Below are 72089 nucleotides of genomic sequence, written 5' to 3'. Positions count from 1 at the left end.
CTCTCTTGGAAAATTTCAACTATATATTACAATATTGTTAACTGTAATCATCATGCTTTATACTTTGTTGACTTCTGAGGTAAACAACAAATTATACTGCTTTGATATGCATGAATATGGAAAATAAAATTTTCAGATGTGTTGTATATTCAATAGATGAATCAATCTAGTTATTTGACTTGTATATCATGTTAAAATAACAATAATGGCACTGGACAACAGTGTATATATCGTTTATAAAAAGTCTACTCACCAATAAAAAAAAAAATCTCAAACTGCAGATCCTTCTTTTTGGGTACAATATAGTTTCATTTTTATACATTGAAATCTAGTGTAATATTATTTTGGAAATTTTATTTAGAGTAAATAGAGGGATTTGAAGGGCATTTATGCTTCTTTTCTTCTTAGAAAAATTTACAATGTAATGGCATGTTATCAGTTGGTATACATAAATAGAGTGCTATACAATGAGATTTTGAAGGGAACTTTTAATGAACATTTGACAATTTTTCTTTTATTTTAATAATTTGAAAAGTAAATCTGTGTACTGATGGACTAGTACCTAATCTCAAAAGAGGATCAATATGCCAAAATAAACGTAAAGAGTCTTTTCAGCAATAGGCCTTTTCTCTATAGATTGCTGAATACTTATTAACCTGCTGGATTTCCAATTTCTAAATATTATAGCAATATTTATAGTATGCCCCATATGTTGGCAAATTTAATGCCAGCTAAAAATAAAGCAAATTAAAGTATTAGAAATATAAATGATGGCATAAAAAGAAGTGAAAGAGAAAGAGGAAAGCTAACATTGTAGCCCTTGTCCACTCGTATTTTGTATATTTCTGTAAGTTTTAAAAGTACTGAAAAATTACAAGGCAAAGATGCCCCCTCTCAGCATACTTTTTGAACACCATGCTAGAAATTCTATATAATGCAATAAGAAAAAGAAATAAAGTTATGCAGTTTGGGAACAAAAAATAAAACTGTCTTTGTTCACAGATGACATGATTGTCTGTGTAGAAAATCCAAAAGAATCAACAACAAAAAGCTTCTGAAACTAATAAATTTATTATATTAAGGTTTCAGAATACAAGGTTAATATATAAAAGTTTATGAGTTTCTACAGCAATGAATAAGTAGAATTTGAAATTGAAAACAGAACACCATTTACATCAGCACCCTCTAAAATCGAAATACTTAGGTACAAATCTATCAATCTATGTACAAGAACTATGGGAGGAAAACTATAAAACTGATGAAAAATTACAAAGAAGAACTAACTAAATGGAGATATATTCCATGTTGATGGGTAGAAAGACTCAATATTGTCAAACATCAGTTCTTCCCAACTTGATCCTAAGATTTATGCAATAAAAATCTCAGCAAGTTATTTCGTGTATATTAAAAGCATATCTAAAACTGTGTAATCCTAAAGTTTATATGGAATGACAAGAGAGCCAAAATAGCCAATACAATATTGAAGGAGAAGAGCAGAGTTGGACGACTGACACTACCCAACTTCAAAACTTACTGTAAAGCAACAGTAATCAAGGCACTGTGGTTTTGGTAAAAGAATAGATAAACAGATTAATGGAACAGAAAAGAGAGTCCAGAATAGATCTACATAAACATAGGCAATTGATCTTTGACAAAGAATAAAATGAAATGCAATGGGACAAAGATACCTTTTTCAAAAAATATTTCTGGAGTAATTGGATATCCAAATACAAAAAAAAAAAAAAAAAAAAAAGAGAAAAGAATATAAACACAGAACTTACAGACTTCACAAAAATTAACTTAAAATGGATCATAGAACTCAATGTAAAATGAAAAATTATAAAACTAGAAGATGATATAGAAGAAAATCTAGATGGCCTTCAGTATGGCAATGGCTTTTTAGATAAGACACTACGTCATGATCCATGAAAGAAAGAATCAATAAGCTGGACTTCATTGAAATTAAAAATTTCTGCTCTGCTAAAGACAACCTCAAGAGAACGAGAAGGCAACCACAGAGTGGGAGAAATGCTTGCAAAAGACACACCTGATAAAGGACTGTTATCCAAAATATTTAAAGAATTCTTAAAACTCAATAATAAGAAAACAATCTGCTCAGTTAAAAAATGGGCCAAAGATTAGAACAGACACCTCACCAAAGAAGATATACAGATGGCAAATAAGTATATGAAAAAATGCTCTACATCATATGTCATCAGATAAATGTAAATTAAAACAACAGTGCAATATCACTACACATTTATTAGAATGGCGTAAATCTGTTTCACTCACATCAAACATCTATTTATACATTTGTCCAAACTAATAAAATGTGTACCAAGAGTGAACCCTAATGTAAAGTACTTGGGTGATAATGACTTGTTAATGTAGGTTTATCAATTGTAACAAATGTACCATTCTGGCGTGGGATGTTGATAATGGGGAAGGTTATGCACGTGTTGGGGCAAAGAATATATGGAAATTCTTTCAATGCCACTCAATTTGGCTGTGAACCTAAAACCACTTTTAAAAAGTAGTCTATTTTTTTAAAAAATGTAGCAAGACCTGTTTCCAACCATGATGAAGTAGCAGGGTCTGTACTTAACTTCCTAGTGGAAACAACTTGAAAACTGGACAAAATATATCAAACACCTGTTTTCAGATACTGAAAAATATACAGTGTAAAACTGTAATCCCAGAAAAAAAGGAAATGATAAAAATGAGCCCTACAAGCATTGGGGTTCTCTCCTTCTGGAGCCACCTTCATGACTATAGTAGAAGGAAGACAGTTGTAATCATTGCATGATGATCTCACTAACTGAAGAAAAATGTATTTAAGCTTCGTGTATATTAGGTAACTAGAAGTTGAAAAACAAAGTTCCAGGTGAAATTATTTTTTTTGAAAAAAAAAAGGAATTTCAGGAATCCAACAGTAGTCCTCCTGAGTCTGTTGCTAAAAATAAGCGCAGATGCATACAAGAAAAGGCCAGGTAAAAAATGACCACCCTGCTATAAACTGTAGCATTCTCAGAACTCACACAGGTAAGGGAGTTATTCATATTGACCAAATGGATTGGACAGTCCTTGATGATCACCAAGGTAGCAAAGATCCCAGGTAGCCATACATAAGCAGTAGTACTAAATCATTCCTAGAGTAAAGACTAGTCAATATCTACCCTGTCAAAATTTTCAAACATGACTCAAAAGCATAAAACCAATCTATAATAATTAAACGGTCTTCCACAAAAAATACAGCAATCATTAAGGGAAACTTAAAAAATCCAAGCACTTAACAACATAAAACAACAATATCCAGCAACCAATCAAAAACAACTAGAAAGTGCCGGAAGCAAGAGATTTTGAGACATAAACAAAATAATCAGTCCCATAAATTCTCAGAAACTAGGATGAGAAAGTAATTTCATCTACTTGATAGTTGGCATCTATAAAATTCTACAAGTAACATCTACTTCAGGTTGAAAAATTAAATACTTCCCTCAACCTCAGGAACAAGAAAAGGGTACCAACTCTCACCACTTTATTCAACAACGAATGAAAGGCATGCATTTTGGAAAGGAAGAGGTGAATTTGTCTTTATTTACAGATGACATGATCATGCATGTAGTAAATCTTAAGGAATCTTTCTGAAAACTATCAAAATTTAAGTGAGTTTAGCAAAGTTGCAAAATAAAAAGTCTATATACAAGTAAAAATACTAATTGTCCTATATTCTAACACAAATACTTGGAACTTGAAGTTTAAAACATGGCATTTTTAATATCATAATATTATGTAACCCTGTGAAATATTTAGGATTGTATTTAACAAGAAATTCCTGAGAGAAATTAAAGAAGACCTAAATAAATGGTGAGATACAGCATATTCCATGAAGTAGATGTCTCAATAATGTTAATATGAAAATTCTCCCCAAATTGATCCATAGATTCAAAGCAATATCAATCAAATCCCTTTAGGATTTTTTGGTAAAAAACAACAAGCTTATCCTTATACTTAAAAAAACACAAATAACATAAAATATCCCAAACATTTGTGAAAAAGAAAAGAAAAGAAAAATTCAAAAATGGGTAAATATATAATATAATTTTATTCAGCCTTAAAAAGAAGGAAATTCTGCAACATGGGTGTTACAACATGGATGAACCCTAAGGACATTAAGCTGAGTGAAATAAGCCAGTCACAAAAAGACAAGTATTGTAGAATTCCATTTAGATGAGGTACTTAGAGTAGTCAAAATAATAGAGACACAAAGTAGAATGATGGTTGCTAGGGGCTGGGAAGAAAGGGAAATAGAGTTATTGTTTGATGGAGATAGAGTTTTAGTTCTGCAAGATGAAAAGAATTCTAGGGATGGATGATGGTCATGGTTTCATAATTACCTGAATGTAATTAATGCCACCGAACTGTACACTTAAAAATGGTGAAAAAAAGTAAATTTTACATTATGTGCATTTAACTACAATTTTTTAAATGGAAAAAAAATATCAATCAATGCAATTACCATATCAACAGTCAAAAACAACAACAACATATGATCATGTCAGTAATGTAGGAAAAGCAAAAGATGAAATTCAACATAAATTTGTGATATGAAAAATCCCTCAACAAACTAAGAATAAAAAGAGCTTCTTAGATTTCATTAATAGGGGTCTATCAAAAATCCAACAGCTAACATCATTTGTAGCTGTGAAAAAATGGAATGCTTTCTTCCTAAGACTGTAAAAAAGGCAAGGAAGTCTGCCCACGTCATTTGTATTCAACTTTATATTAGAGGACATAGGTAGTAAAACTCTCTTGGGCAACAATTTTAAAAATAACTCATTACTATAAGTTAAGAGAGAGAAATATTTAATCTCTCTCTTTTTTTTCTTTTTTTTTTTTTTTTTAAGGAGGGTGCAGCTCACAGTGGCCCATGCAAGGATCAAATAGGCAACCTTGGTGCTACTAGCGCCACACTCTAAACCAACTGAGCTAACCGGCCACCCGGAAATAATTGTCATTGAAAATGTTTGATTAATCTTAAAGAAACGCAGAACTGAGAGAAGCTTATCTCTAGATGGTAGTGGAGATAGTAGTAAGCAACAGGTGAAAGATAATGAATAAATGTTCTATTAATTGTTTTTTGTTTGTTTGTTTTAAAACTGGAAGACACCTAAGCTTGTTTTCATACTAGTGGTTAAAATTCAGTATTAAAAAAATAGTTAACATAATGAGAAGAAGGGACCAAAACTGAAAATTCTTTGAGCAGGTGGAAGGAGATTCAATTCAGTGCACCAAGAAGAATTAGTATTTGATAGTGAGAAAGTCTCTTCCTCAGAGCCTACTTACTAACTAGCACAGTAGAAACAGTTTTAGCAACATATGAATGGTTTTAGGGGCCCACAAAAAAATGTTTTCATTAATTTTAAAATCAGAAAACCAAAATGTCCTGCTTCTCCTCCATTAATTCAGGTTGCTTGGTAGATTTTGGTGGTGGAAATAAGCGAGATTGCCCATCTGATGACTTTTATATTCTCTATAAAATATGAGCCTATCTGAGGGCAGTGTTGGCTTGGTACCTGGACAGAGATCAAACATATTAGAAAAGTGAACAATATACAATAGACATTTCTGAGAATAGAGTAGTGAGCATATAGAGAAATATAATAATGTTGAGTGAGGTTGGGTGCTCATTTGAGATCAGAGATCATGCATATATACAGCAATAACTTTCTGCTAGGCTCTGTGATTTATTCCTGAATTAAGTGGTTCAGTTCAGGTAGGCTCAGTTGTGCTAGTCAGTTGCCACTCAAGGAAAGATAAGAAAGGACAAAAGAAAATCTCTTGCTTTCTCTCTTTGACTTTCGTATCTCTTTTTCTCTCATTCATATATACATATATCCCCCTACGTGAAAAGGATTTTTACTTTAAACTTTAGGATAATTTGAAACTTTTATAATGAGCATTTCTCAAAGCAATAAAATGGAGAAAATGTGTCTCCATAATTGGTTTACAGAATTATAAAGGGCATGGGTTTGGGAAGACAGGGCAAAAATCCTAGCTACTCACAGGTGAGCAACCTTGGACAAAAGGCTTCACCTCTCTGAGCCTTTATTCTCCTCATCTGCAAAAGTGAAAAAATAATATCTAACTTAAGGTTTTGATAAATATTTATTGAAATGATGTATAAGGAACAATTTAGTACAGTGCTTTTATATAATTGTTACATTATTAATTGAAGGGAAAACTCCCATCAATTAAAGTTATCAACAAAAATTAAATTTCATATGTTGTTAAAAAATTTTAATGTGATTTTAAAATTAACCAAGAAGATACACACATAGCTCTTAAAAAAAAAAAAAAAACAAACAATGTCCTTGGGAAATAATTCATTCTTTCGTGCAATTGTTCATGATTTATTGCATAAATATTTATCTAACATATGCCCCATACCCTGTACTTCCTGAGTGCTGGGATACAGTGGTGAATTAGGCTTCTGAAGCCCTTCAATCCTTCTGGCATTTTTTGACTTGGCACTGAGTTTAACTCCACATGACTCTTAAAGTTTCACATGCAGAGAACAAGTAATCAACCCAGCTTCAGATCTCAACTCTGTCCTTGCTTTAGGGAACTATCTTGGTTATTTTGAGGACAGATAACTGCTGACTCACATTGATTTTTCTGCATGACATATTTTCCTCTCTAATAGAATCAGCAATTTCCCTGATATTTCTTTAAAATTAAGCCTCGCCTTCTCATTCTCTATGGCCCTTCCTATGATAGGCGTGTGATAAATACATTCCTGAATCAACTTGATCATAGATAGCAACATATCTGAGCTGTCTCAGACTATTGTCCATAGAAATGCCTGCAGTAAGTTATGATTGAATGTTATGAACTGAGCTGTTATCAAAGGCTGATACAAGAAATGGCCATTTAAAAAATGTTGCTCTATTTTCTGTAAAACATGGGTTGAAGACATTATCCATCACTGTTATTCAACATCCACACAATAAATTTCCTCTAGAATTTAGGGACAGGAAAGTATTTGTCTCACTAGATAAACTTTTATGTTTTCTATAATCTGACAAAAGTAGTATAACATAGCAGTTAAGATGATGGCTATGGAGTCAGACTGACTTAGATTTGAAGCCTAGTTCCAATTTTTTCTGACAGGGGAAATTTAACTATTTTAAGCTTTGTTTTCTCATTTGCAAAATGATTTTTTAAGAATTCAGTCAGATAATACATGTAATGCACTTTACAATATCTTGTATATAGTGAACACTCAATTTAACATTATCTTTTATGCTTATGAGAAACATATAATCTCACATCTTTTCTCTCCTGCCTTAATCTGCAGATCTAACTTTTTTACTAAGCTGCACTTATAACCTAACCCAAGTTTCTGATACAATAACTTTTGTGTCTTTGTTCTAAATCTTTTAAATGATGCTTCATTTACATATCTTTCTAAATATAGTATTTAATATTGACGATGCCTTAAATGTTTGTTTTTTTAAGTATACGGATGTAAAAATACCTAAAGAATGTAAAACACTAAAAGAGATCTTATTTTGTAGGAAAAAAATAAAATGTAACTAAGATAGCATTTCAAATAAATGAAAAATAATTTTAAGCAATATGCAAAAACAAACAAACAAACAAAAATGTTAGGTCCTTACTCTGAATCTTGTGTGTGCTTGTGAGTATGTGCATGTGTGTGTATTTACATATATATATATATATATATATATATATATATATATATATATATATATATATATATATATATATATATATATATATATATATATATATATATATATATGTAAGAGTTAGGAAAAATATATATATATTTTCCTCTTTGAGAAATGCTCATTAGAAACTTTTCAAATTAATTCCTAAATTTAAAAGTAAAAATTTCTTTCACTTAGGGATATATATATATATATCCCTAATGTATATATGTATATGTATATATGTATAATGTATATGTATATATGTGTGTGTATATATATATATATATACACACATAGAGAGAGAGAGAGAAAAAATGACAATAAAGAATATATGTATAGACATAGTTACTTCAAAACATAAATAAATAAATAAATGGAGTTCTTATAACCCCCCAAAAATGAGAATCCTTCATTGAAAAGGGAACAAAAGATTGTGAACAATCAACTTACATGATGATAGTCATTCTAACAAGTATGAGGAGATATCTCATTGTGGTTTTGATATGCATTTTCCTGATGATTAGTGAAGTTGAGCATCTTTTCATGTACCAGTTGGCCATTTGGATGTCTTCTTTGGGAAAAGGTCTATTTATGTCCTCTGCCCATTATCAAGAAGACAAGAGATAAAAAGTCTTGGTGAAGATGTGGAGAAAAAGAAACACTTGAACACTGTTGGTGGGAATGTAAATTGGTTCAGCCACTGTGGAAACCACATGGATGTTCCTCAAAAATTAAAAATAGAACGACCATATGAGCCAGCGATTCTACTTCTGGGTATATACCCAAAGGAAATGAAAAGAGGATCTCAAAGAGTTATATGCACTCCCATGTTTACTGCAACATTATTTACAATAACCAAGATATGGAAACAACCTAAGTGTCTATCAACAGATGAATGAATAAAAATGAAAAAAATATATATACAATGAAATATAATTCAGCCATGAGAAAGAGGGAAATCATCTATTTGTGACAACATAGATGAACCTTGAGGACATTATCCTAAGTGAGATAAGAAAGACAAATACTGTATGATATCACTCATATGTGGAATCTGAAAAAGCCAAATTCATAAAAACAGAGAGTAAAATGGTGGTTACCAGGGGCTAGAAGGTGGGGGAATAGGAGAGATGTAGTTTAAGTGTATAAACTTATAATTACACAGTAGATAAATAACTCCTAAAGATTTAATACACAGCATAGTGAATAGAGACAACAATATTGTAATTATAATTATAAGACTTGCTAGGAGATTAGATCTTAATTACGTCCACTAAAAAAAAAAATGATAATTATGTGACGTGATAGAGGTGCTATCACTACAATGTGAATCATATTACAACATATAGATGGATCAAGTCAACATGTTGGAGACCTTAAATTTGCACCCTATTGCATGTCCAATATATTTCAATAAAAAACTTACAAAAGAAACAAATAGATAAAAAATATTTAAAATGTCCACTTCAATAGCAAAAAAATATACAAATCAAACAGAAATACAATTTTCAATCTACCAAAGTGGGAAAGTTTTAAAAATGATACCAGTTATGTATGCTGAAATTGATATTCTCACTTATTACTTCTAAGAGTTTAAATTGTTAAAAGTTATCTGAAAGGAAATCCAGTACTATGAATCAAAATTTTAAAAAATATTCTGTCTTTAACCCTGTAGCTCTTAATTTAATTTTAATGCAATAATTTCACATTTCAGATTTCACTCTAAGAATATAATCATATTTTCTTGTGAAAAGATGTTAATGTAGAATTATTATGAGCAATGTGTATTTAGAGATAATCAAATAAATGGGAAAATACAATGCATATACCTATCAGCTCAAATATTGTATGGTCACCATAAATTATAGATGTTTAAATATTTAATAATATGAGAAATATTAAATGAAAACAAAGTAAAACATTAAAATCGATGCTATGACCACATACACACATACATATTTCCGAGTTTTACCAGAAATATATATATGCCATAAATATATAATCTACATGTATAGAAATGCATTTTTCTATATATGTAAAAATTTATTCATATATGTTTATTTAAATACATACAATAAGGTAAAATATATAAATACTATAAAATATATACTTAAATTTTATTCTATATATATTTAAATATGTCATATACATACATATATATATATATGTATATATATATATATTACTTAATCAGGAGGACTGGCAGTTAATCAAGTAATTTTTAAAAGTTAAAGTGACAATGCAAAAAGTGATCAACATTCTGCTTCTTGCTAAGATAGCAGATTAGTACAGTTGGCTTTTCTTATCTGTACTGTGAAAAATAATACACATAGAGAAGAATGGGTAAAACCAATAGCTTAAATTATTAAGTGAGCATCAGATGAATATCACCCAGGACAAGAAATAGAGAACCCTGCCAGTATGCCAGAAGAGTAAGCATGCCTCTTTCCAATCAAAGCTTCCTACCTGCCCTGCTCATAACACCCATACAATCTAACCAAGCTTCTGACTTTAATGGTCATTAATCCTTGATCTTATGTACCAAATTATCAACTTTATGTCTCCCAAAACTATCTCCCACTCAAATTTTTATTTAATTTTTTAATGAATCATTGAATATGTAATGAGTTTGCTCTGGTCTATTATTATCTTTGGAAATTGTTTTAAATTGTGCGTCTTGAGGAATTATATTGCTTTGGATTTTTTATATTCTTATGTTCATTAATACATTCATTTTTAATAAACTTATGGAGATATGGTTTACAATCAATAAAATGAACTCATTTTAACTGTACATGTGGGAGGTTTATACACTCATGGAACTACCACCAAAATCGAATATTTCCATCACCTTGGAAAAGCTTCCTTGTCTCTTTCCCTGTCCATTCCCTCTCCACTCTCATCCTTGGACACAGAAAACCATGAATTTGCTTTCTGTCAGATATTATATTTGATGTCTCTAGAGCTTTATACAAAGGCATCATACAGTGTATACTTCTTTGTGTCTGACTTCTTTATTAACATAATATTGCTCAGATGTATCAATGTAGTTGTGTATATCAGCATTTTGTTACTTTCTGTTGTATTTATACATTGATTAGGTATACCAATTTTTAAAAATCCATTTACCTGTTAATGTACGTTTATGATAGGTCCAGGTTTCAGCTATGTTAAATAATTCTGCTATGACCTTTTATGTCCCCGCTTTATGCCTGGTAATATACCTTCTTCTGACGTCGGCTTTGTGATGTTAATAAAGACAATCCATCGTTTTTTAATGCTTAATTTTTTCATAGTATGTATCATTCTATCATTTTACTTTTAATCTATCTGCTTCTTTATATATAAAATGAATTTCTTATACACTATAGATATTCGGGTTTGTGTTTTATCCAGTCTGCTAATCTGTCTTTTGATTGGTGTGTTAAGACCATTTACATTTAATGTTATCATTGACATTTTGGGGTTTCAATCCATTATCCTGCTGTTTGTTTTCTATTTGTTCTATGTGCTCTTTGTTTCTCTCTCTTTTTGTCCTGCCTTCTTTTGGATTGAGTATTTTTCCTATCCAAGACTATTATTCTCTTAGGGTTTTCTTGAGGATTTATAAATTTAGCAGAATTTACCTTCAAATAGTATTATAACATTTTACATATAAAAGATTTACAACAATATATTACCATTTCCCTTTCCTGCTGTTTGTGCTAATGTTTTCATGTAGTTTGCTTCTATATATACCATGAAGACCGTAGTAAATTACTTGTGGGTTTGCTTTAAATAGTCAATTAACTTTTGTACAAATTTAAAAATGAGAAAAAAATATTATTTTTCATTCCTTTGTGTACATCCAAGTTTTCTTCTTGTATTACAAATAATTTCCTTTGATGTTTCATCTGTGGGTATGCTAGCAATAAATTCTGTACTGTGTTTTCCTGAAAAAAATTTTTTTAACTTACCTTTGGTTTTATAATATATTTTCTCTGGTTATAAAATTCTAGGTGTTTTTCTCCCTTCTGTACTTTAACAATGTTATTACTTTGGCTTCTGGTTTGTACAGTTTCTAAAGAGAAGTGTGTAGTCATTCTTATCTTAGTCCTACGCATTTGATATGCATTTTTACACCTGGTTGCTCTAAGTTATTTTCCTTATTGTTAGTAGTTGTCAGTTTGATTATCATCTCTTCTGGCATGGAATTCACGTGTGTGGATTCATTGAGTTACCTTGGAACCATGGTTTACAGTTTTCATCTTTTTCTCAGATCTAATTTTCTCTAATTTTTTTTTCCTTCCTGACACCATTCTTTATTCTGGAGTTCTAATTAAATGTATATTATATCATTTGTTGTTTCCCCCACCAGTCACTAAGGTTATGATCATTTCTTTTGCAGTCTTTTTCTTTTTCTTCTGCTTCATTTTGGATTAATCCTATTGTTATGTTTCCAAGTTCATTGATATTTCTTTTACGGCATCTAATCTTCTCCAAATTGCTTCCAATAAAATTATCTTTATCACATTTTACTTTCCAGTTTATAAACACTATGTTTCTCTATTTATTTGGGTTTTTTATTACTTTGATCAAAATTTTGTAATTTTCAGCATAGAGATGCTTATAGATATTCTGTTACGTATATACACAAATATATCATTGGGGGGAATCTGTTGTAAATAGTATTTTTAAAATTGATTTACTTTTGTTCATTGCCACAAACAGATTTATAATTGATTTTTTGTGTGTTGACTTTGTATCTTATGATACCGGAAACTCATTTATTAGTACTATCAGCTGTATTTTGTTTTTCAGAATCCTTGGGTTCTTTTTGGGGTTCTTTTTTTTTTTTTTTACTTTTATTTATTTAAGTGTGTTTTTCCAGGACCCATCAGCTTCAAATCAAGAAGTGGTTTCAATCTAGTTGTGGAAGGCGCAGCTCTCAGGGACCCATGTGGGATCAAACCTGAAACCTTGTTAGAAGCACCACGCTCTAACCAATTGAGCTAACTGGCCACCTTTGGGATTCTTAAATATAGACAATCATGAATAGGGAGACTTTTATTCTTCTTTTCCAATTCATATGCCCTTCCTTCGTTTTTTCCTTCCTTCTTTCTTTCCTTCCTTCCTTTCTTCCTTCCTTCCTTCCTTCTTTCTTTCTTTTCTTTCTTTCTTTCTTTCTTTTTTTTTCCTTCATTGCACTCACTAGCTGTGACTTTTTGTGTAATGTTGAATAGAAGTGGTGAGAGTGGATATCCTTGTCTTGTTCCTTAAGGGAAAAAGCACTAAGGATCTTAAGGGAAAAGCATTCAGTATTTCACCATTAAGAATTTTATTAGCTTTAGCTTTTTTTGTACATGCCTTTTGTGAGGTTCATAAAGTGTCTTTCATTCCTAGTTTTCCAAAAGTGTCCATCATGAAGAGAAGTTGGATTTTATTAAATGATTTTTCGGCATCAATTGACACGATCATGTAATTTTCTGAATATAGTGAATTCTCTTGATTGATTTTCCAATACTGAACCAAACATACATTCAGGATATTAAACCTTTTGAGACTGATGTAACTCCTCCACAGAGAATTTGTTTTTTTGTTCTGCCCAGTGAAACAGAACGTCATAGTGTGGCACCTTTTCATGTTAATTTCTCAGCATGGGTGTTTGTGCCAATATATGTACATGTATTATATAAATAGTATAATATTGAAACCCAAACCTGCAGAAGAGTTGACCTTCAATTACCATTTATAAAGATAAACTTTTCTTCATTTAGACCCCAAGCCAAGATAGAGAAGTTTCCTTGTCTTCTTACTGTGTTTGCTAGTCTATTCCTTTACTAAGATAAAATTCATTAAAAATTTCACTTTAAATGAACAACTCAGTTCCAATTCTTATATTACATGGAACCAAGGACTTGTCTCCTATTTCTGCATAGTTAATAAGATGAAAATCTTTTATTTTAGAAGTCACATAATCTCCCCAGGAGTTTTGCATCTCCATAATCAATTTATTCCACTGGATTTCATCCATTTTTGCTGGTTGTGTGTGTGTGTGTTTTGTTCATTTTGTTTGTTCTTTAATTTTTTGAGTTCTTAGAATTTTTCTATGGTTTTACTTTATTTTGTTTTAACTTGGATAATTTTCAGGATATTTAATGACTAAATATAGCCAAAAATGGAATTCTATGTCACTTTCACAGTTGTTTTTTCACATAAAAAACAATTAAATTTGTTTATCCTACAATAAACCAATGGAACCATGCTCAGAGTTCCATGCATTGCTGTGTCATTACCAGTTTGCCTACTATGTTCTTTATTTGTTTTGGTTTATCATTATTTTTAATAAATAGTCCATAGAAACTTATAGATATGCGTAGCAAATACATATCTTGCTGCAGTACCAGGATAAAATGACAATTTAAGATCATGGCTAATCAGCACAGAGGCAATACAAAGTCACATCAAATGTGGACAATGCTTGTCTTAAAGTGGTTTGTTGGTTATTAAAGCTAACAAAGCAAAATAAAATAGAAATGGAGAACAACCTCCACAAACAGTTCTAATCCAAATAATACGGTGAAGTTTAGGAACAACCACAAGAAAGTCTTGAAACCTCATGATGCTCCCTTTGGTCTAGAAATGCCCACTGGGACCTGGAAATTCTCATGAATCTGACCTTTCTCTACCTCTTTATTTCTCTGAGACATACACTTGTTTTCTATTTCATGTCATTTCCTCAGGGTTCTGCTGTGTGTTAATGAGTTTTAATAAGATGGAAAAATGCATGCTACTGTGTTTGGGTAGCAAATGATTTACCCAGGAAATATAATGCCTTAACCTAATTAAATTGCTTGTCTCCACAAAGCCCTCAAGGGGCAATGTTAATGGTGAGATTTTCAGACATTGTGTCAGCTTCATGGGGATCCATTTTTCACTGTGAGGGAATTTAGCATCCTTCAAATTTTACTACCACTGAATGGAAGATCAAGTTATGCTTTTACCCTGTAGCCTAAGCGCCCAGTTGATTTATAAGATAATATTTTGTGAAAGTGAAGAAAAGTTTACCATACACAATGAAATCTAATTTTTTTAAATTTGGTAATAAAGTAGTATTGTGGACTACAGGAGAATGAGAACAAAATAGTTAAACCTAAAACTCTGAGTGGACAGACTTTTATTAAAACTTCATTTAATATTTATGTTTTATTAAAACTGCCTTATACATCAAAACAAAGTTCTTAATTTAGGAAATACCTTTTCATTTATTTTTGTGTTTTTAAATTATTGATTAAAAGTTTTTGAATAGATGATACATTCGCATAGTTCAAAATCAAAACTTATTATGTTCTGTTATCACCATGTTCTGGAATCTGGTATTCTAACTAAGGGGGGAAAAAGATTTACCAATACTTTGGAGCATACACTAGGAAAAATGGACCTTTCTTAAATATAGAAATATCCAGAATAATGGAGACAAAATTAATAAAATTTCTGCCTTAAATTTTTAACATTGAACAAAATGTCAGGCTGAGTAGCTGAAAAGTATTTGTATTTAAGATAAATGTCTTACTACAAGTACAAAAATACTCAGCTTATACCTGCATGGGAAGCAATAAAATAGAATCAGTAAAACTTGAACCACGCACACACAAAAAAGAACTCTCCAATAGATAGATATATTTTGGCTGTTCCATGGGAGAGACAGTTTTCTTGTCTTCCTCTACTGGTCAAAGATTTTCATCTATTTCTCACTGAGAAGGAATTAGAAATTTCTATCTATGTATCATTGAACAGTACATATCTATATCTGTCTATCTATCTATCTATCTATCTATCTATCTATCTATCATCTATCTATCAATCTATCTATGCTTATACATACAAAGTTGGGGGAAAATAACCCATTTGTTACAGAAAGACACTTGAACTTATGGATCCTACCTGACTCCTGTAAGCCCAAAATTGGATTTCCAGTGAAGTAGCACCATTTCCAGAAGGTGCTCTATTAAGACAAATTTCTTATTGTAAGTACCACATACTACAAATCATAAGCTTACATTATTTGCAGCATGATGTCAATGCTTGTAAGATCATTAAAACAAAAAGCATCTACCAATAGGTTAAATTTTTATATAAAAATTATAGAGAAGATCACAGAATCACATAAATTAGAGCTGGAAAGAACTTAATAACAAGAGCTAAACTCAAATAACACTAATTAGTGGACAGACATTGTCCTACATGCTTTTAATGTTAATTTATTTGATCCTGACAACAGAATAAGATAGGTACTATTATCATTCCCATTATACTGAGGTGGAAATTGAGGCACAGGAAGTTTAAGTGAATCACCCAAGATCATATTGCTGAATAATTTTTGAGTTGGGATTTGACTCTTGCTCCAGAGTCTATATTCTTAACCACTACAAGTCTAAGGGCCATTCCCAAGTGAGTGAAGGTAGACAGTGTTACAAAGGGGGTAAAAATATTGGGTTGGAATCACATGCAAAATTTATGCCCATTGAAAAGACTCTGTCATCCATAGTTTTAGTCTAGATTATTGCAAGTGACTGCACTTAAGAAAAATAGATTTGGCAGGCCCCTTGATTAGTCTAAGTAATTATATACTTTTCTTTATCGAAGAAAACTACAAAAGTCCATTAACTCAATATAGAATAATAGGAGTCATATTTTTTATGGAAATATAAAGGCTTGAGGCTGCCACTCTTAATCCTCAAAAAATGTTTAAAACTTAAGACTATTTTCACTTAATATAAAATGATTTTATTAGAAATAATTGAAGTAATTATTCCCAAATTGATCCATGTTTCCTACTGCTTCAGGTTTCTAACTTTTTTCTTTTGAGCTTTCAGTGTTTCAAATATAAAGTGCTTTAAGAGTTTTGTTAAAAGATGCTTTTAAAAATGCACACTGTCAAAGTGTTACCAGTTTCTTTAAAACTCAGTTTTATCAGACACTGTACATATTAGAAAGTTGAAGTGACTCATCTTAAATTGTCTATATTGCTTATTTGACCTACACCACAGACACAAATGATTTTAAACTAAAGAAGAAGAGAGTGTCATTCTTTTAGAAAGATAACCTTGGATGAATAAGTGAATTAAATTCTCTGGTTCTTACTTATTCCTAACTTGAAGAAAGCAGTTCCCTCTCTCTCTCCCTCTTCCTCTCCCTCTCTCTCATTTCTCTCTTTCTCTGTCTTCACTTGAGATTCATAAAACGCGTGGTGCTCTGGGGGACTAAGTGATGTTAAAATCTCAGAAATACTGGTCTCAACCACCGCTACACAGACGCTGCCTAGAATTCTTGAAACAGGAATCGGAAACCAGTTTCTGAAATTAAACAAATAAAAGAATTTGTTTCTAAATATGATTACTATTTCTTCAAGTATTGCTTTTAAGTGATACTATCCTGTTATTTTTGAAAGTGAGAAGCTTTGCAATGTTCAAGGAAAAAATGTTTTATTATAAATTTACAATGTATTTATAAACATGTAATTTTCTTATGTTGGTCCATATGTATAAAGTACAAGAGTCTCCTACTTGTTCCCCAATATCCGTTTTATTCCTTGACCCACATTAACGAATTTTTTAGCTGGGCACATGGTTACTATGATTAAAGACTACATTTCCCAGTCTTCTTTGCAATTAGTTGGGGCACTGTGACTATGTTTGTTTAATGTGATGAGAAGAGATATGATAAGATGAGAATGTAAGAAAAGTATCTGATGAGAACTTTTGTAAATATTCCTTAATAGAAAATGCAATTGCACAATTTACTCCTCCTCACTTTTTTTTTTCTATTAATTGTGTGGAACAAATTCTGACATCCTGAACCATGTGATCAAGCCTCACATGGTAGAGCCATTCAAGTTAATTCTGAGTCCTCAACATCATACAGTCCCAGACTAATTACTGGTGGTCTGAAAATAAAGTGACTTTTCAATTCCTAGAGCAACCCTCAGACTTCAAATGTGCACTAACAAGAAGTGGTTTACAAAGTCATACTGCACCTGAAAGTGATGTGGCATATTCTCCAGTGCTCAACTTAGATCAGACCAGGATGAATAATGAATAAAGAGGACAGTGTCAGAAACTATTACCAGGAGACATGAAGACCAATGCACAATACAGTTCCACTGAGACAGCAGCACATTCTAGACAATCTAAGAGAAGACAGTCTTTACTCTTCCTGCCCATTGTGATTTGATAAATCTTCTGCAATAATAACCCCAATTGTTTCCTTTCTTAGGATTGGAGCTTTTACTGTGGTTATCTTCTTCATGGTCCACTGTATTAGTTTAAATCCAATCAAGAAAGAGAAACCACACAGCTATTTGAACAGAGAAAGTTTAATGAAAATAATTATTAACTATAACAAAGGATTGGAATAATAGAAAATTGGCCAGGAAGAACAGAGAGGTCTAAACAATGTAAAAATAGCAGCTGTAAAGAATAGCCACTGCTCCTGACACAAAGCATCCAAGGAAGAGCACCATCTTCATAGGGCTGAGATCCTGGTCTTATAGGAGAGGACATGGCATGGCCCACTTGGTGGTAGACCAGTTACTGTGGTGTCCTGCCAGTGTAGCTTGCAGAAAACTGCCCTCTGGAATTTGCCAGAGATCCATTCTATAATGTATCAAGGAAAGTTGTTCACGAGGAGGTATCTCAGCAGAGGCACTTCACTACAATATCCACCTGAGATTCATTTGGTGAGAGTCAGCTGTTGGCTGCAGCATGCTGCTAACTACTGTGCATTACACAATCCTGGCATTGGAAAATCCAATTGTATGCTCCCAAATTCATAAGTTGAAGCTCTAACTTCTAATGTGATTATATTTGAAGATAGGGCATTTAAGGAGGTAAGGAAGGTTAAGTGAAGTCATAAGAGTGAAGCCCTACAACAGGATTATAAGAGGCCCTTATAAAAAGTAAAAGAGAAACAAACAGTATGTGTGCACAGAGAAAATGTCATGAAAGGACACAGTGAGAAGATGGAGAGAGAAGAAATCAAAAGAGAGAGAACTCAAGCGAAACTAAACCTGCCAACATCTTAATCTTGGATGTCTAACTTCCTGAATTGTGAGGAAATAAATTTCTGATGTCAAAGCCACTCAATCTGCAGTATTTTATCATGAGAACCCTAGCTGACTAATAGAATCTTACAATATGGACAAGAAAGCAATAAAATGAATGTGATTAATGAGCATCTACTATGCGTCTTGGACTTAATTCTTGGTTCATTTAGGCTAGATTCTGCCTTGAGGTGGTCCTCAAAATAGTCAATGGTAAAAAAAAAAAAATGTATTTTCCTATGTATGATGTCTCTTTGTCTTTCCCAAATCTCCTGTTTCATTAGTGACAATCAAGAACTTTGTAGTAATATTTTTTTGTAACAGGTCTCAGGTCCTTGACTACAATCAAGAAACTTATTAGCAATCATTAAAAATATTCAGAGAAAGCATAAGGACCAAGGTTAATACCACAAATACCAACATAAACCACGCATTCATAGCAAAATTTAATGTCAACAAAAATGACAAACTCATCAGCAAACATACCAAAAGTACAGCGAAAATTAAGAAATTGTCTTATAGTTGTATTCTCTAATCAATTTATGTTTTTTCTTGAATGTCTTTTATAGCCCAGGGGATTTAAAGGAAAAATCATTTAGAAAAATTGTAGGGTAACAAAATTTCACAAGAGAAGCATCAGATTCAGTAGTTTAAATAGAAAACTCTTTCTTATATGTCTTTTTAAATTTTTTGTATATTCACAGAATTATATTAGACAAAGATAACAACCTTGATTCATAACAATTTTATGGGTTTAATGATCAGTGTAAATTAATTTTACTTCAACTAGTAGAATGGGATAAAAATTACCCAAAATAAAATGTAATAAATGGAAGACATTGTTCAAATTGACTTATTACCTAAGTAGTCCTAAAGCACCATACTATTTTTGGTTCAGGACAATGTATAAATTAGCTGAGTGGCCTTGCTGAAATCCCTTGACCTCCCAGTATCTTAATTTCCTCAAACATGAAAACAAAGAGATAAGTCCAAAGAGTTTCTCTGGAGGATTGTTGCAGAAATGGCCTCCAATTTATTCAAGCCCCCTATATTCATCCCTTGGGTAGTTCTTCCCACACTAACTTTGCTTTCAGTCATATCCTTTGCTTTTGTCAGTGGGACGATAGTACATGTAATACAAGCAGACTTGAACAATGCCTACATATTTAGGTTTGTTCCCTCTTGTTGCACTTGAAGCCCTGACATGTAAGCAAGCCCAAGCTAGCCTGCTGGAGAATGAGAGTCATCTCAGAAAGCTACTCCCACCCTCAATGTCCTAGTCAAGAGGCAGCCCACTACCAGATCTGGCTTTGGTTATATCAGGTGGGACTGCCCAGTTCTCAGTCCAGCTTGCTAACTAACTGCAGGAACATGGGTGAACCCAAAGGAGATCAGCCAAATTCAGCTCAGACTAGAAAAACTTCTCAGGAGAATCCTGATTTAAATAAATAAATATTGTGAAGTCACTAAGTTTTGAGTGGTTTGTAATACTAATAGATAATGACAGTTTCCACATTCTTGTTTAGTTCTAAAATGTTGTAATTCTTTGATTCTATGTTGTAAAATTGCAAAAGCACAGCCTTTACAGACAGAGAACCTACTCAAGTATTTCCATTTGGACAAACCTCTGAACTGCTCTCATATACATAAGTTTCCTACTCTCATATACATAAGCTGACCATCCATCCTGATTGGCCAGGGATAGTCTCAGTTTCCCTAACATAATTCTTAGTGACACTCTCATTCACTCTCAGAAGTGTTTCAGTTGAGTCAATAAATGTTATGGTGATTTTAAAATACATTTCCTAGGTTTGGAGTCAGGAAAAAGAAGATTACAAATAATGTTCACTATTATGATTAGTTTTTGATAAGCAATCCATATCTTTATTAAGCACAAAACGTGCAAAACCCTACTGTAGAAGTTATGGAGATACAAAAGTCAGAAAACATGGTCCACGATCTCAGAAGTTTACAATCTACCACTGCTATGGATGAAATTGTGTCCCCCAATAATTCATGTGCTGAAGCTCTAACCCACAAATGATGGTATTTAGAAAGGAGGTCTTTGGGAAATAATTAGGTTTAGATGAGGTCAAGAGGATGAGGCCCTCGTGATGGGATTGGTATTCTTATAAGAAAACAGAGAGCTTGTTCTTTCCCTCTGTCATCTAAGGACACAGGGAGGAAGTGACTGTCTACAAAACAGGAGAAGAACCTCACAAGAAACCAATCATGTCAGCATCTTGATCGTTGACTTCCCAGCCTCCAGAACTGCGAGAAACTAAATATCTGTTGTTTAAGATGCCCAGTCTATTTTGTTGTTGTTTTTATGGCAGCCTGACCTAACATGACCATACAATTCTTATAAAATATATAAATTTTAAAAAGTCAAACAACCCATATGTATGAAATAACTTGTATAGTGAACTTGTACATGACAACTTATTTGTGAATTGTGTGAGTATAGTAGTTAAGAAGAAAGATTTTTGGAGCCATGTTTCTTGTGGTCAACTTTCGCACTGACCTTCAACAAGACATTTGGCCTTTCTGTACCTCAGGTGTTTTCACCTTAAAATTGGGATGATAGTAATAACACTTCATCTGTCATATTTTTTAGAACTAATTATGTGTACAATTTATGTTTTTATATTGGATATCTTAATATTTCACACAGTGTTATGTAAGTATGAGATATTATGTGGAAAATAGTAGAAGTGCTTTACTTTTTCTGATAACAACAAAAAATGAGAATGCTTTAACAGAATCTTGGAAACTATGTATTTTTATGTTGTGTTACTTAAATGTGAACTACTTTTGAATCACAGTGGAGTCAAATCTTGGAGATGACACTCAGTGAGTGAAATATCAGGTCCTGACACTCTGTAAATACCTTTCCTTTTTTGAGTCACTATATTTGATTTGGTGTAAATTTAAAGCATGTATGATGCAATGTTTGTACCTGTGTTGTCAAAACAAAGCAATATTTTGTTTACTCAAATGATGCATGCTGTCATTAGTTGCTATTAGTTGATTATAATAGTATATATTAAGATTAAATAGTATATGTTAAGATTAAAATCCTGATATAATATGATTATATTTACTCTTTTGTTTTCCAAACAATTTGAATGTCTTTTGAGTTGCCAAAAGTACTGATTTAGGACTGGAATAATTCTTATTGGTTAAATGAGTAAATCATTAGTTTAAGAGAAAAATGTGTCAACATAGCACATAATTGGTTTTCTCAAAGATGTCTTCTAGGTATATTATACACAGGGATATAGATATGTACTTTAGGATTGTTTATGGTGCTCTTTATTACTTACGTGTGTCTTTAAGGAATGATATGTGTATATTACACATAATAGAAAATTCCTCTGTTTTTTGGTGGGTTTTTTTTTTTTTTTTTTTTTGTGTGTGTGTGTGTGTGTGTGTGTAATTACTATTGTTTGGAATTCTTAACGTTGTCTCCATAAATACATGTTCTTCACCAAGTCTTTCCTCAGATATGGCCTTCACACTAACGACTGATATGTACTACATTTTTGCCAGCTGCAGCTGATTCCAGTGGGCCACAGCAAGGACATGATTTGAATTGTGCTTTATATTCAATATTCTTGTATTTCTAAGCTAATATGGGAAATTTTTAAATAATTTCAGTTGCCAAAAGTACCTGACAAATGCTGGAAAGGCTCACAATCACCAAAAGTGATTCCTGTCACTTGATTATTCCATTGACTTTAAAAATGTTATTTTTATTTTGTTTGTATATATAAAGACCAAATCAGCATACATAAATATGATAGAATTATCCTTAGTTTGGGGTTTATAAAAGTTATAGCACAAATAAAATATAAAGTGTAGAGGATTTGAATAAGAGCTCTTTAATTATAAAAAGAGCAAAAACAAACAAAACGTACTACATACCTTTATCCAGTTGGATCCCAGAATGAGAGATAGGAACTAGTATTAAAACTTTAAAAGTTACATTTACTCTTCCATAGTCACTATTTTTAGGCCTGTCTTTATATGAGTCTTATATAAAGAAAGTATAAAAAATGAAGGTTCTTCAAAATTTGTACTTGATAAAACTGCCAAAGAATCTGTAATTTTAGTTCAAAGTAGGCATATATACCAAGCTAACAGTTCTCTTACAAATGCATAGCACTTTTTATTTGTATTTCAGTAACCTCATTTTAGATTTTCTTTAAAATTTTCTAACTGACCAGAGAATTAAAATCTAGTGGATAAAAATTGAAAAAACAACAAATGAAAACAAAAGTATTTTTTCTGTGCCTCCAACTTTCAATATAGACACACTAACTTGCAAGAGTAACTTTGGGGAAGTAGGAAAGATTATCTGACAGAAATCAGACAATATTGAATAGCAATTTTTGCTTGACTACCTGACAAGTAGAGGATAAGAGCTGTTCCTTAGGAACCATAAGTCATGTAAAAGTTGATGGGTTTTAGGAAACAGTATGATTAAAGGCAACAGTAAATATGGCCACCAAAAAAATCTGATAGCACAATTAAAGGCAACAGTAAATATGGCCACCAAAAAGTCTGATAGTATTCTAATAGAATAGCTAAAGAAGCTATTCTAATAGAACCAGAGAAGTGGTAGTTCTTTTCTGTTTTGTTTGGATAATTGTGATCAGGTATAGATGATGCACTTAACATAATATACATCAATAAGAGTGACTGGAGGACAGTGATAAAGATGATGAAAGAATTCAAAACAAGTTTCAGTTAAAAGACCTATCGATGGTAGAAAGACATGATGAAGACTCAACAGGAGAGATGTAGAAGTCATGTTGGCAACTTGCAAACACTTGAAGAGAAAGGAAGACAGACCATACTTTGTCAGAGAGAGATTTTGTTCAATAATAAAAACTTTCTAATAGGTCAGACTCTCCAAAAAAATAGACCACCTCAAAAAGTAATATGTTCCCATTCATTAAAGTATTGACTCAGACCACACAAATAGTTAGCAGAAATACTGTAGATTTAGTTAATGTAAGAGTAAATGAGACATGTAATATTTAATGTTCCTTCCAAGACTAAAGGCTCTTGGATCCAGGATGCTCAAACATACAATTAGCTAAGAGAAAGTAAAACTGTTTATTTTTATGAGTGTGAGTACCCATGAAAAAGGACCCATTCAACACATAACTTCAAATATTTCAGTATAATAAATTTTATAGGCAATTTTTTCCAGTTAAAGAAGTCTAGAGGTAGGTATAAATTTATCTGATCAAAAATGTCATTATTTTCTTATTTGAGATTTATTTACAAAGCAACTCAAAGGTTTAAATTTGAAGTAAGAAAAAATAATAGCAAACAAACAAATTTTAATATTTAAAGTGGGCATGAGGGTAGATACCCATGTGGTATAAAGATATATGTACCCCTATGTTCATTGCAGCATTATTCACAGTGGTAAAGAAGATGTGGTAAATATATACAACAGAATATTACTTAGTCATAAGAAAAGATGAAATATTGCCATTTGTAACAACATGGATGGATCTTGGGAATATCTTGCTAAGTGAAGTAAGTCAGATAGAAAAAGTTGAGAACCATGGTTTACTCATATGTGGGCTATAAGATGGAATCAACAAACAAGCAAGACAAACAAACAAAAATTCACAGACACAGACAATGGTATAGTGGTCACCAGAAGGAAAGTGGAGGGGAGGAGGTAGAAAAGGGTAAAAGAGGTCAAATATATGAGGACAGAAAGAGATTTGACTTTGGGTGGTGAACACGCAATGCAATAAACAGATGATATATTATAGAATTGTGCAATTGAAACATACAATTTTATTACTCAAGGTCACCCCAAATTCAATTAAAAAAATAAAAATAAGAATAAATTAGGCATAGGGTACTATTTCTAAGAAATACAAAGATTTTTATTATTATTTTTTTTTAATGGGCAGCTCATGGAGGAGGAGCAAAAGAAATGTATGGCTTTTCTGTAAGGCAAAGCAGAATGTTCATAGAAAAATGCTATGTTCTCAGTCTTTCAAAACGTCAAAGCCTATATGTGCTTACAGGCTCTTAAACTGCTTCTGTTCTCATGGTTCTCCAACTCAAAAGACTGTGCCTCAGTGTATTTTTCACATGCAATGTCTTTCTTATCTGTTGTTTGCCCTGATCTCCTAAGCTAAAGGTGGATTTAATCTCTGATCTGCAGCCTCAAAAGCTACATGGTCTCTAACTTTCACTCACTACTTCTTTATGGCAACCAATTTTAGATTCCAAAAAGATGAGAATTGTGACCCTTCTTATCTATACATTCCCGAAGGAGGATACAGTTGCTGCATGCAATTTGAAACATATTCAAGAGGGATATAATTCAATAAAAATTTATTTCCAGTCTTACTTCTCATACATGTCCATGTTACACTGCAGAAAATCAATTTTGAATAATTTTGGTCACTTTGTGAAACCATCTTAGAAATTGTCCAAAACTGGTTCAAATTTACTCAACCCTAAGGGTTATACTCATACTGTTCATAAAATGCATGCAAAACTCCCATTCCCTTGGATAAGAGTATAAGACATGCCTTAGAACATTTACTGAATATTAAGTTTCTCATGCTAAGAATTCATTCCTTTTCACATTTAATAATCACAATTTCACTCAAGTGCTCAAACATGCCACTGGATCTATGAAGAGACTCAATTTATGTTTTATTGGATCAACACATGTGCATGGAAATCAAAACATTGTTATTATCATTATGTGGAGCTTAAATAATTAACATTTAATCATGTTCAGAAATGGCCTGGAAACATTGAATCTTGTCCTTTCTGAAACTGAAGAGCTCACCATGCGTAATCTGGGATCCAAGATAAGAGTCACTTCTGTAACATTCATGACCAAGAGTGGTCCCAGCTAAGGTTGAGTGAGTTTCTCCAATGTACCATGGATAAATTTATTTGCCTACCTTGGAGATATATCTTGAAGCAAATGCATGCTGACACACTCACCAGGTGCAGATCTAGTCATACTTTACAGTTTGACAGAGACAGCAGTAAGCTCCTCTTAGAGATGAAGGAGCTGATGAGTAATAGCTATTAACAACATAACCAGGTTGAAGTTATCTCTTTTGTTCTTTTCAGTACATAACCCCAGAGATTCCTACAAACACTTGACAAAGAACTTGTGTACTTAAACAAACAAACAACTTTTTTTATTAGGAAATTATACACATATCTGTAGCAACCTACAGATATTGGTTGTTAGGAATATTTCTTTGCAATATAGTTGGAATTAGGAATGTTTCTTCAACAGTATAAACCACTGGCAAATCAGATGAGTCAGAAAATTCTAACATAAACTAACACTGCTAAAACCATGACTGGAACAAATGGAATTTAAGAGGGCATAGTCAAAGAAAGAATTAATGAATATTCATAGTTCTACATTTTGTTCTTATATTTATTAGATACCCAGAGAGGAATGTCTCTAGAATCCATTAGTTTAACTCTCTAAAGAAATACCTTCAGTTAATTACTCCTACGTGGTATGCTCTTAGTTTCAAGTAAGATGTAAAGATTTACCACTTGAACTTCTTTTATTTATCTTCTGGAGATAACATGTAAAATTGCCTAGTAAAATTCCAGATACAGGTTGCTGACTAATAATTAATTCCAAGTGAATGAAATCCTCCAAATTTTATAGGAATTTGTTTCAGGCATGAATCAGTATCTTCATATACAGTTAATCCTTTATGTTTAAATTGATAACTCTCCCTGTTTCTATTTTAAATTTTATTTCATTTGTTTTGGTGATGTATTCTAGCCTCCTGGAATAAGTTTAAGTATTAATCCTGAATTACTTAATTTACTATACTTCCTAGTGTCCTGAAATTTTAATAAGCATTCCTCCCATCCTTTCATCCAACCTTGCAAAAAATAGTGACTTGCACAGGACCAAGGACAAAACACTACGACACTCACTGGATACCTTTTCAAGGGCAAAGATTTGTTCTTTGGGGAGAATAACAGCACAGTGATTTAATTATATTCATTCTTGGAGCAAATGTGGACATTCAGCATAATTTCTTAATTATGATAAGAATGAAAATGTAAATGTGGTCTGAAAATTTCAGACCAAAGTAAAGGCGTATAGAATGAAGATACTGTGCAGTCTACTTTACGTCCATGAGAGATTTGGATCTCTTATATTATATTAATCATATCTAATTATTTGAACATCTCACCAACGTCAATTAAAGTCATAACTACACTAAATCGCAAGAGATGATCACCAAATTGGAGGTCACAAAATGAAGCCAGAATAATGACATTGGAATCTGCTATTATTATTTGTTTCAACAAACTCCACAAATGAGGTGGGTGCAAAGGATGGACATTTAGGCAGTAGCTGTATAATGACATGAAGTGGAGCCAATATGCAATAGAACATTTAAAACATATAAGCAGCTGGGAATATAGCAAGTACATGTGAAATGGTACATTTTGAGCAAAATGGTGAAACTACAATGGGAGAAGTAGAATGGCAGTCTGTAAAGGTGGCTGTGATTAATGACTCCAGTTGTGAACCCATACGCAGCCTCAATGCATTCGGGAAGGAACAGACAGCCTTCTGAGTCATGGTCATAGATAGTGACTGCCCTTACTTATATAAGAAATCTCAAAGACACAAAATTAGCATTTCTACTTGTAATATTTGAAACTATGAAATTATGACCATTACTAGAAACCCAAAGAACAAAACAGCATTGCTTTTGTTTCTGTGTCTAGACTATCACATCCTTATATATGTATTGCTATGGAGAAACAATGTGTAACATTTCAAATTGTTTTTCATATTACATGTTTTAATTATGAAAATCAGTGGGAAACAATCTATCATAAAGCAACCACTCTGAATTAACATGGCAGAATCTATCCACAACGAAGTTAACATTTAATATCCTCTCTATGCAGAAATGAGCTGGTATTAAGTCAGGAAGCATGAAAAGGAGTCACCAGGTGGCACAGTTTGTGAGAAGCACTTGGCAGAGTGGAATGTCTGGGCTTTGGAATCAGAAAAGACCTAGATTGGATACTTGCACTGCCCTCACTAGCTGTTCCACCTTGGGTAGTCACTAAATTTCTCTGAAACTCAATTTTCCCCCATATAAAATGAAGGTAATAATACTGTGAATCCTGTAAAAAGTACTGAGGAAATATACACCGAATAGTGGTAGCTGTAACCATCATTTCCCTAGACATACTCTACGTATTCCATTTGTTTGGATAAGACACGTCACCAAAATAAGGAGTCAAACATCATTCATTCAGTGGTACATAAGTAGACTAGATGATTTCTTTATTCTGTAGAATTTTATTTTGGCCTGAAAGAAAAGGTCTCAAAGAATTTGGTCTGAAATCACTGGGGTCCTGCCTATGATTTATGCTTGAATTAAGAATGTAGTAAATGGGAAGAGCCCACGTAGATAGCATACCTTAGCTGTTGATTAAAAATCAAGGCAGGGTACAACCACTTTGGAAAGGCATAACCTATGAACCAGCAATTCTACTCCTAGGTATATAGTGAACAAATGCATACACATGTTCACCAAACATATGTCCTGGAGTAGTCATAGCAGCAATATTGATGACAGCTTAAAACTGGAAACTACAAAAAAAAGATTTTCAACAGTTGACAAGAAAAAGTATATAATTGCATAAAGGAATACTATTTAAAGTAAGAATAAATGGTATGCAATTAGAAGTAATAATATGGACTCTCACAAATATAATGTTAAGCAAAAGAAGGTGAACACAAAGTAATACACATGTATGACTACATAAAGAATAAAAACAAAGGAACTAAACTACGCTCTTAGAAATCAGGATAGTTGTTACACTTGGGAAGTGGTGGTGGGCTTGCATAGACACTAGAAGAAAGGGCGGTTTTAGGGGGTTGGTAGTTTTCTATCATTGTATCTATATACAGTTATACAGATTTATTAAGTTTGTAAAAATCATCAAGCACTGTATTTATATGCACAGTTCTGTATATGTATTAAATTTTAAAAAAAAGGTAGGAAAATTAGGGTGGAATAATATTCAGTACATTCTTTGATTTTTTGTCCCATAGTCTTTGGAAGGCATAAGCACACGAGGAAAGAGAAAGTTCCCAGAAAGCTTTTGACAAAAACAAGTTTTAGTATGTGTTACTCAGTTCTTGAATAAATGCCAGAAAACACATTTTATGGAGACATTATTAAAATTTATGCAATTTAAATGTTAATGTTTTAAGCACTACCTTATGCAGTGGGGAAAAAATGCTCTATTTGCTCTTTGTTTCCAATATGTAAATTTAAAACTTACAGAACTATATTCTAATATTTCCTTATAAAAAGTTGAATTAGTATAAGAAAAGTCTTTTTATACCTCCATTACACATTTATATTCAATATTGCCATCTGTCCCTTCAACTCATTTCTGGACATAATAAACAAATATATTGCCACATACTGGTGAATCCAACTGTAGGACATGATATATGAAATTGTAGGAAGATAAATATTGTAACAGGCATTATTTTACAACTCATATACCTTGACATACAAAATTATATTCAGATTTTAAAATTAGTTCTTTGATTTTTTTTCTTTAAAAGAACTGCTACTTTACATATTTTAATTCTACTTTACATATTTGAAACATTATTTTAAATATATGGCCTAATAGTTATAGAGATAACTTAGTCCTCATTTGGGAAGTACACACTTCTGTCATCTACGTCTGCAGCACTAAATATTATAGCACTTTTAAAAGATTAGTCGAACTTGGGTGTATGAGATTATTTTTAATGAAATCAAACCCTAACCTTATTCAAACATTCTCTTGCTTTTTTTGGAAAGTACTTGTTTTTATGATAAAATTTTAAAAAATAAAAATATTTAGAAGTGATCCAAGATGGTGGAGTAGATAAACACTGTGTCTGCCTCCTCCCATGAGCACATTAAAATTACAACTAAATTATAGAATAATCAACCTATGGAACCATTTGAAGTCTTGATGAACAGAAGTTTTATAACTAAGAATATAAAGAAGAAACCACATCGAGACTCGTAGGAGAGACAGAGGCATGGAACAGGCCAGCCCCAAACTTCCATGTGGTGGTTGAAAATTGGGAGGGATATCTTGGCTGTGGAAGGATGCTCCCCACCCCAAAGGAGCAAGGGACCCCAGCCCCACACTGGGCTCCCCAGCCTGGAATACTGGTATTGGTAAAAGGAGTCCTCACAACATCTGGCTATAAATAACAGTGGGGATTCAAACCGACCCACTGGGATGGAAAGCTTTGAGAAAGCCAGATAGATATCCTCTTAAAAGGCTTGCACACAGACTCACTCAATCGCATACACTCACCTTGGGGTGAGGAGGAGGGAAAGTGACTCAGAGGGCATAGGAGACATACTGGGAGAGACTGATGTGTAGCTTGCAGGGAGAACTGGAGGAACATCCACCATTTCCCTTGTGTGGGGTCCTCTTTCCCCACAGCAGGCAGGTGGGTGCCGTAATTTCTGTGTTGGGCCCTCCCCAACATGGTCAAATCTGAAACTGCATTGGTCTGGTGAGCTCTGCTGCTCTGTTCTGCTGAATCCCTGGGACTTTGCCCTACCCATCCTCCCCTATACTGGAGTCACTTTCTCAGTGAGTGCCAGCCCCATCTGTGTTGCACTTTCTTGGAAAACTTTTGGGGTCCGTGTACCCAGGAAGGTGGTGACTGGCCTTGGTGTGCTCTGAGATTTTGCTGAGTCACTCCAGGACCAGCACTGGCACCAAATCAGAATCTGCATTAACCTGCTGAACACAACTCTTCCAACTCTAGTGACTTCCTGAAATCCTGCCTCACCCCACTTGCATACTGCATGAGGCTTTATCAGTGGCTGAACCTTACAGGAGCTGGCAGGTGACAGCAAGCTTCAGGGTGTCCTGGCATTTTGTGGAGCCACCCCAGGCCTGGTACTGGTGACAGCCATCCTCAGTTTGCAGCATGGCCTCTCCTACCTGTCTCCAGGTGTATCATAGGAAATGAAAAGCCACAGGCTACTTTGTAGTTCCTAACAGAGAGTCCCCAGCCGGTCACAGGCAGTGGCTGACTTGGGCCTTCACTGAAGCTCCTTCCAAGAGGCCCCAGAACTAACATACTTGGAATTTAGCTTTAGACCACAGCGGAGCACCACCCAATTAGTTCCACAAATGGTGCACACAAAGGATGGTCTCAACAGGCACCAGAGACCACAGGGGCAAATCCCACTCAGAGGGGTAAGCCCCCTGCAGAGCAGTCCATTAGCGTGGATGTACCAAACCGCACAGCTAGTCAGCCTGAATGTCAATCCCATCCACTAACATTTCAATAACAATCAAAGATTAACTAAAACAGAAGGGCACTCACAACACACACAAGGGACACTCCTGGATCACCCAGCACAGGAGAAAAGGGAGACTTGGCATCTAGTGCATAAGGCCACCTGGCCAATACTGGGAGATGTAGCAGATCTACCTAATACATAGAACAAACACAAAGAGGCAGCCAAAATGATGAGACAAAGAAATACACCCCAAATAAAAGAACAGGAGAATACTCCAGAAAAATAAGTAAATGAAATAGAGACAAGAAACCTACCAGATACAGAGCTCAAAACAAATTATAAGAATCCTCAAGGAACTTAGTGAGAACTTCAACAAAGAGACAGTAAGCATAAAAAGGGTATAAAAAAACATAAAAAAAGAACCAGTGAGAAATGAAGACTATAATAACTGAAATGAAGAATGCCCTGAAAAACATACCAACAGATTAGGTGAAGCAGAGAATCAAATCAGTGATTTGAAAGAAAAGTTAGCAGAAAACACACAATAGGAACTGCGAAAAGAAAAAAAATAATTTAAAAAAGGATAGTTTAAGAGACCTCTAGGATAACATAAAGCATAATCACATTTGCATAATAAGGGGTACCAGAAAAAGAAGAGAGAAAGCCAGGGATTGAGAACCCTTTTGAAAAAATAATGACAGAAAACTTCCTTCACCTGGTGAAGGAAATAGACATACAAGCTCAGGAAGCACAGAGAGTCCCAAACAAGATGAACCCAAAGAGGCCCACATCAAGACACATTATAATTAAAACTGCAAAGGATAAGGACAAAGAGAGAATTCTAAAGGCAGAAAGAGAAAGGCAACTAGTAAATTATAAGGGAGCTCCCATAAGATTGTCAGATGGTTTCACAACAGAAACTTTGCAGTCCAGAAGGACTGCAAAAAATATTCAATGTGATGGAAGACCTACAACCAAGACTACTCTACCCAGCAAGGATATCATTTAAAATAAAAAATTAAAAAAAAAAAACAGATTAAGTGCTTCCCAGACAAGAAAAAAAACTAAAGGAGTTCACATCACCACCAAACCAGTATTACAAGGAATGTTAGAGGGACTTCTATAAGACAGAAAAAGAAAAAGATGAAAAATATGAATAATAAAATGGCAATAGCTACATATCTATCAACAATTACTTTCAATATAAATGGATTAAATGTACTTAGGAGGACTGAATGGATAAGAAAACAAAACCCTTACATATACTGCCTACAAGAGACTCACTTCAGATTGAAAGACACACACAGACTGAAAGTAAAGGGATGAGGAAAATATACTTAATGAAAATAGAAAAAACAAACAAAAGAAAAGAATCAGGAGTAGCAATACTTATGCCAGACGAAATAGACTTTAAAAAAAAGGCTATAACAAGAGACAAAGAAGGACCCAGTAATCCCATTTCAGGGTATTTATCCAAAATGCTACTTTCAGAGGACGAGTACATCCATATGTTCATTGCAGTATTTTTTTACAATGGCCAAGATGTGGAGGCAGCATGGGTGTCCATTGATTGATGAATGGATAAAGAGGAGGTGGTGCCTATATAAGTGGAATATTGCTCGTCCATGGATGGAATGGACTCTTGCCATCTGTGGAAGCATGTATGGACCTGGAGGCTAATATGCTGAGTGATGTATGTCAGACAGAGAAAGACAGATGCAATGTAATTTTGCTTATATGTGGAATCTAAAGAACAAAATAAACAAAACAGAAAAAACTCATAGATACCAAGAACATTTTGATGGTTGCCAGATGGGAGTGGGTTTGCGGTGTGTGTGAAAAGGGAAAGGGATTAAGAAGTACAAACTGGTAGTCACAAAATAGTCATGGCGATATAAAGCATAAGGCACATAGTCAATAATATGGTAATAACTATGTATGGTGCCAAGTGGGTATTACACTAGTCAGGGAGATTACTTCTTAAATTATATAAATGTGTCTCTACCCACTATGCTGTATACCTGAAATTAATATAAAATAATATTAAATGTCAGGTGTAATTGAAAATTTTAAAAGGGGGGGCGGGAAGGGAAGGGAAATAAGAGGCTCAAAGTTCCAGGTATGAAACAAATAAGTCATGGAGATGTAATGTACAGCATACAGAATATAGTCAACAATATTGTGATAACATGGTATGGTGTCAGATAGTTACTGGACTTATTATGGTGATCACTGCTTTAGTTATATAAATGTTGAATAACTATGGTATACACCTGAAACGAACGTAATATTGTATCTTAGCTATATTTTTAATAAAAATCTTTACAAAATAAAAAACTCAAAAAAATTTACTTTTATTAGATCCAACGTACTCAGTTTTGTGAAAAGACAACCTCACAATGCTCCCTAAAATCACTTGTCTTTATAACTTCCTTTAGTTTTTACTCAGACTTTAGTTTGCAAAAGGATATAGTAATTGACATAATGGATTTATTTCCTTGAGTAATTAACATTTCAGATGTACTTTTGTTCTATCAATTTCCGCTAAAACCAGGAGTCTGAAAGGATGTTATTTTGGCCTAAAAACAGCATGCATCAGGTTTAGGTCACCCTAGGGCTCTCCTTTTCATTTTCTGCTCCTGTCCTATGCCTGTGGAAGAAGCATCCTGGCTGTGACAAAGCCTCCTTCCTAAAGAAGAATCCTGGACAGCATCTCTCAAAGGAAGAAAACTTCCATTTAAAATTTTCACCATATCACATATTTTTATGGGTCATTTATTTTTGGTGTTCCCTGACTGCTTCTTCTTTATCCATTTCCTACTCTGGAATGTACCCTTTATGGTAGTGACGTATTTATCTACCTTTCTCTTTCTTCTCTCTATGCAAGTCCCTGTTAGCTGCTAGTGACAAGCGCAGGATATAAAGGTGATTAAGAGGCAGTTTCTACCCTCAAAAAGCATACAATTTAATTGCCAGGGTTGCTTTTTTAGAGATTTAGAAAATCAATAGCAAAAGGCTATAACAGTTGATCAAATGAATATAATTCCCTTCAATTGACAAGGGTTAATTATGCTATGAGAGCTAACTATTCCTTCCAAAAATAATGCTCAAATTAAGGTTGTCCTATTTTCCAAATTTCACATTTGCTCATAGCTTGTTACTTAATAATTAAGTCATTATGCCTTCTCTTATGCGTGTTTGGATTGTAATCCTTAAATCTAATAACCTTCTTACAGGATAAAGAAATCAGAAGAGTCAAAGAGCAGATGAAGACTATATATATGAGGCAGCAGAGGGCTCTTTAAGTGTTTCTGAAATCACCCTTGGAGGCACCTCATGACAGCCAGACAGTCTATAACTAGAAATCATATTAACAATGTAAAATGATTTTTTTTTTTACTATTATACCTACATTCACATTAATGCAAAATACCTATGTAGAAATGCTATTATTCAACTGCAAATTAATTTTTAAGAGTGGTGCAGAATGTTAAATAACTGGTGTCTTTTTTCCTATTCTCTGCTCTGTATTTTACATCTGTTGCTCAGATACCTTGGCTTCCTGGAGATTTATAAAAGCAGAAAAAAATCTGTGAACATTATGGGTATCGTGTGCACGCTGTCTCAAGTTAGTTGCCCCTACTATTTCAGGCCTATGTTCTTCAAATTCAGTCATGGTAGGCTAATGTTTCTCTGGCCACAATTATATAAGGCTAATAATTACAATTAATGAAGTGCTAAACAAAAATGGTAATAAGTTGTAAGTTACTAAATTATAAACATGAACATCTACCAAATACATAGGCAAATAACTTGTATGAAGTTATCAAAAATATATATTGTAATGAAAGCATATATATTCATTTAGGCAACATTTATTTATCATCTACTATTTGCCCTATTCTGGGTTTTACACATATATGAAATTGTTCCCCTCCTTAAAGGACTTAGTCCTGAAAGTATGACAAATATACAAACATGGTGACAAGGATGGAATAGAACATGCTACCTCGCTGATCATTATTTCTCAGTCTCTTTTGTTGGCTCCTCATGCTCTGATTTCTCCCTAAAATTGGTGTTCCATGGCATTTTTTCCTTCTTTTTGCACTATGAATTATCCGTGAGCAATTTCCTTCCCTATCTCAGCATCAATTATTCTGCTATGCTGGTGAGTCCTAGATACTTCTTTTCAGTCTAGATGACTTCCTCAATTCTCTCTATATCAAGCCAACTTAACACTTCTATCCAGATATCCCACGCTCATTTCAAAAACAATTTATCCAGAATATCTCTACATCTTTCCCTCTTTACTTTGTCTATAAACTTAATATATATAAATATAAATAATATATAAATATACATATTTATACTTATATATGTACATATATATGTATATATACATATATGTATGTGTGTATATATGTATATGTATTATATGTGTGTGTGTGTGTGTGTGTGTATATATATATATATATATATATATATATATATATATATTTATAAAATTAAGATGCTCTGTAGCCCTGCCAGATATCTAGGCATCACCCAGACTCTCTCCTTTGTCTTTGTCTCACCATCCAGTCTGTGCTCCTCTGTGCCCTGCCCCTTTGATATACCTCACAGCCTTATACCATTTCCCATTATTGCCTCAATTCAGGCTCTCATTCATCCACCCATTCATTCATTCATTTAGCAAATATTACTAGAGTGGGGTCTCCATTTCAGGCCCTCATCTTCTTATTGCACTAATCTCCTGTTTTTTGCCTCTAACATCATTTCTGTAAAACATAGAAACTGTCTTATTTCTGCCAGAGTAATGATTCTAAATTGCAAATCTGATCCTGTTAGTTCTCCACTGAAATATCTCCCTTGGCTGTTCATGGTCCTAAAATATGGTTTCACATATTGGGATTGGAGGAAAGAGGTGTCAGGAAATTGTTAAAATATTAATGATCTTTTCAACATCTAATCCTAAAGTAGAATTGATATCAAGCAGAAAACATCAAATCTTCTCATCTTCTTCCACATTCTACTAAAGCCCCATTTTAGAATAGCCTCTCCCCTCTTATCCCACAGCACATTATATATACTTTAAGGCAGTTTCTGTAAAATTGCATTGTTTGTGTTTATTATTAATTAGCTTCTTTTAAATATGGTGAATTTTAAAAATACAAAGAAGTACAAAGAGAGTAACAAGCATCTATATTTCCTTCATCCACAATTTATCACTTCAAAATGTTTAATTTATTTACCTAAATCTTTTTGTTTTTTGTCTTCTAAAAAAAAATCACTTTTGTTTAAAAATGCATTCTGCTTATGTCAAATAGTTAAAATTGTGCTGAAAATTAGGAAGATTAAAGTTTGAGAAAACTCAAAACTTTATCACCCAGAAATAAACTTTGTTACCATTATATAATTACTGGTCAACTCATCATAAAAAGCATATATACAAATAGGGTATGGAAGTCAGGTTGGCTGACAGTTTACTAACAGAGACTATATTATACATACTATTTATGGGCTTTTTAACAAGAGAAAAAGAAACTAAAGAACATCTAAAGAACTATTTAACCAACAAAATGTCCCTCATAGTAACAGATATTATTATTATCTAAAAGACTCTTTCAAGTTTGTAAAATAAACTTACAAAAAGCATTAAGATGTTGGACTCAGACTGATTTTCTTTTCCAAAATACATTGTTTCAGACACTGTTAATTAATTTCCTGCTATGAAATAGACTTTAACACCTTTATACTTTTACCTATCTTTTCCTTCTACCTTTCTATTCTTTAATTATATTATTAATCTTATATTTTTAAGGTTTTAATATTTACTGTGCTTTTCAAAAACTTTTATTTTGATATAATTTCAAAGCTACAGAAAAGTAGTAAAAGCAGTACAGGGAATTGCCATTTGCCTTATACCTAGACTTCTCTAATATTACACTTTACCACACTTGCTTTATCACTTTATCTATCTAGGTTTTTTTCTGAAACACTTCAGAGAAAATTGCAGACATAATCTCTCTTTACCTCTAAATTCTTCAGTGACTACTGTCCTTTTTCTGACCTAGGATCAATCCAAGATAATTCATTGCATTTAGTTACACCACTTTACTCTCCTTTAATCTTTAACAGATCCTCAGTCTTTGTCATTCGTGATAACAACCTTTTTGATGTTCACTGGTCATTTATTTTGCAACCTGTCTCATCATAGTTCTGTATGCTAATGAGTACACACAAGATTATCCAAAGCTTCACCTTCCTAGATCTTTTGATTCAGGCGTGGCTGAATTTCCCTGAGTTCTCGCATTTCTTGAGATAATACCTTGGCTGTGTTTGTTTTATTGGGATTACATTTTCTTTCCCTTGAACCACTGGTTCTCAATCCCAGCAGCACATTGGTATCACCTAGGTGGCTGTCAGGGCTGGGGAGTTCTTGCACCATCAATAATTTTTTAGCCTAACAGGAGGGGGAAATAGAGCTTGACTGAGGTAGATTTGTACTCTGTCAGAATACATCTTCTCTAACAGAGTCTGTTACATATATTATACAACAGCTCACTCAATCTACTTGCATCAGAGAGCATCTCATTTTTAGATTATTTCTCCAACTCAGGGTGCAGTTATGGAAACTTTATTTTCTTAAGAAATATCCAGCCTAGCTCAGCCTCTCAAGTCTACGTATTCCTCCCCAAGTTGCTGTTTTTATTACTCTTTAGTAAAAAGAGTGAAAAGAAATGAACACTTACTGATTTCCTTCTCCCCAATTTTGGGGGTATTGTGAGCATCCATAATTCAGTACATTTCTGGCCAACCTATATTGCTCAGGGCCTTAGTAAGTCCCCATATTCTATTCCAGAAACTTATTTCTTTCCATGGGTGTCAATTTTTGAAGTGATTGCTTTAGTTTATACTCATTTCATTATTTGGTTGCTGTTGGTTATTTTCTTGTTGTTGCAGTTTACAGTTTCCCATACTATGAGGTGTTGGAGAAACGGAGAAATTCTATGATGCAATTTTAACCTGTCATCTTAACACAGAACAGCACTTATTTATTTGTCAGTCTTTTTCTAATGGACTATTACCCTCAGAAAGGCAGGTCTTTGCTGTAGTGGACTTAGGGTCTGGCAGAGTGCCTGACGTATAATAAGAACTCAATAAATGCTTTTTGAGTGGATTTAAATACACACACACACACACACACACACACACACACACACACACACACACACAAATACAATGAGAAAACATACAGGGGAGCACCAAAATGTTATTCATTTAATCAAAACCTGGACTCTCCATTCAAGGTGTCTATTAATATGTGTTTGAACATCATGTACACAATGCATAATTGTAGGCATTAATTCAATTAGTTTTGACCCCATCGCAACATTCGCTGAATGTCAGTAAAATCTTACTCCTTCCCAACCTCTCTCTCAGCTGCTTATTTTCCAGGCAAATGGATAGAAAGTAGGACTCGATAGAATCACTAATTTACTAAGCATTCTTTTCCCTCCACTTTGTTGGTAATTATAGGCATATCCTTTTACACTTTTCAGAAAAATCCGTTAGAATTCACAACACTAGCACTAGAAACCAAAACACCTTCAGTACCTGAAGATTATATAAAAACAGCCAACCCATTTATTTTTGTAAAAATTTTTTTTCTGACAAAGTAAAAAAAGGTATTCTGCTCCCTCTGTACCAGTGTTCTTTTGTAAAGCTTTACACATTGTCTTAGGACGTTCCACTGTGAATAAACAAAACTGTTTATTCTTTTCCTCTGCAGTGCTGTGGCAAAATAAACAAACAAACAAACAAATAAAGTTGGTCTTAGGTTTTATCAATGGACACACAGATGGCGTGAGCCTAGAGTCGCACTCATCCCTGGCACAGTAGCTCATAATGCCTCTGCCATTTGTTCTTCCTTGAATTAGCTCTCCAGGTTCACATTCACCCCATGGCCTCCCACCATTCTGTCACTTTGACAATATATTAGTTGATTTTTTTTTAATTTACTTTTTATTTAGTTCTGAAACTCTGTTAATACTTTCTCTCTGGCAGCTTTTTAAGTTATTACTTTTTTATATGCATTCAAAATCTTTTAACTAAAGAGACTTCTTAAAATTAAATGAATAAACACGAGATCTCTAGAAAAGGAAAGATGGATGCCACACTATTAAAGATAAATATTTTATACTATTTTTAAATTAAAAAGAGGTCTATTCACCCAATTCTTGGCTGTAGAAAATAGCTACAAGGAGGCCAATGCAGTAAAGTGGAGAAAGCCTATTAAATCTATTGGGCCGCAATAAATATATACAAATGGATGAACTCATTTAACTGATTAATTAATTTACATTTCAAAAAATATTTTTATATCACTTACAATAATACTATTTGATAAATGAAAATGAAGGACTGAAAAAATTAGCATGGAGTAAGACAAAATACAAAAAATAGGTTATGATTTGCGTTGGCTAAATAATGGCAAAGATGTCAACATTCTAATCCCCTGAACCTGTGAATATGTTACCTTATATAGTAGAACAAATTTTCCAGATGTGATTAAATTAAAGACCTTGAGATGAAGAATTTATTCTGGATTATCCTGGCTTGCCCAATCTGATCCTAAGGGTTCTTTTAGAGGAAGGCAAGAGGCTCAAAGTGAAAGAAGGCAATGTGATCAAAGCAGAGGTCGGAGTAATGATACAGCAATGAGTCAATCTATGCTAGTCACTTTCAGAAGCTGGAAGAAGCAAAGAATGAATTCCTTACTAGCACCTCCAGGAGGAACCAGCCATATTGACACCTTGATTTTAATGAGGCTGATTTTGGACTTCAACCTCCAGAACTGTAAGATAATAAATTTGTGTTGTTGTCACTAAGTGTATGGTAATTTGTCACAGCAGCAATTGAAATCAATGCTGGATTTGTAATGCATTCCATAAGAGCCTGTATAATACCTAGAAATAAACTGCAAATGCTTCATGATAGAGTCAAAGGCAGAAAGCTTTCTTTTGTTGCTTTCTTAAAATATGTGATGAAGCTATTGTAAGGTCTTGGTTGTATCCAACAACTTTTAGAATTGTTTCATATTTCTATCTAAAGTTCCATATGCTGATATGTAAGCATGAAAGTCTCCATAGCCCTGTGCAACATAACATTAATTTTGTTGTTGTTTTTTCAATAACACCCCTGATATAATTACATCTTATTGGCGATATATATATATATCGGCCTCCTAATTGTGAAAGCAGAGATGTCATTTGAAATGTTAGCTTCTGTGATCAAGATATTTTCTACATCAAGGAAAAGCTACTAATTCGCAAAGAGTTTTCACACCTGAAAATGAAACCAATTTGTTTTGCAAATCTGTGTTATACCAATTACAAAATCAATCACTAAATAGAGACGTCTTAACAAACAATTTTCCAAAAGGATTAACGATTCTCTACAGAGGTCAGTTACTCAAATGACCCTCAATACAACTACAAACATTTAATAGTTGATGGTGTGACTAGTTATTTAACAAATGCCACACTATAGAATATAACTTGGAATATTTAATTGACATGAGAGAATGCTCTGGACAATATTATATTATAGCAGAAATTTTTTTCTTTCTTAAAACAGTATAGATTTTGCGTTTCTAGAATTCCTTGGGTGCATGTCATGGTCAAGTGTAAGGTCTCTGGAGTCAGACCGCCTGGATTGAATTCCAGCTCTGCCACTGTGACCTGAGTTTAATAACTTAATCTCTCTCTGCTTCATCAAGAAAATGGGAAAAATGATAACACCTACTTCATTTGATTGTTCTGAAGTTTAAATAACTTAAATCATATAAATTACTTATTGATAGAATGAAGCCTTGTACTAGTAAGTCCTCAGTTAGCTATTATTATTAAAGTCAGGAATATAAAATAACTGTCAATCAATTTCATATATACCTATATAGCTACCATTATGTAGTCAGCAAATATTTATTAGAGTCTACTATGTTCTAGGCAGTAAAATATCAGCATCATTTACTATAAAGTGACTCTCCCTCTTAGGCCTAGTTCCAGGACCTCCTCAGGCTTCCCCATGTCTTAAACACAGGCAACATTATCAGTCATCAAAGCTGAATACAAAGATTTTCAGGATCAGGGCTGAAGTAGGATTAGAAGAAGTATGTCATGTTCCAAGAAAAGCAGGGTCTAGCCTAAACCTGACTGTGAGCTCATAAGCCTTAGGACTGCAAAATCTTTTCCAGAGAATACAAGAGCATATTTTTTCTTTTTTAAAAATAGAGAGATGGTAAACATCTAAAAGAAATTAAGCAGGATATAGACTAAGAGATGGAATTATAACTTCACATATTTTATATTCAATGTGTGAATAGTTAATGATTGAGTGGAACTTTTAGCAGAATTTCTGGCAGTTCTTTGAGAGCGGAACTCTTAGCAGTCTAAAGGAAGACACTTCTTCTTACATAACTTATTTTTTTCCTTTAACAGGAAAAGAAGTTAGCCCGAAAGTCAACTTTCAGCCACATTCACCTGCAGAGGACACAGCAAAAGATGTTCAACAAGAACATTGTGTTTCAATGCACGTGCTCAATATAATCAACCTCCCAGAGAAAACATGGACCATTGTAATGGGTATTCATTTGCAACTGGGTTGCAAGGAAAAGTCTGGGTTGGAAGAAAACTTACAATTGTTTTTTGTTTTGTTTTTTCTTTGTATCAACCTAAATTTGATTATATCACCATAGCTGGTTTCAGTATCGGTCATTCCAAGGCATCTACCCCTATCTCAGTCATGAAAGGCTTATAGGGTCTTGTACTCAGAGCTCTCCATACTTCACTCCGTACTGAACGTTGCTCTTGAACGCTCATGGTCCAAGCCAGAGAGTACATTGATATCCTCTTGCTCTGCTGCATCCTTGCCATGTTTGGAGTACAGGAGCCTCTGCCTGAGAACCCGCAAGGCTGGCATCCAGTCCGTATAGGGGCAGCCATTCCTTCCTGAGACTTTACAACCCCCTTCCTACTGCAATCATGTGGGAAAAAAATGCAGAAATCAAAAGAGGACTGTGGCTGAGACTTCTGTCTCCTAATATAAATTGTCTCCTCTTCCTTCAAATGCTACAACTCTCCATATGTAGCTAACATGGGTGTATGTTAGAGTATGACTGTGTTGTTTTAACCAGTGTGGGAAGTGAGAATTTATTTTTGCAACTTTTAGGTATTATACTTAAAATAGTTGATTTCCCTCACTTCTTATTTCCCCCGTCTTGCAGTGGCTGGGCATGATAATGGTGATCCACCTTTAATAATGCAAAGACAACACACCAGAGAACAGAGGAATAGTCAGCAAGGAGAAACCTGAGTTCCTAGATCATCTCATGAGTAGATAGCCACCTTCTCTAGACCGTTTGTCTTCCTCTGGAGTTAGGGTAATAACTTTTATCTTGTTTGTGCTAGTATATTCCTGGATCTCCTCTAGCAGCTTGGCTTGTACATGAACTAATATGGAAATTGGTCACCAAAAGCAGGTTTCTATCATAATAAAACCCTAACACACATGGCATTGGCTTACAAGTTGGAGAATAGGCACCAAGAAAACAAATATTGTAGGCTGGAAACATGGTGACATTTGTTATACCCTGGCAAAATATATGGCCTAATGTTTATTTTTCAGTAACTCAGAAGACTAACCATATACCGACCAAGCCTGAATCTCTAGAGGAAGCAGTGAAAAAGGTCAATCTAGTGATAAATGTGTTGACATACTTTGCTACTTTTAGCAATAAATTATAGGAGGTTTAATTAGCCAATTCACAAACAGAGATAGAAGAGAGTTCTGCCTGAGTCTGTTATCTGATTGACTGGGGGTCCAATAGCTTGGGGCCTCACAGTGTGGGGAACACCAACAGCTTTTGAACCTGAAACAGCAGGAGACAATTGTCATTTTTAGCCAAACAGTTTGAGGCAGCCTGGTTCCAAAAATCAGATTAAGAGTATTGCTTTTTACTTAAGCACGTTTTGTTGTTTTGTTTATTTGTTTTCAGTACTACCATTAAAATGAATCAAAGGGATACTAGGTGAACTGACTACAAAGACCACTAATAATGAGGATTAAAAGGATAAAAGTAAGTGTTTAGATTAAATATTTGGTTTTGAGTACTCCTGGAACTTATTAGAAGCAAAAAGGTTCTTAAGGGATAGCGCTTTCAAAGAAACCAGTCTGGCCTACACTGGCCTACTAAAGCCTATGGATTTTTGGATCCTTGAATAAGTCCTAAAGCAAATGCTTCATTCCCAAAATCACATCAGCAGGGATTGACCATATATTCCTAAATCCTGGGAATCATAGAATAAGAAAGAGAGAATCTGGGTCCCTGGATGACGTGGAGACAAGATATTTTAAAGCCTTTCAGAGAAATAAATTTCTTAATGGCATGTGGGTCACTGTATTTCTATGAATTGTGATACAGTGGTACCTCGGTTTACGAACGTAATCCGTTCTGGAAGAGTGATCGAGTTCTGAAACGTTTGAAAACAGCCAACAGCTAGGCCTCAGGATCCTTCACTCAGTGGTAGCTACAGGACATGTTCAACTTCCAAGGCGTGTTTGAAAACTGAAGCATTTACTTCCGGGTTTACAGCGTTCGTAAACCGAAATGTTCATCAACAGAGACATTCAAAACTGAGGTACTACTGTACATCTATAGCTTTGTGAATTTTAACACATGTATAGATTTGTGAAACTACCACCACAATTGGGACACAAACAGAATTCATCAGCAAAGCTACCTGGGCCTGAAGATTTCTTTTTGGGAAGTTTTGTTTTTTTCTATTAATCCATTGTTTTAATACTGATAGGGCATTTTATGTTATCTATTCGATCTTGGGTGATAGTAATAGGTTTGGTTTCCAAGTAACTCGTCCATTTCATTTAAGTGATCAAATCGATATGCATCAAATTATTTGTCATAGTCCCTCATTATCCTTTAATGTGTTTGGGGATAAAGTAGTGATATCCCCTTTTTCATTCCTGATATTGATAAATTCTATCTTCTCTTTTTATGTCCTTTGGCAGTCTTGATCAAGTTTTATCAATTTTATATCAAGTTGTGGACATATACACAATTATATATTAATTAGCCTTTGCAGTTGCCACATATTTGGAAAATCTCAAACTTTTAAAACAAGATGGTTGTCCTTAAATAAAATTTGGGGAGAATATTTTATGCTTGGTGCACCCCCAACTTCCTTTTCTCCAAACTACTATTCTCCCCTTCCAACCCTAAAGTGTATCCTGTGTCTTGTTTCTTCTCTTACCTTACAGTTAATTAATTGCTAAAAAAATATAAGCATACTATATTTTAAGATGTTATTTCTCCTAGGAATATTTGCATTTTGGTAAGTGTCTCTTGTAGGTTAAATCTTCAAGGACCAAAGGAATAAATCTCTAATGATGGAAATGATAGGTGAAGGGATAAAGCATTTGGGGACCCAGTTTGTCCTGTAAACCCTCCATGCCCATCCTTTCACTCATCTCACGTGGGAATGAGATAAAGGAGACAAACAAGGAAAAAATGCAAAGCCAAATACTAGTTACATAAGGTGTTACTTGATATTCTTACCAAAAGTTATTACTCAAGCAATTTTAGTTCCCTAGAAACAGGGCAAAAAGTGAAACAATTTGCATATAATTTGTATTACTCCATTAACTATACCTGCAACAGTTTGCATTGTAAACTAAAAGTGAACATTTTGAAAGAGTAAAGTATAAAAGAATGCATCTACATGTTTCTATCTACATTTATCATAATAACATTAATGTAATCAACTTATCCTGTTAAATGTGAATAGATTATATAATTTTCCTATACAGTAATTAGAAGATTAAATTTAATTATGGCCTTTATACTGAAAAAGTTACCATACCTTGTTAAATCAGGGCCAAAATTATATATATATAGATATAGATATATGCTAAAATGTATTACATTTTTGAAAATCACATGTTAAATTATGTGTATGTAATAAGTTAGTCTGTCTTTTTGTATACAATATATATTCTTATATATATTTCCTATAAAATAAAAAGAACTATACAAATATACTGTAGTGCCTTTATTATAATTAAGATTTTTATCATAATTTTAGTTTTTGGCGTTAATAAAAACATACACATTCATAAAGTAAAATCTTGGAAAAATACTCAACCTTAGTGCAAATTTTGGGTTTCCCTCTATCAAAGCAAAGACATGAGCTTATTTACAAAATATAATTTGACCTGTTCACCTACAATGACATGAACCAAACTTTCCAACATTTAATCATTGTATCATTAATGTCAATAACCCTCACTCCTGTGTTAGGCTTCATTTTGCTTTATTCCCATCCCTTTGTCCAATCCCGATAGGACTTTTTTCATCGAATTATATTTGCTTCTACTATCAACCTAGGGACTTTGCCCTTTCTTTTGATCAGATAGTGGAAAGAAGAGGGCATTAAATTCTTACTTGAAATTTACCCACACTTCTGCTACTGGATCTCCTGGTATGAGTATACTCATTTAAAGGAAAAAGAATTTGCTCCTATGTCCATGTCAGCAGTGAGAACCAAAGTCCTTAAGCAGGCTAGACTATGTCACGTACTGGGGTGAGCACACTGACTCCTGTGGGCCTCTCAGGCATGGGCATACTATGGTGCCCATCAAACTGGGATTCTTTAAGTATTCATTAGACAATTATTTAGAGATAAGATAGCACAATAAGAGAAAATGATGGAAAAGAAGAAAATCCTTTTTAGTGTTTAGCCTCATTTCTATTTTCCTGAAAAATTCAGCTTTGGTGAAAAATTCTCATACCACCATTCAGCAAAATAAAAGCTTTTTGGGTAACCAGATGCCTCAGACCTTCATCTCTGAGGCAGTTTGATGATTACCTATTGTCATTCAAGCACACTTCTTGGGATCTCACCTTTAGCTTTATGTGGGTCAATAAATTATTTTTGTTCATTTGTATTCTCCCTGTACCAGACCAGTTCCAATAAACAGCATTTTGTCTATTTCACAAGATTTCTATCAGAGATGTTTCCACACAAGTAATACCTCTGGAAGTTGCCCAGGTACATTTTTGATGATGTCCACTCTTATCAGTATCTCCTCTGCCTTCTCTGGTAACTTCTCTGTGTGTGTTGTTGGGAGAATACAGCCCCAAGGTATTGCATTCCACATACGGGTATAAGAAGCATACATAATGTTAATGAGAAAATCACAGGCCCAAAATGGCATCACTTGTGGGTTTTACCATGATAACAATCCTAGATTTAATACCTGAACTAATTGTTGTTTCAATCTCTCCCAGAAACATTATCTTAATAAACCAGTTTGGAATTTTCTGGTCAGCACCAGAGGAATAATCTGTCATGTGGGCCCTCTTCAGCCCTCATAGAAAGAAAAGGCAATCTACATGACAAAAACCTTTGCTTTCCCCTCTGACCCCCAAAGATGTCCTGGTCTAAAAATAATCCTGTCTTTTCTTTTGTTAACAGTTCCCTTACCCTTCCCTTCTTCCTATAAAAACCTTCCATTTTGTATCACCCCTCAGAGCATCCCTCTATTTGCTAGCTGGGATGCTGCCTGATTCAGGAATTGCTTAATAACATCAATTAGATCTTCAAATTTTCAAATTTACTCAGCTGAATTTTATTTTTTAACAATAGTAATCTGCAAAATATCAATTTAATCTATGAAATCTAACTTCCTGTTTGGCCTCTCTCATTTAGGTCTGTGATTTAGGAGACACAAACATAAAACCTGGTTGTGGTCTTCAATATGCAGTTTATCATATGTGTTTTTCCAAAAGTAAATTATATTGGGGAAATTCATCCTTTAAAATAATGGTGAGCATACTTTAAATCCACCATGTTATAGAATATATTTTGAACTTCTAGGTCTCAGAGGAACTATGAGTTTTATCTATAGCTATACATAGGAAAGAGAGAAGATTAGGGGCAATGAAATGGCCTGCATAGATAAAAAAAAAGACTATATAACCAATATTTTTTATTAGTCTCGCTTCAATATATTTACATAAGGGAGAAAAAAAAAAATAAAGCAAAAACATTTGAAATAGCACAAAGGCCCTTGGCTTATTAGTTTTTTCAGAAGCTTGTTTTTGTAGAGGCCATGGTGTTCTGTTTGGAATACAGCCCCAAACCATCACATTCCATTATAATTAACTGGGCTGCATGTGACTATTCTACTAATGGGCTGATTTTGAGATGGAAATTTTGGAGGAATCACATCAAATACCAGAAAACGCACATGCATTTTGTATAAAAGAATTGTAATTAAACTTCAGTCATCCTCTCCTACAGAGAACATTGAATTAGAGTCAAAATTGGTTTCTATTATGTTTAAGTCTATCAGCGGCACTGGGAGAAGATCATTAAGACACTAGAGCAAAGTGAAATCTGTGTGCAAATGTTCTATTTATTATAAAGTGTGGGTGAATTCAAAGCTGTATCCAGGGTGGGTGCTGAGGGCAGCTCCACAGTGGGATGCAAATGTAATCTACAATGATTCTTGCCAACATAACACTGCCACAAGAGCAGGGACTTGATCATTTAGGTAAGAAACCCTTCTATGGAGTGCACAGCTCCCTGTAGAACAGCCTATGAAGAAACAAGAAACACAAGGAGTCTCTTTGGATTTGAATTTAAATTTGCACTACCTTTCCCCTTCTTCCCAATTAGATTGAGGTTAGGTTATCAACGTTGCCCATATCCTGACAGTTCAAGGGGAAAACCACAGTCCCAAAATGGCATCACTTTTGTTAAAGGCCATGATACCAAACTTAGAATTAATATCTGACCTAATTGTTGTTTCAACCTCTCCTTGAAACATAACCTTAATCAACCAATGTGAAAATTTCTGGCCAACATTAATGAAGTAATCTGTCACTTGGGCCCTCTTATGCCCCATACCCCCTAACCACCCAAAGATGAGGCAACTGACATGATAAAAACCCTTGCAGTCCCTTTCCTCCCAACGGAAGATATCCTGGTCTAAAACATAATCCTTTCTTTTCTTTTGTTAATATCTCCCTTGCCTCACCCTTATTCCCATAAGAACTTTACATTTTCTACAAACACTCAGAGTACCCTTCTGGTTGCTAGATGGAAGTGACTCCATTCAGGAATCACTTAAGAAAGCCAATTAGATATTCAAATTTACTCAGTTGAATTTTGTTTCTTAATACTTACAAAAAAGCACCTTCCTTTTTACTGTCTCTAAAGCAGAGTTTCTTGAAGGAGAGTAAGAGAGGTACCAAGCTGGTGCTGAATTGGAAAAATAAGCCAATCTTCCTATTATTATGATTCACTCTTGCCAACCATCATCTCCCCTCTCAAGCATAATTTTCACTCTGTTCTTTATTATTTCCATTCTTCTCCAAAGTTCATAATGTATATTTCAGCATACTATATTCTGTATGTATTGATTATACCAGCCTAGGGGTACAATCATTCAATCAGTAAACAAGTAACCAAGTAAGCAAACAAACAACCAAACAAGGATCTTCTGGTCAAGATTGCAGAATAGGTAAATGTTGTGTTTTCTCCCTCTCAGGACAACATCAAAATTACAATTAATCGACAGAACTACCATCATTGAGAATCACCTGAAGATTAGCTGAACAGAAGTCTTATAACTAAGGATATACAGAAGGGGTCACGACAAGATTAGGAGTAGGGGTGAAGACGTGGAACAGGCTGGGCCCAAACCAAGCCATGGCAGTTAAATTCCTAAATGGATATCTCAGCTGTGGAGGGACCCTGAAGAGCAAGGAGCCTAGCCCCACACCAGGCTCCCCAGCCCAGGGTTGAATGCTTGGAAAATAATTCTCCACAACTTCTGGCTGTGAAAACTAGAGTTTATGGCCAAATGAGAATGAGGGCTGCTGGAGTCTTAGGCATTCCCCTAAAGGGCCCACACACAGACTTACTATTGACAGACTCACTTGTTCTGATCTCCAGTGCTGGGGCAGCACATTGAAAGGTGCCAAGGACATACAGGGAGGAGCTGAGTTGTCTGGCTCCAGAGTGAGAGCTGGGGGGGCAGCTTTCTCTAAGACAGAAATGTTGGCAAAGTCATTTCTCCTTTGTTGAGCCTGTTCCCCAACCAGCATACAGACCAAATGCAGGTGGGTGCTCTTTATCTATGTCTCCATCAACCTAGTTGACACTGTTTACCCTGCCCAGATTCCATGAGACCCCACCCCACACACTTGCAGGCCCACCCAAGCCACTTCCAATGCCTTTTCAATACAAATGGCTTGTTTTTGCTTATGGTGAGGGTGTTTCTAATATCTCTCAGAGGTTCACAAACCCCAAATAAGTAGCATCTGGCCTCAGCATTCCCTGTACCTTTTGCTAAGCGGCCCCAAACCCAGCAGTAGTGGCAACCAGGCTTGGCTCACAGCTTAGGCTCTCCCAATCACCTCTAAGCCCAGCACAAGGAGCAACCACCTGGAGGTCACTTTGTAGGTGATAACAAGTGGCTCCAGTCAGGGCACAGGCAGCAGCTGATCTTGGCCTGCAACAGAACCCCTCCCAAGAAGCCCCATGACCAATATAGCTGGTGACCAACTCCAGGCCACACTAGAGTACCACACAACCATCTCCACAAATAGCTCACCAAGGAGTAGACTGAGCAGGCACCAGAGCAGCCAAAGTGAATCCAGCTCCATAGGGTCAGTGTAGGACCACAGTTCCTACACTGTAGTCATAGTCAGTCCTCACAAAAAATCAGCCTGATGGTCAATCCTTCCCATTGATGTGCAAATAGCAACTAAAGCTCAACTACAACAGGAGGGCACACACAACCCACACAAGGGACATGCCTGCAGTACCTGGCTCAAGTGACCAGGGAGACTGCACTGTTGTGGCTCACAGAACACCTACTACATAAGGCCACTCTACTAAGACTAGGAGACATAGCAGCTCTGCTTAATACATGGAAACAAACATAGGGAGGCAGTCAAAATGGGGAGACATGTCCCAAATGAAAGAACAGAACAAAGCTCCAGAAAAAGAACTAAACAAAATGGAGATGAGCAATCTCCATATGCAGAGTTCAAAACACTGGTTATAAGGATGCTCAATGATCTCAGAGAAAACTTAAACAAAGAGATAGGAAACAAAAATGGAGATAGAAAACATTTTTTTGAAAAGTCAGAAATGAATACAAGAATTGAAATGAACAATACATTAGAGGGAATCAATAGTAGATTACGTGAAGCAGAAGATCTAATTAGCTATTTTGAAGATAAAATAGCAGATAACACCCAATCAGAAGAGCAAAAAGATTAAAAAGAATCTAAAAAATGGAGGAGAATTTAAGGGGCCTCTGGGACAACATCAAGCATATCAACATTTTCATCACAGGCATACCAGAAGGAGAAGAGAGAGAGAGCAAGGAATTGAAAACCTATTGGAAGAAATAATGATGGAAAACCTTCCTAATCTGGAGAAGGGAATACACATATAAGCCCAGGAAGTGCAGAGTCCCAACAAGATGAACCCAAAGAGGCCCACACCAAGACACATCATAATTAAAATATGAAAGATTAAAGACCAAGAAAGAATCTTGAAAGCAGCAAGAGAAAAGCAGTTAGTTATCTACAAGGGAGAACCCATAGAATCAGTGGATTTCTCAACAGAAACTTTGCAGGCCAGAAGGGATTGGCAGGAAATATTCAAAGTGATGAAAATCAAGGACCAATAACCAAGAGCACTCTATCCAGGAAAGCTATTATTTAAAATCTAGATGAAGAAAAACTAAAGGTGTTCATCACTGACAAACCAGTATTACAAGGAGTGTTAGAGGAACTTCTTTAAGACAAAGGAAAAAAATAAAAAATATGAATAATAAAATAGTAATAACTACATATCTATCAATTACTTTCAATGAAAGTGAATTAAATGCTCCAATCAAAATATAGGGTGGCTGAATGGAGAAGAGAACAAGATCCTTACATATGTTGCCTACAATAGACTAACTTCAGATTGAAAGACACACACACAGACTGAAAGTTAAGGGATGGGAAAAAGATATTTCACGAGAATGGAAACAAACAAACAAATAAAGCTGGTATAACAATATTTATACCAGACAAAATAGACTTAAAAACAAAGGCTATAACAATAGACAAAAAAAGAAACCACAGTAATCTCACTTCTGGGTATTTATCCAAAGAAACACAAAACGCTATTTAGAGGGGATGTGTGCATCCAAATGGCCATTGCAGCATTGTTACAGTGACTGAGATGTGGAGGCAGCCTGGAGTCCAGCAAAGGATGAATGGGTAAAGAGGAGGCGGTACATATATACAACAGAATATTGGTCAGCCATGGATCAGAATGGCTTCTGCATGGACCCATGGGTCAGAATGCATGTCTGGACCTGGAGGGTATTGTGCTGAGTGCAGCATGTCAGACAAAGAAAGGCAGATGCAATATGAGTTTGCTTAATTCAGAATCTAAAGAACAAAATTAAAAAAATAAAAAAAAGAGGAACAAACTCAGAGATACTGAGAAAATTTTGATGGTTGCCAGGTGGGGGGTAGAGGAGTTAAGGGTGTGGGTGGAAAAGGGGAAGGGATTGAGAAGTACAAATTGGTTGTTACAAAGTAGTCATGAGGATGTAGGGTATAGCATCAGGAATATAGTTAATAATATTGTAATGACTATCGTGTTTCCCCGAAAATAATAGCTAGTTGGACAATCAGCTCTAATGCATCTTTATATTACCTTATAATATAATATAATACCAGGTCTTTATAATATAGTAAAATAAGACCGAGTCTTATGTGAACTTTTGCTCCAAAAGATGCATTAGAGCTGATTGTCCAGCTAGGTCTTATTTTCAGGGAAACACGGTATGCATAATGTCAGATGGGTACTAGGTTTATTGAGGTGATAAATAGGAGTTGGGGGACAGTGTAAAAAAGGTAGCAGGATTAAGAAGTACAAATTAGTAGTTACAAAATATTCATGGGGCTGCAAAGTAAAATATAAGGAATATAATTAATAATACGGTAATAACTACCGAGTTTCCCCCAAAATAAGACCTAGTCGGACAATCAGCTCTAATGCGTCTTTTGGAGCAAAAATTAATATAATATTCAGTATCATATTATATTATATTATACCTGGTCTTATATTAAAATAAGACCCAGTCTTATACTAATTTTTGCTCCAAAAGACGCATTAGAGCTGATGGTCTATCTAGGTCTTATTTTCGGGAAACACGGTATGCATAGTGCCAGCTAGGTACTAGACTAGTCAGGAGAATTACTTCATAATTATACAAATGTCCAATCATTATGCTGTACACCTGAAATTAATATAAAAACAATATTGACTGTCAATTGTAATTGAAAAAATTAAAGTGGAGGAAGGTGAAGGGCAATAAAGAAAAGATATTTTTCTGTTTTGAAAGAGGAGGTTGAGACTTTCCAGACAGTTAAAGCAAGAAATTATCTGAAAGAAATAGAGAATCTTTGTATTAATTTGAAAAGTTCTTTAATTCTTTTTTACTATGTATTCTACCAAATTGTATTATTGAAGGAAATGCAATTATATATCAAGGGAAAGGACATTACTCAGAGTTTGACTTTTTAAATGATGACTTTAGTACTTATAAAAATGATACATTTTGGCTGAAGCCAGAAATAAAAACAAAAATATTATTTTATTGTCATCATATCACTTTACTAAAATCTCTAAAATTACCCTCTTGTGTCACTCACTATTCACATATGGATTTTTTTTAATGATAACATATATTTTTATTTACTTTCTACTATCTGAAAAAGCTATTAACATTTTATGCATGAGTTTATCAAATGAAATTAGCTCAACGTGAGTGACTTACTTTAATTTCAAAAGTCATCAATTGGCAACCACTTAAAACTAGTTGTCAAAATAAAAATAAAAACTTAAGTAAAGAATGACTTAATGTCAATATTGTACCATACATAACAGCATATAATTTCAGCTGTCCTTGATGGACCTCAAAAATTTTTGAAAATAATGTAGAAAAAAAGGTATCGCAGTATCAACTAGTTCATAATTTTGAGCTTTTGTATTGGTATAGGTGTGGTCCTAAATTTTCTTATTCAAATTAGAACTGACAAAGTGTTTTCCTCACTTATGCCATAACTTATGCCATAGAGCTGTATTTATAGATGAAACTTCCTATAAAAGGTTTTTGTTGTCTTAGTTGTCATTATGTCACTAAACAAATACAACTTTGATGGCATCCAAGACTGATCCACTCAGTCTTAACTACTATGTAAACCAAAAACTTTCCATTATGAAAGCCAAATGTACAGGCAATCACTCACTTGTTATTGAGCAGTATTCCAAAGTACATTTTGTACTTTGGCTATTTGAAGGTATATTGTCAGACTCACAATGATTTCCATGGTGATATATTCTCAGGTCAATTAGAGAAATAAATTTAACCCATAATATGGTGCAATTATAAAACAAATTATAGGAAATACGTATCACAATAATTCTCTGGAAACTATAGTTATTGCTTTTATAAGAAATGTCAAGAATACCCCTGATGTTTGCTGTAGTGGAATAGGAAGTTTTCCTTCCAACTCCATCCCTGCTTACCTGGTCGTTGCAATAGTTACTTCAGTAACAAAATAAATTTTCCATAGTAAATCAGTAGTAAAGTTTCGGTTCAGGTCTTTGGGATAAAGACACCAATTCAAGGTTTTCTTTGTTTTTTTTATCAACTCTCATGTATAATGAATTCAAATTTCCATAAGCAGCTGGTGCTCACACCTACAAATGTATAACAATAGCTGTTTCCTCTCAAAGTCCAAATGCAATTCTAGTTAAGCAAAGAAAGTGTCAGAGCTGGAGATGAGCCAAAGCAAAAGAATTAAGCATAGTTAAGCAGATTTTCAAACATAGAAAGTAGTTCAATTTCTTCTTAAGAATTCATAATTATAAGGAGATCATTAGAAGAAGATTTAAAACAGCATTGCCGCCTTGCCTTTGATGCTGCAAAACCATGTATCTTTGATGCTAATGCTGCCCCTTATGCTCAGTCATTACAATTAGTTTTACGCTCTGTTACAAACTAAGGGAAGTTGTTTATTCAATTGTTGACTCTTTCTCAATACTGAAAACACCACACACTACTTTCTTAACAAAGAAATTATTTAAAAGTGAGATTATCATCAGGGCAGCCTACCAAACACATAAAGCAACTCTTTGAAGAGGATTAATTCACTTAATATTTAGTGCTTCTATGAGTATATACCAAAGATGGTATTGGGACAGCATTGGCCATGGCAACTGAAACCCATAACCATAAGCCCTGTCCTCACAGAGCTTAGTGTCTAGTAGAGAAGTAGAAAATAAACAAGTGAAGAGACAAATGTGTATTCAAAATACTAAACATAAGAAAAACGTTCAGGTAGAGAATACTACATAAAGGGATGATCCACTTCAAAAGGGTTTACAGTGATAGTCAAGAAGACATTTCATCTGCGACTTAAGGAAGAGAAAGAAGAAGCCAGCTGGAGCCCCAAGGGAAGAGAATTTCAAGGAAAACAAACAACTACAAAAACCAAAACCAAACAAACAAAACAGCAGTGAAAGAGATGTAAAGCAGGAAAAGCCTGGCATGTATGAAAACAGAAATGAAGCCAGATTGGCTCCACTCGGTGAGCTAGGGAAATGAGCCACTGCAGGAGGTCGCTCACCGAAGGTCTTCAGGTTAAAGCTCACATTCAGAATTGTTTTAAACTACATGGGAAAGTCATGAACCATTTTAGGCAGAGGTGAGATTTTTATCTGATTGCATAAGAGATCATTTTGGCTGTTAAGTAGAGAACGTATTAGTGTCTGGGCAGAAGGGGGTGAGGGGCAGCAAAAAGAGAGGCCCCAAAGCAGAAATTGATGAAACAAATATCAGAATTAACTTTTTTTCTTCTCTATTGAAAATGGGGAAATCTTAATTTTTCCTGATATGGAACTATATAGGTATTTAAATGAAAGCCATTAAGTTAAATCAGAGAGTTGGGGAAAATTGTATACAAAAAATCTTTATTTAAAGTTGGTGTTTGTCTAGTTCTGAAGGAAATTTTTACACATATATAAGCTATAAACTTTTGCTATCTTACATCTCTATCGCACACATACACAGCTTTCACACACACACATATATGAGTGCACAATTTAAAACATTATACAACATATCAGAACATATTTCTTTAGAATAGTATTTCCCAAAATTGGAGAACAGAAACTATATTGGTAGTACAGACATGGCTTTGGGTAATGTTGGACATGGCATTTGATAACAGGACGTAGTGAAAATAATGTTAATTCTCAGAGCAAGGACATTATTTTCTTTAATTTCAACCTAACAATGTCAAAGAAGAAGTCTCAATTTAAGGCTAAAATTTATTTAATATCTTTCTAACATGAGTTAACCTTTACTTTTTCATAATAAAAATCAGATCTCAAGCTCCCATACTTTAGGAGAAATTGATACCATGTTTCTCCTAAAATAAGACCTAGCCAGACAATTAGCTCTAATGCATCTTTTGGAGCAAAACTTAATATAAGACCTGGTCTTATTTTACGATAATTATTTTACTTATTTTACTATAAGACTGGGTATAATATAATACAATATAATATAATATAATATAATATAATATAACCAGTCTTATATTAATTTTTGCTCCAAAAGACACATTGGAGCTGATTGTCCAGTTAGGTCTTATTTTTGGGGAAACAGGGTACCTAGTTACAATTTAATGATTTTGTTTGATTCTATTGAATTTGTTATTACAGTAAGCTATCTATGGAAAGGGATATTGCTTTTATATTTTAGTAACAGGATAAAGATTCCTTAAGTATGTAGTATTTAAGTAAAAATGTGAATTTATTTCAAGAAAAAATATAATGGTTTCCAAGATTTTACAAAAATCATAAAGGTAGTTCATAAATGACTAAAGTTGGGGAGACACTGCTTCAAATAAAGTTTGTTTCAAAGACAAGGAATAACTCAAAACGTAATAACAATTTTGAAATCATCTACACAAAAGACTAGAAAAAAAGTTTCCAGAACACTGCTGACACCTCAGCAGCTTTTGTAATTGTTAGCAAGCTCCTGAGGATCAGATTAAAGTGGTGATTGTTCAAAGGCCATTCCAGGCAACCTTCAGCCTCCTCTCTCAGACAAGAAGCTATTAAAATAATGAGAAGATAACCATCTGACTCAATTTTCTATGACCTTTGTGAAAAGAATAAGGAATAAATAAGCAACACAGATATAGGATTTATAAATGGGTGATTGTTTTGCAGATCTTTCTTTACAATCAAGGAAAAAGAAAACAATTTCAAAAATATCAACTAAATCTAATAGCCCCATGGAGGTATAGATGATTCAATCTTTATATGATATCAGATATTTGATTGACTTAGAAATAAAAAGTAAAGGTATTTCCTCAGGTATTTCAAAATCTTTGAGATTATTACATAGGACAAATTTGATTTGGACTTTTCTACAAGATCTTGCTATTTATTAAACATAGTTATCCCCAGAGAAAATTTAATTTTATAAGAAACAAAGTATGTCAAACTTTGTACAGTAGTTGACCCCTACCTGTGGGAGATACATTCCAAGACCCCCAGTGGATGCCTGAAACTGGGGATAGTTTTAAACCCTTTATATAGGGTTTTATTTCCTATGAATACATACCTACAATAAAGTTTAATTTATAAATTAGTCACAGTAAGAGATTAATTAATAATAAAATAGAACAATTATAACAATACACTACAATAAAATTTATATGAACGTGGTCTTCCTCTCTCTTTCCAATAACTTTCATATATTTCAGTCCAAACCTATTTTTCAATCTGTGAAACCATTCCTTACTTATAGTTAAATGGCTTGGTGTCCCTCCTTTCAGGGAATCCCTTACTGAAATCCTTGTATAGACTCAATGCTTTCTGATGCAACATGTTTTGGTCCTTTGCTGTTCATGTCCTCCACCCACAAATGTAATTTCCATCTTAACCAACTAACCAATTATCATGTGCTGTGGTCATAACTTTTGCAGTTTGTTCTGATAAAGCAAAACCAGTATTAATTTATTTTCCCTTCTTCACAATTTCACAGATAGAAGATTCATTCTTACAATAGATCTTAGCAACCCCAGCATACGATTTTTTTCTTTCCTAAGTCAAGAACTTTCACCTTTTTACTTAATGGAAGCACTTTACGGCTTCTCTTTGGCATATCTGAATTGCCAGCATCATTACTCTTGCACTTTGGAGCCATTAGTAAGTAAAATAAGGGTTACCTGAACACAGTCACTATGTCCTAAGTGACTAAGGGGTGGGTAGTTATACAGTGTGAATATGCTGGAGAAAGGGATGATTCACTTCCAGGTAGGATGAGATTTCATCATGCTATTCAGAATGGTATGCAATTTAAAACTTACTAATTGCTTACTTCTGGAATATTCCATTTAATATTTTCATACCACAGTTGACTGAGAGTAAATGAAACCACGGAAAGTGAGACCGCAGATAAGGGAGGACAACTGTATCGCATAAAATAAATAATTACAGATTTTCTATTGTCTTTATGTAGACATTTATTTCTTGAAAATCGAGAGGACAAGGTCATCGCCTAAAAGTCCATCTAGCTCTGTTATTCAATTACTTTATTGGTCCATTCACTCATTCATTGATTCAGCAAACATGTAAGTGCTTATTTCATACCCATCACAGCACTTCATGTTGGAGACAAAAGGCAAATAAGACGACTCCTTACCCTCAAATACGTTATCCTACGAGTGGAAGAGAACCATGTGAACTACTATGATGAAGTATCAGGAACTTTACACGATGTTTCTTAACATTCTTATCTCCCTCCACTTGGAGCATGCTCTTCAATGATTGCCCCAAATGTGGCCATAGAAGACCATCGATAGGATAGGTCCTTTCAAGAATAGATCAAATTAGCTGACCCAGCAATTCAATGCTTTTTCAGGGTAGTATTCCTTGATATTCCTTCATAGAAGGATGTTATCTGTTATATAAATCTAAGATGATCCCTGTGTTTTGTTTCCCACTCTCACTATATTGCAGTGATCAAGTTCACTTTTCATCATTTTATATCAAGTATTTGGAGATTAAATACATTTGCCAATTATCCATCTGTAGAAAACCATGAGGATCTAAAATTAGAATTGACTTGGGTGACTTACATACTACCCAGAGATTTTGAACTTATCATTAGATAAGACTTCAGTTGTCTCCTTTTTTTGATAGTATGGAGACATTTATTACAGACATGAACATTTTGATAGCATAGATTAAGATAGATGAATATATATAATAAATATGGACCAGTCAATTGGTCAGGTAGTAATGGAAGTACAGCTATGCATCACTTAATGACAAGTATATTCTAAGAAATGCATCATTAGGTTATTTTATCGCTGTGTGAACATCATAGAGTGTTCTTACAGAAACTTAGATGGTACAGCCTACTACATGCCTAGGTGACATGGTATAATCTATTGTTCCTAGGCTACAAACACATATGGCATATACTATACTTAATACTGTTGGCAATTGTAACAATGTTAAGTATGGTATGTATCAATGGTAAGTATGTATGTATCTAAACATAGAAAAGGTATACTTTTTTGATATTAAATAATAGGTTTCTAATTACTCATGGGTCAAAATATAAACTACAAAGGAAATTAGGAAAGATTTGAAGTTAAAAGAGAATGAAATGATAGGTGTTCTGAGTGTAATATAACATAGATCTCACCTATGAAACCTTGGTTTCTACAAGATCACCCACTAAAAATAGTAGAAGGTATCAGAAGAAAGATAGGTCTAGGAGTAAAACACCTAAAATTTATATACATTGTAACTAGAACACTGATAAAGAGGATAACAATCCTAACGAAGTCATAAATAGCACAGTTTAAAAAATATGTTTAGTCTTACATAAACACTGGAATAAATATAAAACTATATGTTTTTCAATAGAAAACATAAGAAGAGAATATAAGGAAGTATTGAGGATGCTGCATTATAGCTAGGGGAAAATGCAAGAGATGAGGAAAAATCACGTAATAAGCAGGTCCAAGAGGAAACACATGACTCAACTAAGCCCAGGGAAAGAACACAGGATGAATAGGTACCGTGTACAGTACCATGGTCTCCCACAGCTGGCAGCATTCAGCAGTATTAGTGCACTTTCCATTTTAGTGTACTGTCTGTTTTACTGCTATTACTTTTGGTAAGACAAAATATTAACATATTTGCTTTTTAAAAATGTATGAACCAAAGCAATGTATGCATTATGCTGTCATCATTCTCTTATTTACCAATCACACATGAGCTAGTTCTTATTACAGAAACTTTCATTGTAGAAGAAGAGTCTTACCACCTACAATAATTCACTATCATAGCAGGATTGATAACCTTAAATGCCTTTATTAGAAAACATGCTGAAATGTAGTTAGTGTCTATATAAGTGAGGTCCAATCAGGAGAAAGAAACAGGGGAAATTTGATGTTATTGTGATTTAAAGACTTATTAATTATGATAGGAAAGTTAGTATAAATACAGAAAGAAAACCCTAAACCGTAATGATCCTAGTTCTGAGGGAGTGTCCAAGGAAGGACAAATTTGAAAGGGTGTTTCAAACCTTGTGAAAGAAGGTGTGGTTGCACCCAATTAGGTAACAAAAAAAGTCTGATGGATTATTTTACCAGAGCTGGGCCACACGTACCAGATAAGCAGGAACAACTTTTCCATGCACAGATGAATTGAGACTGATAGTAAGTCAGTGGCAGATGAAGTTGAGACCTCATTGTGGATTTGAGAAATGGAGTACTGTGCTCACCTCAGGAGTGATAGAGGAAATAAACATCTAAGACATAAGCAAGCTGGGCTGACAGGTAAGGCACTGGGAGGTAAGGGCAAGGGGGTTTGGTCAGTGTGGGAGAAGGGGAAGTACTTATGTTTCTACTGGAACCAGGAGCTGGAGAAGTGTCCCTTTTCTTATGTGAATCTTGGGCCTGTGTGGTTCTGAGCCAGCTGATAGGGATAAAGCCTGAGTTGCAGTACCACTAAATAGCAGGCCCATTGAGACGCCCAGCATGGTGCCAGTAGGACTGAGGAGAGGGCACCGAAAATAGGGATCTTGGGTGAGGTACCACCCCATGCTGTCAGGGGCTCCTAGCTATGTTGTTGCTGCCCAAGTCAAGAGCTACAGAAGCACACAACAGCCAAATTCTGGCGAAAACTTATCCTATTCCCTACAGCACCTACCACTAGAGATTCTGTGCAGACCAAGCAGTGGATAACAAAACACATTCTACTGGAGTCTGGTGCACAAGCCTCTTTGGAAGATGAAACGTCTTTTAAGATCTTTCTGGCAGGCAGGGGAGAAATATTTATAGGGTTGAGCTCTTCTTAAAAACGCAAAAAATTTGGAGCTGAGAGGTAATAAGTCAATCATAGCATCAATTTTGTAAAGCTAAAAAAAGATAAATAAACCTAAAAAAACATAGATGGAAGAAAGTAATGAACAAAGAAGGCAAATTTAAAGACATGAAAAAATACAATAAAAGAATCAATAAATGAATAAAATACTGGCTCTTGAAAAGACAAAGAGACAAAACTCTGTCAGGATTGATCAAGAAAAAAATAGTGAAGACTCATATAAAGAAGTTAGAATTGATAAGAAACATGTAGGTGGAATTACAACAGAGGCATAGAAATAAAATAACACTATAATTAAATTTAAGCCAATAAATTTGAAAACTTAGACAAAGAATGTATCTTCAAGGAAGACATAACTTACCAAACCTAACTTAAGAAAACACAAAAATCCTAAAAGCACCTATGATCATAAAAGAAATTGAATCTGTGCATAAAAATCTACCTTCTAACACACACAGACACAAAGAACAATACCAAAAGGCCAAGGCCAAATAATCCTACTGGTAATTTTACTAAACCCCTAAAAAAAGAAAAAGAAAGAAAAGAGAAACACTTAAGTAATTTTATAAAATCAATATAATTTTGAGTCAAAATCAGAAAAGAACAGTATAAGAAACAACAATTATAAGCCAATTTTACTTTTAATGTAGAAGGAGGCTAGATCAGGAAGGTTTGAGTTCAGTTTAAAGACTGCCAAGAATGAGGACTGAAATCTAATTCATGGTGACTTTCATTTCAGTTTCCTTTGAACAAGTAAACAAGCAAAACACAAAATACATGAGATAATGACACAAGTGAGAGGGTGGATACAGCTTCCCAGTTCTTGCTTAGTTTCTCATAGAAGTACTGCCTAAGTTTTGTGTTAAATGAAGAAAGGGCAGGATGAGAAACCCACCACATCAAAGGAGCCCAAGTCACTAGCTTCCTTCCATTTATGCATTAGCAAAATAAATGAGGTCATGTCATCATTCAAGGGTCTCTCTCCTACTGCATAATGCAATTTATTTCTACACTAAAATGATATAATTTTGTGTTTTTATTGTACTAGGCCCACAATAGGATTAGCCAAAGCCTACTACATATATACACAAAACTCCTAAATGTGTATATCTGCAAATAGACATCTGTAATATATTTAAAAAGTAAATCATGACCAGGTTGGCTATATCTTAGAAGTGTAGGAATAATGTAATATTAAAAGCTCTCATAATGTAATACAACATATTAATAGATTAAGGCACAAAGAACATAATTTTGGTACATATCAAAACATTATATTAAATCAACTTCAATTTAAGATTAGAAAGAAAACTTATTAAACCAGAAATAGAAGAGAATTTCCTTAACCCAAATAAAATAAATTGTACTATGGTTTGGTTAATCAAACATACAATTTCAATTGCTTTTCTAATGCTATTTTTCATTATATAACCCGAAAAGCTTGATGCTCACTTTCCCAGTCTGTCTTAAAAGAGTTCTGGCCTGGGTGACTGAACTTACAGCAGCCATTTGGATACATGAGGAAAAGATCTATGTCCACGCTTATTTTTATGTGAAGAAAGATAACTTCTATGTGTTTGAGACAATAGACTATTGTCACATTTTCTGGCACCTTACAACTGAACACATTCAAAAGTGATCCAGATTATCTGACAAAAATTTACAATGACAACCATGATTAATGTTGACATTCTAGAAGCATTACTTTTATAAATTAACAAGACAAGGATGCCTGCCATTACAGATATAGCAGTATACTGACTGTTCTTGTCAGATCAGGATGATAAGCTCAAGAGCTAAAATCTGTGAGATTTGGAAGAGGAAAATTAAATCTATAATCATCACAGAAAAGCACTAAAGGTATTTACAGGCAAATTATTACAATTAATAAGAGTTAGCAAGGATACTAGATAGATTAATATAAAAAACTCAACTGAATTTTCACACTCCAGTAACAGTATAATGTGATTTTTTTTAAAGAAACATTAACTCAGTAATCTAGAAATAGAAGGAAACCTCTAAACTTGATAAAGAATACCAACAAAAAGCATATAGCTAACATCATACTTAACTGAACAAAACTTGAAGCTTTCCCATAAAGATCAGAAACAAGGCAAAAATGTGTTTTCTCACCATTACTTTTTTTATCTTTACTAAATTTATTAGGGTGACATTGGTTAGTAAAATTATATAGGTTTCAAGTGTACATTTCTATAATACATCATCAATATATTGCATTGTATGTTCACCATCCAAAGTCAGTTCCCCTTCCATCACCATATATTTGATGCCCTTTACCCTCTTCTACCACCTGCCTCTCACCTTACTTTCTGGTAACCACTAAACTGTTGTTTGTGTCTATGATTTTTTGTTTGTTTGTCTTGTTCATTTGTTGCTTTCAGCTTTATGTCCCACAAATGAGTGAAGTCACATGGGTCTCAACGCATAATAATCTCAAGATCCATCCATGTTGTTGCAAATTTTCACCATTACTTTTGAACATCTTACTAAAAGATTTAGCTAATACAATAAGACAAGAAAGGGGAATAAGAAGAGATCCAAGATGGTGGAATAGATACCAAAGTGCCTGCATCTTTTTCTGAACACATTAAAATTACATCTAAATTATAGAACATTCAACCTGGAGAATCATCTGAAGTCTAGTCAAACAAAAGTCCTATAACTAAAATATAAAGAAGAAACCACATCAAGATTGGTAGTAGGGGCACATGCATAATGGTGTGTGTCCCAACCTCCATGTGGTGGTTGAGAATCAGGAGGGATATCTCAGCCACAGAAGTTCCCCCCTACCAAAGGAGTGAGGTTCCTCACCCCAGAGTAGTGCTGCCAAAAATAGTAGCACCACAAAATCTGGCTGTGAAAAACAGTAGGGATTCCGACCATCTGGGTGAGATGGAAGGCTGCGGGAAACCAAGATGTCATCTTAAACAATCCACTCACAGACTCACTTGCTCTCAGGCACTCACCCTGGGATCCAGTGAATAGACAGTGACTTAGGGTGTTAGAGGTATATGGGATTAGATTGAGGTATGTGGCTTTGAGGCAAGGGCTGGAGGACAGTCATCATTTTCCCTGTGAGGAGTCCTATCTTCCCATGCAGCCAGCAGGCAAGTACCATCTTTACTGCATTGAGCCCTCCCCCTCTCCACCAAATCTGAATCTAAATGGTCTGGTAAGCTCCGCCGGGACCCCATCTCACCCAACTCCCCCAACTCCTGAAGCACTTTCTCCATGAGCAGCCATCCCCGCCTGGATTACATTCTTTTTTTGAAAAACTATTGGAGTCCAGCAGGCCCCAGACGGGAGGCAACTGGCCTTGGTGTGCTCTGAGACTTTTGATGAGTAGCTCCAGGCTCAGCACTGGCATCAAACCAGAATTTACATTAACCTGGTGAACAGAACTCTTCCAATTCAAGTGATTTCCTGAGACCCTGCCTCATACAACTTGCATACCTCATGAGGCTACATCAGTAGCTGAACCTTAAAGGAACAGGCATATGGCAGCAGGCCTTGGATTGTTCTGGCTTTTTGCAGAGATACCCTAGGACCAGTACTAGTGGCAGCCATTCTCAGTTCGCAGTGTGACATCTCCCATATACCTACAGGTTTAGCGCAGGCAGCAAATAACATTTAATCACTTTGTAGCTCCTACCAGGTAGCCCAAGCTAGTCACAGGCAGTAGGTGACCTGGACCTGCACCTCTCAAGAGGCTTCAGAAATAACATACTTGGAGGTTGGATTCAGACCACAGAGTAGCATCCAATTAGCCCCATAAGCAGCATACACAAAGAGTGGTCTCAATAAGCACCAGAGACCAGAGACACTGGAGCAAATCACACTCAGTGGGGTAAGCCTTTCCTCACTCCTGGCAGCCCATAAGTTTTGGACATAGCCAACCCCCACAGCCAATCAATCAGAGGGTCAATCCCACCCCCTGACAATCCAGGCTCAACTATAACAGGAGGGCACACACAACCCACACAAGGGACACTCCTGGAGCACCTGGAACAGGTGACCAGGGAGACTGTGCCAGGGTCCCACAGGGCACCTACTACATAAGACCACCAAGCTAAGATGGGGAGCCATAGCAGATCTACCTAATACTTAGAAACAAACACAGAAAGGCAGCCAAAATAAGGAAAAAAGAAATGCATCCCAAATGAAAGAACAGGAGAAAACTCCAGAAAATGAGCTAAATGAAATTGAGGCAAGTAACCTACCAGATACAGAGTTCAAAACAATGGTTACAAGGATGTGCAAGGAACTTAAAGTGATCTTCAACAAAGAGACAGCAAGCATCAAAAAGAACATAGAAACCATAAAAAAGAACCAGTCAGAAGTGAAGATTACAATAACCGAAATGAAGAATGCACTAGAAAGAATCACCAGCAGACTAGATGAGCAGAGGATCGAATCAGTGATTTGAAAGACAAGGTAGCAGAAAACACCCAATCAGAACAGCAAAAAGAAAAAAGATCCAAAAAAATGAGGATAGTTTAAAAGACCTCTGGGACAACAGCAAGTATAACAACATTTACATCATAGGGGTACTAGACGGAGAAGAGAGAAAACAAGGGCTTGAGAATCTATTTAAAGAAATGATGACTAAAAACTTTCTTAATCTGGTGAAGGAAATAGACATACATGTCCAGGAAGTCAGTTGCAATGTGATTTTGCTTATACGTAGAATCTAAAACACAAAATTTACAAACAAAACAGAAACAAACTCATAGATACAGAAAACATTTTGATGTTTTCCAGATGGGAGAGGATTGGTGTGGGGGTAAAATAAGGGGCAGAGATTAAGAAGTACAAACTGACTGATACAAAGTAATTATGGGGATGTAAGTTATAGCATAAGAAGTATAGTCAATAATATTGTAATAACTATGTATGGTATCACAGGGGTACTAGAATTGTTGGGGTGATAGATGGGAGGATATTGGTGGGCAGGGTATAAAAGGTGAAAGGATTAAGAAGTACTAATTTGTAGTTACAAAATAGTCATGGGGAATGTAAAGTAAAGCATAGGGAATACAGTCAATGATATGGTAATAACTGTATAGTACTACATTAGTCAGGGGGATCACTTCTTAACATATATAAATGTCTAACCACTATGCTGTACACCTGAAATTAATATAAAATAATATCGAATATCAACTATAATTGAAAAATTTAAAAAGGGAGAAAGATGAAAGGAAACAAGAGGTCAAAATTTCCAGGTATAAAACAAATAAGTCATGGGGATGTAATATACAGCATAGAAAATATTGTCAATAATATAGTGATAGCATGGTACGATATCAGATGGTTGCTGGACTTATCATGATGATCACTTCTTTAGTTCTATAAATGTTGAATAACTATGGTGTACCCCCTGAAACTAATATACTATTGTTAGCTAGATTTTTCATAAAAATCTTTCTTAAAAAAGAAAGAGAAATAAAAGATATACAGATTGAGAATTAAAAAATAGACCTGTCTTTGCAGATGACATGATTATCTATGCAGAAGTCAACAAAAAATCAGCAAAATAACTCCTGGAATTCATGAATGATTACAGCAAGGTTGCAGGATACAAGGTGAATATACAAAAGTCTACCTTTGCCTGTAATATAGCAATGAACAAGTGGAATTTGAAATTAAAAACATGAAACCATGTATATTAGCATCTCTAAAAATGAAATACTTAGGTATAAATCTAACAAACTATGTATGCTACATATATGAGTAAAACTAAAAACAAAACAAAACAAACAAACAGAAAAAAACGCCACAAAGACTGTGAAGAAATATCACAGAAACTAAACAAATGGAGAGCTATTCTATATTCATGGATAAAAAAACTCAATCTTGTAAAGATGTCAGATCATCCTTAATTGATATATTGATTCAATGCAATCCCAATCAAATCCCAGTGGTTATTTTGGGGATATTGACATACTGATTCTGAAATGTATGTGCAGAGGCAAAGGACCCATAATAGCCATTGCAATATTAAAGGAAAAGAACAAAGTTGGAGGACTGACATTACCAGATTTTAAGACTTACTATAAAGCTACAGTATCAAGACAATATGGTATTTGTGAAAGAACAGACAAATAGATCAATGGAACAGAATAGAGAGCCCAGAAATAGACCCACCTACATTGTAATCAACTGATCTTTACAAAGGAGCAAACACAATACAATGGAGCAAAGATAGCCTTTTTAACAAATGTTGCTGAAACAATTAGACATCCACAAGTCAAAAAAATATATATATACATATATACATATATATATAGACACAGATATTACATCTCTGACACACACACACACTCACACTCACACAACAACAACTCAGAATGGATTATAGACCTAAATGTAAAACCAAAAGTATAAAACTCTTTCACGATAACAGAGGAGAAAAACTAAATGACATTGGGTATGTTGATTATTTTATAGATATAACATCAAAGTCATGATTCATGAAAGAAATAATTGATAAGCTAGATTTCATTAAAATAAAAAAATCTTCGACTTTGCTAAAGACGATGCCAACAGAATGAGAAGACAAGCCACCAAATGGGAGAAGATATTTGCAAAAGACATGTCTAATAAAGGACCGTTATTTAAAACATACAAAGAAGTCCTAAAACTTAACAATAAGAGAACAAACAAGCTGATTTTAAAGTGGGTCAAAGATCTGAAGAGACACCTCACCAATGAAGATGTACATATGAAAAATAAGCCCATGAAAAGATTCTCCTCATCATATGTCATCAGGGATATACAAATTAAAACAACAATGAGATACTATTAATAGTACTCACCTATTATATCCAGAACACTGACAACACCAAATACTGGTGAGTTTGTGGAGCAACAAGAATTCACACTCATTGCTGGTGGGAATGCAAAATGGTAGAGCCACTTTGGAGGACAATTTGGCAGTTTCTTATAAAACTAAACATAGTCTTACCATATGATCCAGCAATCACACTCCTTGGTATTTATCCAAAGGAGTTAAAAATGTATGTTCACATAAAAACCTGCACACAGGTGTTGCTAGAAGCTTTCTTCAGAATTGCCAAAACTTGAAAGCAACCAAGATATCCTTCAGTAGGAAAGTGAATAAATAAACTTTTGTGCATCCCAACATGGACTATTATTCAACACCAAACATAAATGAACTATAAAGCCATTCTGCAAAGGCTATATACTGTATGATTCCAAATATATGACATTCTGAAAAAGGCAAAACTGTGAAAACTGTAAAGGGATCAGTGGTTGCTAGAGGTTAAGGGGGAGGGAGAGATAAATAGGCAGAGCGTGAGGGATTTTTAGGGCAGTGAAACTACTCTGATATTATAATGGTGGACACATGCCACTATACATTTGTCCAAACGCACAGAATGTACAATACCAAGAATGAACATTGATGTAAACTATGAAATCTTAGTGAAAATGATGTGTCAATGTAGACTCATCAATTGCAACAAATGTACCCCTCTGGTTGGGATGTTGATAATAGGGGAGGGTATGAATGTGTGGGGGCCCGGGCTGTATGGGAAATCGGTCCCTTCACAAGTTTTGCTGTGAACCTAAAACTGCTCTAAAAATATAGTCTATTTTAAAATACACATGAAAATAAGGATTGTGCTTTTACCCACGGTAGAGCAATAGGACTCAATCTGGAACTTACTCCCTATTGGAAATAACTAGAAAATTCAATAAGTACATCAGAAACCTGTTTTCAGATATTGGAGAATACACAAGGTAAAAACTATGATCTCTGAAAAAAAGAGAAATGAGCCCTACAATCAGCCTATCTGTCCTCCTATAGGCACAATCTGGATTATGGTGAAATAAAGAAAATCACAAGTAAGGCGTGTTGTCTCACATATTGAAGAGAAAAATATTTCAGTTCAGTTGAGCCTAAGGTAGCTAGAAGTTGCAAGGCAGAGTACCAGGGATAAAGAAACTATTCAAAAAAAGAACTCCAAGAATCTGTATAGAAATCCCTTTGAATCTGTTGTTAAACACTAAATTGTACATGCATGCAACAAAACTCCAGAAGGCCAGGTAATAATGACCAGAGTGCTGTAAACTACAGAATTCCCAGGGCTCACACAGGGTGTCATTCAAACGCTGCCTAATCAAAGTGGACCTCCCCTGATGATCAACAGGATAGTCAGTGGAGACTAATTTATTCCTAAGTAAAGACTCGTCAATACTACCACATCAAAGTTTAAAAACAAGACTCCAAAGGATGAAACTGTTCCATAATAATTAAACTGTCTTCCAGAAAATGTTTTTAAAGGAAGATTACAAAATCTAAGCACTCTATAACATGAAAACACAATGTCTAGCAGTAAGTCAAAAAACAAAAACAACAAAAACAAAACTAATATTCCCAAACTAGAAAGGCCAAGAAGCAACAAACTGACAAAAACAAGAAGCAAAAACAATCAGTTATCCAAATTCTCAGAAACTAAGATTAGAAAGTAATTTCACCAACCTGATAAAGGGCATCTATAAAATTCTACAACTAACAGCTACTTCAAGTTGAAAAACTAAATGCTTCCTCAAGCTCAGAAACAAGAATAGGATATCAGCTCTTTCCACTTTATTCAACAATGAACGAAAAGGGATGCATTTTGGAAGAGAATAGATGAATTTGTCTTTATTTCCAGAATTCTTACAAACTGTTGGTGGAAGAACAAGCTGGGACCAGACAGTTTAGAGGTCAATTGACCAATATTTTAGTTTTAAAGGCACAGAGTTTCTAAACCAGTAATTTCACTGTTGTATTATATGACCTAGAAAAATGTTACACAAGTACAAAAGACATGAGGGACAAGAACAAAAATGTTCATTGTAGCTTTGTTTGCCATAGCAAACAGTTGAACACAATTTAAGTCTACTAACACGTGAATGGACAAATAAATTGTGGTAAAGGCATACAATGGCATCTTATACAGCAATGAAAACACATGAAGGAGAGTTACATATGGAAAAGATAATCAAAAGTATAATGTTGAGTAAAAGAAGTTGCCAGGATAAATACAAAACATGATACTGAAATATGCAAAATGATACCATATATTATTTAACAATACGCACTTCATTGGTAAAAGTATGAAAACATACAGTTTTAACAGAAAATTTAAGATAGTGGTTAGTTCCAGGCCTGATCACACTCAATGAAATCATGGAGACATGCTTAAAAGGGTTTCATCTGTATTTGTAATGCTTTCTTTGTTAAATTACATAGTAGATACAAGACAAAATAGCGTATTATTTTTATATTTTTGTATGTGTAAAATACATGTGTAGCATAATGTAAAGGAGTAAGCAACACAAATAAAACACCACGAAATTAGCCAGAACGGGAAAAAATGTATTGAACATTATGGCCTAAATTATGTTGGCTTAGTTAGAGCTCAGAGAAATAGATATTAGAAGAACCAATAAACAGTCTTTCAAGAAGAAGTAAGGGAAAATGTTATCTCTTCACAAATCTTTGCCCATTCTTACTAAACTGGTAGAGGCTTTTCTCTGAAGAAGACAATCAAACAGCTTGTCAAAGGGATGTTTTCTCTCGGTTTCTGTACCATATTGATTAAAATCATCTCTTAACATACTTTCTTTTGCCCATAATAAAACTGAATTCATAGCCAAAGAAACACCTGTTCCATGTAAGACCAACCTGATTTATTGCAATGTGCCTATTACAAAATGTGTATCTCATTACCACACAAAAAGATATGTGTTAGGATATCAATTATCCAAAATTGTGGAATGAAAAAGAGTTGAAGCTGGAATAAATATAAAGTTATTCCTTTCCTAGAAGAAGCCCCATGGAGCAAGCATACATTCATTCCCTTAATTTCAATTCCTGGGCTTTTGAAATAAAGAAGAATCTGCCATAGTAATGAGATAATGTATCCAAAAGAAATGCAGACCACAGGCAATAGAATCTCCTATTTCTGTGTCATGTTTTAAGAACATGTATTCTTTGTGTTTAAAGAAAGTCAGTGTGAAGAGAAATATGAAATTTTGCTTTAGAAGGTAAATTTTAGCTACATTAAAGTGACCATCTAATACATAATTCCTATCATCTATTTTTGTACAGACATAGACATCATACAATTTTAACTATAAAGCAATATGTCCAATGGTAAAGCCACACACACAAAAAAAGTGTTTGTGTACGTGTGTATGTAAGCAGGAAGAGAAGATAAGTTATATGAATTGTCTTCTTTGATCCAACCTACACAGTTGTGAATGACAAGATAATTTCAGAATTTCTATTCCCTAAAAGTGCTTAGATAAAATACGTGATCAAACACAACCCAAACAATTAACTGCTACTCATTTTTCAAAATGAATCTCAAGTAACCTTCCCTTAAAAAGCCAACCACGGCACCACCTTCCTTCCAGTGACCAAATTAACGTAAGCACCTCTTTCAGCAGCTCTTCTGTCCCCAGGCTTTCCTTCCATTGTGCCAACAGCACTGGTGATTTGTAACAGTCTTGTGTGACTGTATTCCCATCAGAGCATGCGCACCTGGGATCTGATCTGTTTCAGGGTCCTCAACCCAGCCTCATGCCTGGCACTTAGTATTTAGTCAAATAAATGTTTGTTAATCTAACCTTTGTGTGACATGTATTCTGGATCTAAATTTCTGTGAATATACATCTAATTATGATCTTATTCTTATCAGGGAAAAAAATGTTTCAAGCAAAGTATGAAGAAGAATAAGAAAAAACTATGCCTATTTCACAACAACATGTTACCATTTTATGCTTTCATTATCTTCTCTTTTGCTTCTCTAGCAGAGGTGGCCCCTATGGCATAACCAGAGACGAACTGACATTCCTCTAATAGAAACAGTAGTTCCTTTTCTACTTTCCTGAACACTGCGTTTAAAATATATTTTAAAAGAAGTTGGTGAAATATACCAATGATATAAGCTTTCCTTGATGTATGTATAGCTTAGCAAAAGAGAAAGTACTTGATTCAACATGCATTAAAATTTTATCTTGGATAATATTTGATATAATTTTCATAATACCTGGATTCTTCTCACGGTATGTAGAGATATATGCAAGAGCTCAGCATCTGAAAAAAATGGAATAAGGATACATTGAATTATGTATTATATGAAAAGAAGTGACAGATGGTATTATAGAGCACACTGAAACACTGGTATTTATACAATAGCATTAAATGCATTTCTCTAGATAAATGAGGTTATTTGCAGGTATGACGCACCTAACCCTCAAATAATGGTTTATTTTAGGTTTGAGTGCATCA

Source organism: Rhinolophus sinicus, linkage group LG01, assembly GCF_036562045.2.
Source record: "Rhinolophus sinicus isolate RSC01 linkage group LG01, ASM3656204v1, whole genome shotgun sequence".
Taxonomy (NCBI): domain Eukaryota; kingdom Metazoa; phylum Chordata; class Mammalia; order Chiroptera; family Rhinolophidae; genus Rhinolophus; species Rhinolophus sinicus.
Note: the sequence above shows the minus strand (reverse complement) of the source record.